Genomic DNA, 72089 nt, shown 5'->3' on the forward strand with positions numbered 1-72089 from the left:
TTGTATTGTATATTCATGCAAAATGAGAAGATGTGATAATAATGCAATTTATGTGCTATTGATATAATGATATCATCTTGATATGTGACTTGTTTATGCTGCTTCCGTTGTTTAACTAAGTGCATAAGTATATGATGAAGTTTAGCTCCAAATTATTGGATGCATGTTGATAAGTCGATTACGTTGTTTTGTTCATATGTGTCCATGCATAGCATATCATTGAGCTTTGTCCTCACCACGAAAATTAGGAGCTTTGTCCTCCGCACGTTTTATAGGAGCTTTGTCCTCCGCACGATTAAAGTATATTAATACTTATGATGACGATTGGTACCACATGCATATAAGGAGTCTAGGAGCATTGTCACATTGTCATGATTAAGATGCCTTGTTGATGATGAGTGGATTTGTGATTACGTGATAAGTGTTCATTGATTATGTTATGTTGTTTATAATGATTGGATATATGATTACGTGATAACTGTTTAGCATTTATGCAAAGTTAATAATGGAATGATTATGATGTTAATTTATGATTCGCAATTACATTGATTAATGTTATTTTATTATGAAATCTCACCCCTTCTGCTTGAAAATGTTGCCCTTCGTATGGGTAACTTGCAGGTGATCGTGCTTAGTGTGCAGTTGCTTCTGTGAGTGGCCTTGCCTCACTGTGTCGTCTAGGTCGCTCTGATACGTAACGGGATGGGGTTAATGCTATAACATGCTTCATTCTTTTACGTGAACTGCCATGATAATTTATGCTTGATAAACTCTTTTGAGATACTTGTTGGGGCCTGCGTGCCAAACTGATTTATGATTTCTGAACTAATACTCCGCTGCTATGTTAAGATATTATGTGGAAGTTAAATTATTATTTAACTGTTTTTGGATTACGTTTCTATGTGATATCCCGTTTATGGTTTTTACTCTGATAAATGTTTAAGAAATTTGTATATTGGGAAAACGGGGTGTTACAATTGGTATCAGAGCAGGTCGATCCGTCCGGTCAATTAGAGAGTCGTGTCGAGTCTTAGTAATATTTATATTACTATCTTAGGTTGTTGTTGCTACTTTTGTAGAATATCAGAAATGGCTGGAAGGAATGATGCTGCGTTAGCTGCTGCTCTACAAGCTGTTGCCCAAGCTGTGGGACAACAACCTAACGTGAATGCTGGTGCAAATGCTGAAGCTAGGATGTTGGAGACGTTCATGAAGAAGAACCCTCCGACTTTCAAAGGACGTTATGACCCTGATGGAGCCCAGACGTGGCTTAAGGAGATTGAGAGGATTTTCCGAGTTATGCAGTGCACTGAAGATCAGAAGGTGCGGTTTGGTACTCATCAGCTAGCCGAGGAAGCTGATGACTGGTGGGTTGCTCTTCTGCCTACCCTTGGGCAGGAGGGAGCTGTTGTGACTTGGGCTGTTTTCAGGAGAGAGTTCCTGAGAAGATACTTTCCGGAAGATGTTCGCGGGAAGAAAGAGATCGAATTCCTTGAGCTAAAGCAAGGAAATATGTCCGTGACAGAGTATGCTGCCAAGTTCGTGGAGCTGTCTAAGTTCTATCCGCACTATACTGCAGAGAATGCTGAGTTCTCGAGATGCATCAAGTTCGAGAACGGTTTGAGGCCCGACATTAAGAGGGCGATTGGATACCAACAGCTGAGAGTTTTTCAGGACTTGGTTAATAGTTGCAGGATCTATGAAGAGGATACGAAGGCTCACTACAAGGTAGTGAATGAGAGGAAGGGTAAGGGACAGCAGAGTTGTCCTAAGCCGTACAGTGCCCCTGCTGATAAAGGGAAACAGAAGATGGTCGATGTTAGGCGGCCTAAGAAGAAGGATGCTGCAGAGATTGTGTGTTTCAATTGTGGTGAGAGAGGCCACAAAAGCAACGTCTGCCCTGAGGAAATCAAGAAGTCTGTCCGGTGTGGCAAGAAAGGTCATGTTGTAGCTGATTGCAATCGTACAGACATTGTTTGCTTTAATTGCAACGGTGAGGGTCACATTAGTTCACAGTGTACTCAGCCTAAGAGGGCGCCGACTACTGGTAGGGTCTTTGCTTTGACTGGGACTCAGACAGAGAATGAGGATCGTTTGATCAGAGGTACTTGCTATATTAATAATACTCCTTTAGTTGTTATTATTGATACTGGTGCTACGCATTGTTTTATTGCTTTCGATTGTGTTTCTGCTTTGGGTCTTGATTTGTCTGATATGAATGAAGAGATGGTTGTCGAAACTCCAGCTAAGGGTTCGGTGACTACTTCTCTCGTATGTTTGAAATGTCCTTTGTCTATGTTTGGTCGTGATTTTGAAATGGATTTAGTTTGTCTACCTTTGAGTGGTATGGATGTGATTTTGGGTATGAACTGGTTAGAGTACAACCACGTTCTTATTAATTGTTTTAGCAAGTCAGTGCATTTCTCTCCCGTCGAAGAGGAAAGTGGTGCAGAGTTTTTATCTACTAAGCAGCTGAAGCAACTGGAACGCGACGGTATCTTGATGTTTTCGTTAATGGCTACTATATCTATTGAGAATCAAGCAGTGATTGACAGGTTACCGGTGGTGTGTGAATTTCCTGAAGTTTTTCCAGATGAGATTCCTGATGTGCCTCCAGAGAGAGAAGTTGAGTTTTCTATTGATCTTGTTCCTGGAACGAAGCCGGTCTCGATGGCACCTTATCGTATGTCTGCTTCTGAGTTATCTGAGTTGAAGAAACAGTTAGAAGATTTGCTTGAGAAGAAGTTTGTTAGACCAAGTGTTTCACCTTGGGGAGCGCCGGTTTTGCTAGTAAAGAAGAAAGATGGTAGTATGCGATTGTGTATTGATTATCGACAGTTGAACAAGGTAACTATCAAGAATAGGTATCCACTTCCGAGAATTGATGATTTGATGGATCAGCTAGTGGGTGCACGAGTTTTCAGCAAGATTGATTTGAGGTCAGGTTATCACCAGATTAAAGTAAAGGATGAGGATATGCAGAAGACAGCTTTCAGAACGCGTTATGGTCACTATGAATATAAAGTTATGCCTTTTGGAGTTACCAATGCACCTGGAGTGTTTATGGAGTATATGAATCGCATCTTCCATGCATTTTTGGATCGGTTCGTAGTTGTGTTCATCGACGATATTTTGATTTACTCCAAGACTGAAGAAGAACATGCCGAGCATCTGAAGATTGTTTTGCAAGTGTTGAAAGAGAAGAAACTTTATGCCAAATTGTCTAAGTGTGAATTCTGGTTGAAAGAAGTGAGTTTTCTAGGCCATGTTATTTCTGGTGATGGTATTGCAGTGGATCCGTCTAAAGTTGAAGCGGTATCACAGTGGGAGACTCCAAAGTCCGTTACAGAGATTAGAAGTTTCTTGGGTTTAGCTGGTTACTATAGAAGGTTTATTGAAGGGTTTTCTAAGTTAGCTCTTCCGCTTACACAGTTGACTTGTAAAGGTAAAACTTTTGTGTGGGACGTCCATTGTGAGAAAAGTTTCGGTGAATTGAAGAAGCGTTTGACAACTGCTCCAGTGTTAATTTTGCCGAAGTCAGATGAACCTTTTGTGGTTTATTGTGATGCGTCCAAGTTGGGTTTAGGAGGTGTACTTATGCAAGAAGGTAAAGTGGTAGCTTATGCTTCAAGACAGTTGAGAGTTCATGAGAAGAATTATCCTACGCATGATCTCGAGTTGGCGGCTGTAGTCTTTGTATTGAAGATATGGAGACATTATTTGTATGGTTCGAGGTTTGAGGTGTTTAGTGATCACAAGAGTTTGAGGTATTTGTTCGATCAGAAGGAATTGAATATGAGACAGCGAAGATGGCTCGAATTGTTGAAGGATTATGACTTTGGTTTGAATTATCATCCAGGTAAAGCTAATGTTGTTGCAGATGCCTTGAGTAGGAAGACATTGCATATGTCCGCCATGATGGTCAGAGAGTTCGAATTGCTTGAACAGTTTAGAGATATGAGTTTGGTTTGCGAATGGTCACCTCAGAGTGTGAAACTGGGTATGCTGAAGATTGATAGTGAATTTCTGAAAAGTATCAAGGAAGCACAGAAAGTTGATGTAAAGTTTGTGGACTTGTTGGTTGCTAGAGATCAGACTGAAGACAGTGATTTTAAAATCGATGATCAAGGTGTGTTGAGATTCCGAGGAAGAATTTGTATCCCAGACAATGAAGAGATTAAGAAGATGATTCTTGAAGAGAGTCATAGAAGTAGCTTGAGTATTCATCCGGGAGCTACGAAGATGTATCATGATCTAAAGAAGATTTTCTGGTGGTCTGGTTTGAAACGAGATGTGGCACAGTTTGTGTATTCCTGTTTAGTTTGTCAGAAGTCGAAAGTTGAGCATCAGAAACCTGCTGGAATGATGGTACCTTTAGACGTGCCAGAATGGAAATGGGATAGTATATCCATGGATTTTGTGACGAGTTTGCCGAATACTCCGAGAGGGAGCGACGCAATTTGGGTTATTGTTGATAGGTTGACGAAGTCAGCTCATTTCCTACCTATTAATATTAGTTTCCCTGTTGCCCAGTTGGCAGAGATTTACATCAAAGAGATTGTGAAGTTGCATGGTGTTCCTTCGAGCATTGTATCAGATAGAGATCCAAGATTTACTTCTAGATTTTGGAAAAGTTTGCAAGAGGCCTTGGGTTCGAAGTTGAGATTGAGTTCGGCGTATCATCCACAGACAGATGGTCAGTCGGAGAGGACAATTCAGTCGCTAGAGGATTTGTTGAGAATTTGTGTTCTTGAGCAAGGAGGAACTTGGGATAGTCATCTTCCGTTGATCGAGTTCACTTATAATAATAGTTATCATTCTAGTATTGGAATGGCACCGTTCGAGGCTTTGTATGGTCGGAGATGCAGAACTCCGTTGTGTTGGTTTGAATCAGGAGAAAGAGTGGTCTTAGGACCAGAGATTGTTCAGCAAACTACTGAGAAAGTTCAGATGATCCAAGAGAAAATGAAGGCGTCGCAGAGTCGACAAAAGAGTTATCATGATAAGCGTAGAAAAGATCTTGAATTTCAGGAAGGAGACCACGTGTTTTTGAGAGTCACTCCTATGACTGGTGTAGGACGTGCTTTGAAGTCAAAGAAGTTGACCCCGAAGTTCATTGGTTTGTATCAGATATTGGAAAGAGTTGGAACGGTGGCTTACCGAGTGGGTTTACCGCCGCATCTTTCGAATTTGCACAACGTTTTCCATGTGTCGCAACTTCGAAAGTATGTTCCGAATCCATCTCATGTAATCCAAAGCGACGATGTGCAAATTAGAGACAACCTTACGGTAGAGACTTTACCGTTGAGGATTGATGATCGTAAAGTGAAGACGTTGAGAGGCAAGGAGATACCTCTCGTGAGAGTCGTTTGGTCGGGAGCGACTGGTGAAAGCTTGACGTGGGAGCTTGAGAGTAAGATGCTGGAGTCTTATCCAGAGTTGTTTGCTTGAGGTAAATTTTCGAGGACGAAAATCTTTTAAGTGGGGGAGAGTTGTAACGCCCACTTTCGTTCAATCGTTATTTAATCGAGATTAGGCAATTATATGATAATTATATAGTATATGCATGATTTTGGTATGTTTTGATGATTTGATCGATGACGTGTTAAGTTATGAGTATTGAAGGATTTGATTATGATATGGGAATTATTTTATTGTTAAATAAAATAAAGATTTGAAAATAATATAAAATATTTAGTTGAGGGCTGTTTTGATATTTTAGATAGTTTTGGGGGAGAAAGTGAGATAAGATAAGTAATTAGAAAAAGATATAAATAGGAGAAGACCTAATATTTTAGAAACTCATTGTACGTGAAAACTTTTGGAAGAAGGGAGAAAAGCCAAGTCTAGAGGAATCAAGGTAGAGTGCTGCGATTTTCTTCATTCAAGGTAAGGGTGAGACTAATAATTCAATAATGTTAATTACTGTAATTCTGATGATTAGTTGACAAAGTTAGGATTGATTTAGAGAAGTTTTGGAATTAGGTTAAAACCCTAAAAATTGATGATCAAACGGTAAAACTTGTTTAGATTGATGTAGAAACCGTCCTTTAACCTTAGAATATGTTTAGGATGAATTCTGGAATCAAAATTAGGCTTTGAACCATGTTGTGTGATGGATTTTTGAGAAAAACCCTAGTCTGCCCGTGCTTCTGTTCATCGCTCGCCACGGCGAGTGATGATCCTCGCCTCGCGAGTGATGAACTTCATCGCTCGCCACGCGAGCCCCTTTCCTTCGCCTCGCGAGTTGTTTGGTCCAACTCGCCATGGCGAGCAACCCTTTCTCGCCTCGCGAGCTCAGGCAGAGAGCATGTCATGTTTCGTGTTTCGACCTTTTTAGTTGAACCTTGTATATCCTTGAGTACCTGAACATACCTAGTATTGATTAGGAATGAATGTAGGATCAGAGGGAACCCAGAACGACCTTAGTTTGGGAGTTGAGTGGTACTCGCCATGGCGAGTAAGAGCTCTCGCCTCGCGAGTACAACCAGGATGAACTTGATTATGTGTTTGTGCGATCTGTGTCGCACTTGTTGATCAAGATTGAACCCCTAACTGGTAATGAGACCTAGTGATGTTGTTTAATGCAGACTGTAGAGTTGTTTAAGTTATATTAATATTAATTGGATAAGAACTATTGTATTGTATATTCATGCAAAATGAGAAGATGTGATAATAATGCAATTTATGTGCTATTGATATAATGATATCATCTTGATATGTGACTTGTTTATGCTGCTTCCGTTGTTTAACTAAGTGCATAAGTATATGATGAAGTTTAGCTCCAAATTATTGGATGCATGTTGATAAGTCGATTACGTTGTTTTGTTCATATGTGTCCATGCATAGCATATCATTGAGCTTTGTCCTCACCACGAAAATTAGGAGCTTTGTCCTCCGCGCGTTTTATAGGAGCTTTGTCCTCCGCACGATTAAAGTATATTAATACTTATGATGACGATTGGTACCACATGCATATAAGGAGTCTAGGAGCATTGTCACATTGTCATGATTAAGATGCCTTGTTGATGATGAGTGGATTTGTGATTACGTGATAAGTGTTCATTGATTATGTTATGTTGTTTATAATGATTGGATATATGATTACGTGATAACTGTTTAGCATTTATGCAAAGTTAATAATGGAATGATTATGATGTTAATTTATGATTCGCAATTACATTGATTAATGTTATTTTATTATGAAATCTCACCCCTTCTGCTTGAAAATGTTGCCCTTCGTATGGGTAACTTGCAGGTGATCGTGCTTAGTGTGCAGTTGCTTCTGTGAGTGGCCTTGCCTCACTGTGTCGTCTAGGTCGCTTTGATACGTAACGGGATGGGGTTAATGCTATAACATGCTTCATTCTTTTACGTGAACTGCCATGATAATTTATGCTTGATAAACTCTTTTGAGATACTTGTTGGGGCCTGCGTGCCAAACTGATTTATGATTTCTGAACTAATACTCCGCTGCTATGTTAAGATATTATGTGGAAGTTAAATTATTATTTAACTGTTTTTGGATTACCTTTCTATGTGATATCCCGTTTATGGTTTTTACTCTGATAAATGTTTAAGAAATTTGTATATTGGGAAAACGGGGTGTTACACTTTGCATATGTCTGCTTTGATGGTTAAGGAGTTGTGTTATCACGATTTTGGGGTATCAAGTCATTAATTAGGCTTGAACCTTTCAATCTTTGATATTCTCTATTTTTTCTTGGGAAGGGCAAAATTGAGAAAACCCTTAGAAATTCTAAGTTCGGGGGTCGTCTTCGTTACGGGAAGGTGTTAGGCACCCGCAACGACTATAGTACTCTATAGGAACCGTTTTCCTAATTTTATGTCTACGCTTTATTTTTAATGCTATTTATTAAAAAAGGAAGTTGTTTATGTTAAGAATGGGGGGGAGGAGTGTTTGGATTTTTATTTTATTGGACTTGGAGAGGTTTTGACCTCTTGCCTACATACCCTTTTAAGGGATCAAAATTCCATGTAGTTCTCTTTCAAAAAATGTTTTTGTGTGTATCGATTGATTTTAAGTTTTTTGGAAATGGGTTTTTGAAGAAAGGAAAGAAGCCGTAAAGGCATGAGAAAAAATGGTGAGTGGTTGGTTCAATTATTAAAGAAAAGAGTCTAAGTTGGAATTAAAGTTCATTTGAGTTTTTCTTAAGAAAATAAAGGGAAAATTCAATGGAGTTTTGACTCCAAGGTTTATTAGGAAAAAAATTTCAAGTGATGGGATTTGCTTATTAAAAAAGAATATTTTCCTAAGTATCGCGTTCCCTAAGCATACATCTAAAGCGGTAAATCATCATACAACGTGTGTGTGTGTCGGTGCTTGTGTCGGTGTACATCATTAGAGTCCATTGTCCATTACATAGGCCCTAGCTTACATTCTATGGTCTTGCAAGAAATTAAAAGAGAAATAAAAGCTACCTAAACTTTAGATGCCATCTTTAACATAGAAATGAATAGTAAGAGACCTAAACTATAAGAAATGGAGATGAAATGATAGAATGCTTATGAGGTGAATGGAACATGAAATAGAACGGTTAGTAGAATAAGGCATAAAATGATAGGAAACAAGTAAGGAAATATTGAATGGAATGGCAAAAAAGAGAGTAATAAAGTGGTAAAATATGCCCAAAACTTGTCATAATACCTAAACATGTACATGACCTATAATTCCCTCATCATAGCAATTTTAAAGGGTTTTATTTTAAACCATAATGTAAGAATAACAAGGACACATTCAAGCCAAGAATTATGACATATTTGTAGAGATATTTTGCACTTTATTTCTTGACAAAAACACACATTACTTGCAAAACAAGAAAATGAAAATTCACATCACACAAACAGTAAAACACACATATGATCAGAGACATATTCATCATGAAATTGCATATCAATCATTCATATCATATGTCAAAATTTTATAAAGAAAACATAGCAAGAATTTCACAAGTTTAGACAAAAAAAGAACAAATCAACAAGAAAACAACATATATTTTTTTTTATCATTTTTTAACATGTAAAAATATCACAAAATATTAAAAATGCATCAAGAAGCACATGGAAATTTTTAGGAATTTTTTACAAGAAAATTTGGACAAGCAGGAGGTTCACATAGCAAGAACAGTGGTGCACATAGCAAGGAAATAAGAAAAAACGCAGAAACAAACAAACTGGAAGCCCAAGCCCAAAACAAACAGATCCGGTTCACACAGGAAAGCTCAGGGATCGTTGGATTGATCCAGAAGATGGAAACCTAAATCTAACGGCCTAGATTGAGGGGAAACGAACCAGAATTGGACCGGTCCGGTTCAGTTGTTTATAAAAAGGCTTAGGGACCGATTCAATTCATTCTTCTTTCTCTTCTCTCTGTCTAACCTAAACCTAGTGAGAGAAGCTCTCACTTCTCTCTTCAAAATTCTGGAAAACAGAAGATGATCTTCATCTTCTCCGGCGAGATTCGCCGCTCCGGCGTGGTGGTTTGCCGGCCCAACAGGGCGGCGCCGCCGCACCGGAGATGCGAAACCTCTCCATTTTCAATTTTTTTTACATATTTAGATATCCTTTTTTATTTTAAACACGAATCTGAACTTATTTTTTTTCAAAATCAAAGTGAAACCTCCTAGATCTACACATTGAGATTCGGATTCAAACTTTTTCAAACATTTTCGAAAATCATATCAAATCATCACATGCAACTGGTAAATGCGAGAAACGTAGAAAGAGTCACGAAATCGTTACCCCTGGTTTTAATCGGAGATTTCGAGCAAGATTCTTTGGAAAAACTTGATTCTCGTTCTGTTTGATGATTTGATGCTTGGAACCAAAAATAAATCGGTGATACTTTTGCTGGTTTGATTTCTGCTTCTTTACCGGTTCGGTTTCTCCATTTCTTTCCTTCTTCTTCTCTTTCCTCTTCTTTGTGATCGGTGCTGGAGTTCCTCGCCTCCGGTGAGGAATTCGTACCTTGAATTGCAGAGGAATCAATTCAATGATGAAGATTCATTAATGAATCTCTGAGAATTGATGAATTTGTTGATGAATCTGGTTCTGGAAAAGTTAGGGTTCTTGCTTGTTCTTGATGATTTTCTGAATTTTGATCTAACTGAATGGAGAGAGAAAATGGAATTCTGTTTGTGATGTGGCGTGTGATTGTGTGGCTCTGTGGCACTGTGTACTATTTATAAGCTGCCAAGCGTGTTCTTGGACCACTGAAATGGTGACACCTGTACTTGGACTGAAATTGGACTTCTCTGCAAAAAAGAAAAATTGAAGGACTGGACTGTAATTTACAAAAAAGGACCTAAAAATGCAATTTAAAAAAGTATTGGACTAAAATGCAATTTTAGAAACTGTTCAGGGACTAAAATGCAATTAAAAATAAAATTGGACTAAAATTGGTAATTTGAAAAAAACGTAAAGTGAAACCAAAAATAAAATCAACAAAAGGACTAAAATGAACCAATTACAAAAATGAGGTATTTTAAAATACCTCTCTGTCGAAATTTTGACAGGAAAAGACCAAAATGCCCCTAGGGACTAAAATGACTCAACCTGACTCAGATGCAATTTTGAAGTGATTTTAAACAGAGATTCAACAATGATTTGTACAGACAAGTTAAAAAGACTCAGAGACAGTTACAGGGACTAAAATGGGTTCCACTGCAGGAAATAACCAAAATACCCTTTTGTATGATTTTTTGCAAATGCTTTGAAATAAAATGCAAGAAACACACTTTGGATGGTTTTATGTGCAAAAAAATCAAAGACAAAATCATGATTGAAAATAGTCCGAGACGGAGACAGTAAAATATGCAGATGAAACAAAGTAAAGATTCAGAGTAAAACAACTGTAAAATGACAAATATTGGTGGTAGAAAAGAAATTTGAATGAGTATTTTTAGATCAAAAATCAGGGTATAACAAGTTGGAATTGATTGAACAGTTTCGAGACTTGAGTTTGGTTAGTGAGTTGACACCAGATGGTGTGAGGTTATGGATGTTGAAGCTAACAAGTAATATTTTGGAAGAGATTAAGAATGGTCAGAAGGAAGATTTGGAACTTGTGGACCGAGTGGTGTTGGTTAACCAAGGTAAAGGTGGAGACTTTAGATTGGATGAGAATGATGTTTTGATGTTTCGTGATCGAGTTTGTGTGCCAGATGTTCTTGAGCTTAAGAGGCAAATTTTGGACGAAGGTCATAGGAGTAGTTTGAGTATTCATCCAGGAGCAACAAAGATGTATCAAGATTTGAAGAGGTTGTTTTGGTGGCCTGGAATGAAGAAGGAAATTGCTGAGTTTGTTTATGCTTGTTTGGTTTGTCAGAAATCGAAGATTGAACATTAGAGACCGTCGGGTTTGATGCAACGTTGTTTGTGCCAGAGTGGAAGTGGGATAGCATTTCTATGGACTTTGTTAGGGCGTTGCCTAAGACTAGTAAGAATTTTGATTTGATTTGGGTGATTGTTGATCAGTTGACGAAGTCAGCACATTTTGTTCCTATCAAGACTGGTATGTCTGTAGCGAGGTTGGCTAAGATCTACATTGAGAAGATTGTTATATTGCATGGTATTCCTTCTAGTATTGTTTCAGATCGGGATCCGAGGTTTACTTCTAAGTTATGGGAGAGTTTGCAAGCTACTTTGGGAACTAAGTTGAGATTGAGTTCTGGTTATCATCCTCAGACCGATGGGCAGACGGAGAAGACTATTCAGAGTTTGGAAGACTTGTTGAGAGCTTGTGTTTTGGAGCAAGGTGTCAGTTGGGACGAATGTTTACCGTTGATTGAGTTTACTTACAACAACGGTTTTCATTCTAGTATCGGTATGGCTCCGTTTGAGGCTTTGTATGGTCGGAGGTGTAGAAAACCGTTGTGTTGGTTTGAGTCCGGAGAGAGTGCTTTGTTAGGACCGGAAGTTGTACAAGAAACTACGGAAAAGGTTAAGATGATTCAGGAGAAGATGAAAGCGTCTCAGAGTAGACAGAAGAGTTATCATGATAAGAGGAGAAAGGATATTGAGTTTCAAGTTGGTGATCATGTGTTTTTGAGGGTGAATCATGTGACCGGTGTTGATCGTGCTTTGAAGTGTAGGAAGTTGACTCCTCGTTTTGTTGGACCGTTTGATGTTATTGAAAAGGTTGGGGTTGTAGCGTATCAGATTGCGTTACCACCGTCTTTGTCGAATCTTCATAATGTGTTTCATGTGTCTCAGTTGAGGAAGTATGTGCATGATGCGTCTCATGTGATTCAAGTGGATGAATTGGAAGTAAGAGATAATTCGACAATTGAGACTTGGCCGGTTAGGATTGAGGATCATGAGATGAAGCGTTTACGTGGCAAAGAGATTGTTTTGGTCAAAGTAATTTGGGTTGGACCAACTGGTAAGAGTGCCACTTGGGAACCGGAGAGTAGAATGAAGGTTTTGTATCCGAAGTTGTTTCCTTCAGGTAATTTTCGAGGGCGAAAATTCTTTTTAGGGGGGAGAGTTGTAACAGCCCGATTTTTAGCTAGATTTATTTTAATTACTTTTATTATGTGTTTTATGTGTTTGTGTGTGATTATTCATCATTGGGTGCATTTTCATGAGTTTCTATGTTAGAAGGGTATTTTAGTCATTTTGGACTTAAGGGTATTTTAGTCATTTTGTGATTACGGGTAAAATTATAATTTTGGTGGGAATTACTTTTAGTGATTAGTGAGAATAGTTATTTCATTAAGTTACTAGAGTAAAATGAGATTTTACCATTTAGTGACATTTTACCGTTACTTGACCGTTATTAGTTAATTACCGGTTAGAGTGTAGAAACAGTTTGGTTTGAATAAAAATGAGTTAAGTCCATTAAGTTGAGGGTTAGGCCCAATTGTGAGACACACTACAAAAACATACACTTATGAGAAATTTCCTCACACTTTCATTACACTAAGATATTTTGGAGTGAATGGAGAGAGAAAGTGGGAGCTAGAGGAGAAAAGGGTTAGAGAGAAGAGGACTTGAAGAATCAAGGATTGGGGTTAAGCTAGGAGCAAAATTGAAGCCTAAGCTAGGGAGATTAACCTACTAAGGTAAGGGGGTTAGAATTCATCAAGGAAACATGTCATTGACAGAGTATGCTGCCAAATTTGTGGAGTTAGAATTTATCCGCACTACACTGCAGAGACTGCTGAATTTTCAAAGTGCATCAAATTTGATAATGGTTTACGTGCTAAGATTAAGAGAGCAATTGGTTACCAGGAGATCTGTGTCTTTTATGAGCTGGTGAGTAGTTGCAAGATCTATGAGGAGGATACTAAGACTCATTACAAGATTGTGAATGAGCGGAAAGTCAAAGGTCAGCATAGTCGTCCTAAGCCTTACAGTGCTCCTGCTGATAAGGGTAAACAGAAAATGGTTGATGAGAGGCGGCCTAGGAAGAAAGATTCTCTTGGGGAGATTGTTTGCTATACTTGTGGTGAGAAAGGCCACAAGAGTAATGCTTGTCCTGGGGACGTGAAAACATGTAAAGCCCACTTTCGTTTAATTGTTTATTTAATCGAGTTTAAGCGATTATATTATATTTTTATAATATATGTGTGAGTTTTGTTGATTAAGATGATTTAAGTTGATTTGGATAATTTGACGTGTTTTGATAAGATTATGAGACTTATTTTATTGTTAAATAAAATAAGATTTGATAAGAAAATAGAAATATGAAAAATATTTAGTTGAGGGCTGTTTTGATATTTTAGATAGTTTTGGGGGAGAAAGTGAGATAAGATAAGTAATTAGGAAGAGATATAAATAGGGAAGACCTAATTGTTAGAAAAACTATTGTACGTAAAAACTTTTGGAAAAGGGAGAAAAAACTTAGAAGGGAGAAGATCAAAGAGAGAGCTGCGATTTCTTCAAAACCAGGTAAGGGTGAGATTAATAACTCAGTAATGTTAATTGATTGTAATTCTGATGATTAGTTAGCAAGCTTTAGGATTGAATAGGAGAAAACGAAAACTAGGTCAAATCCCTAGAATTGATGATCAAACGGTAGGAATTGGTTAAATTGATGTAGAAAGTGCTCCTAGACCTTAGATAATGTTTAGGACGAACTTTGGAATCAATATTAGGCTTAGAACCTTGTGAATCGCTGAGTTTTTTTGAATATAGCAGGTCTGGCCGTAGCGAAATTCATCGCTCGCCACGGCGAGCTATGAGTTTCGCCTCGCGAGTGATGAACATTCATCGCTCGCCTCGCGAACCCTTTCCCCTCGCCTCGCGAGTTGCACAATGCAGCGAGCAACCTTACTCGCCATAGCGAGCTAGGGCAGAGAGCATGTAAGATTTTGCAATTTCGACTTTTTAGTTGGACCTTGAGTGCCTGAACGTACCTAGTAATGATTAGGAATGAATGTAGGACAAGATTGAACCTAGAACAACATTAGTTGGGAAGTTGGCTTGTACTCGCCAGGGCGAGTAGTTACTCTTGCCTCGCGACCACTTCCAGATTGGAGTGTTTTGAGTGTTTGTGCGATCTGTGTCGCTCGTTTTGATCAAGAGTGAACCCCTAATTGGTAATGAAACCTAATGATGACATTTAATGCAAACTGTAAGGCCGTTTAAGATATGTTGTTATCAATTGAGTATGAGTTAATGTATTATGCATTATGTAAGATATGAATGAATAATTATGATGCTATTGAATTGCAATTGATATATTGATATCATCTGTTATTGTGACTTGACTATGCTGCTGCTGTTATTTAACTAAGTGCATAATGTCTATATATGATGTATAAGATGACGTTTAGCTCCAAATTATTGAATGCATATTGATATGATGATTACGATGTTTTGTGATAAAGTCCATGCATTAGCATTCATTGAGCTTAGTCCTCACCATGATTAGGAGCTTTGTCCTCCGCACGATTATTAGGAGCTTTGTCCTCCGCACGTTTAAAGTATATTAATACTTATGATGACGATTGGTACCACATGCATATAAGGAGTCTAAGAGCATTGTCGCATTGTCGTGTCTAAGATGCTATGTTGTTGATGATGATTGAATATGTGATTACGTGATAATTGTTTATCAAATATCCAAAGTTGTTTAAGATTGATATGATGTTAACTATGATTCAAATTACTTTGATTAATATTATTTTGTTATGAAATATCACCCCTTCTGCTTGAAAATGTTGCCCTTCGTATGGGTAACTTGCAGGTGATCGTGCTTAGTGTGCAGTTGCCGTCGTGAGAGGCCTTGCCTTCACTGTGTCGTCTAGGTCGCTCTGATACGTAACGGGATGGGGCTATATGTTATGCATGCTTCATTCTATTACGTGAATTATATGCTATTTGTGATATTGAACTAACTCTTTGAGATTATATTGATGGGGCCTGCGTGCCAAAACCTTTTATGGATTATAATTTCCGCTGCAATGTTTAAGTTATTTGGTTAAATTGTTATTTAACTGTTTTGGAATTATGTTAAATGTGATATCCCGTTGTTTATGATGTTTACTCTGATAAATGTTTAGAAATTTTAAATGTTGGGAAAACGGGGTGTTACAATTGGTATCAGAGCAGGTCGGTTCGTCCGGTCAATTAGAAGAGTCGTGTCGAGTCTTAGTGATATTTATATTACTATCTTATGTTGCTGTTGCTACTTTTGTAGAATATCTGAAATGGCTAGAAGGGACGATGCTGCGTTAGCTGCTGCTCTACAAGCTGTTGACCAAGCTGTGGGACAACAACCTAACGCGAATGCTGGTGTTAATGCTGAGACGAGGATGTTGGAGACTTTCATGAGGAAGAACCCTCCAACTTTCAAAGGAAGATATGACCCTGATGGAGCCCAGACGTGGCTTAAAGAGATTGAGAGGATTTTCCGTGTTATGCAGTGCACTGAAGATCAGAAAGTGCGGTTTGGTACGCATCAGCTGGCAGAGGAAGCTGATGACTGGTGGGTTAGTCTCCTACCTACCCTTGAGCATGAAGGAGCTATTGTTACTTGGGCTGTGTTCAGGAGAGAGTTCCTGAGAAGATGTTCGCGGGAAGAAAGAGATCGAGTTCCTTGAGTTGAAGCAAGGAAATATGTCCGTGACTGAGTATGCTGCCAAGTTTGTTGAGTTGGCGAAGTTTTATCCGCATTATGCTGCAGAGACTGCTGAGATTTCGAAATGCATCAAGTTCGAGAACGGTTTGAGGCCCAACATTAAGAGGGCGATTGGATACCAACAGATTAGAGTTTTTCCAGATTTGGTCAATAGCTGCAGGATCTATAAAGAGGATACTAAGGCTCACTATAAGATTGTGAACGAGAGGAAGGGCAAGGGACAACAAAGTCGTCCTAAGCCGTACAGTGCCCCTGCTGATAAAGGGAAACAGAGGATGGTCGATGATAGGCGGCCTAAGAAGATGGATGCTACCGAGATTGTGTGTTTCAGTTGTGGTGGGAAAGGCCACAAAATCAATGTATGTCCTGAAGAGATCAAGAAGTGTGTCCGGTGTGGCAAGAAGGGTCATATTGTAGCTGATTGCAAGCGTAAGGACATTGTGTGTTTTAACTGCAATGAAGAGGGACATATTAGTTCACAGTGTACTCAGCCTAAGAGGGCGCCGACTACTGGCAGGGTTTTTGCTTTGACTGGTACTCAGACAGAGGATGAGGATCGTTTGATCAGAGGTACTTGCTATATTAATAATACTCCTTTAGTTGCTATTATTGATATTGGTGCTACTCATTGCTTTATTGCTTTCGACTGTGTTTCTGCTTTGGGTCTTGATTTGTCTGATATGAATGGAGAGATGGTCGTTGAAACTCCAGCTAAGGGTTCGGTGACTACTTCTCTCGTATGTTTGCGTTGTCCTTTGTCTATGTTTGGTCGTGATTTTGAAATGGATTTAGTTTGTCTACCTTTGAGCGATATGGATGTGATTCTGGGTATGAATTGGTTAGAGTACAACCATGTTCATATTAATTTTTTTAGTAAGTCAGTGTATTTCTCTTCCGCCGAAGAGGAAAGTGGTGCAGAGTTCTTATCTACTAAGCAGCTGAAGCAAATGGAACGTGATGGTATTTTGATGTTTTCTTTAATGGCTTCTTTATCTATTGAGAATCAAGCAGTGATTGATAAGCTACAAGTGGTATGCGATTTTCCTGAAGTTTTTCCAGATGAAATTCCTGATGTGCCTCCAGAGAGGGAAGTTGAGTTTTCTATTGATCTTGTTCCTGGAACGAAGCCGGTGTCGATGGCACCTTATCGTATGTCTGCTTCCGAATTATCTGAGTTGAAGAAACAGTTGGAAGATTTGCTTGAGAAGAAATTTGTTAGACCAAGTGTTTCACCTTGGGGAGCGCCGGTTTTACTAGTTAAGAAGAAAGATGGTAGTATGAGGTTATGTATTTATTATCGACAGTTGAACAAGGTAACTATCAAGAATAGGTATCCACTTCCGAGAATTGATGATTTGATGGATCAGTTAGTGGGTGAACGTGTTTTCAGCAAGATTCATTTGAGGTCAAGTTATGACCAGATTAAAGTAAAAGATGAAGATATGCAGAAGACAGCTTTCAGAACGCGTTATGGTCACTATGAATATAAAGTATGCCTTTTGGTGTTACCAATGCACCTGGAGTCTTTATGGAGTATATGAATCGCATCTTCCATGCATTTTTGGATCGGTTCGTAGTTGTGTTCATCGATGATATTTTGATTTACTCCAAGACTGAAGAAGAACATGCTTAGCATCTGAAGATTGTCTTGCAAGTGTTGAAAGAGAAGAAACTTTATGCCAAATTGTCTAAGTGTGAATTCTGGTTGAAAGAAGTGAGTTTTCTTAGCCATGTTATTTCTGGTGATGGTATTGCAGTGGATCCGTCTAAAGTTGAAGCGGTATCGCAATGGGAGACTCCTAAGTCAGTTATAGAGATTAGAAGCTTCTTGGGTTTAGCTGGTTACTACATAAGATTTATTGAAGGGTTTTCCATGTTAGCTCTTCCGCTAACCCAGTTGACTTGTAAAGGTAAAGCTTTTGTGTGGGATGTTCATTGTGAGAACAGTTTCAGTAAATTGAAGAAGCGTTTGACGACTGCTCCAGTTTTGGTTTTGCCTAAGTCTGATGAGCCTTTTGTAGTATATTGTGATGCATCCAAGTTGGGTTTAGGAGGTGTACTTATGCAAGAAGGTAAAGTGGTGGCTTATGCTTCAAGACAGTTGAGAATTCATGAGAAGAATTACCCGACATATGATCTAGAGTTGGCGGCCATGGTCTTTGTCTTGAAGATATGGAGACATTACCTGTATGGTTCGAGATTTGAGGTGTTTAGTGATCACAAGAGTTTGAAGTATTTGTTCGACCAGAAGGAATTGAATATGAGGCAGAGGAGGTGGCTTGAATTGTTGAAGGATTATGACTTTGGTTTGAATTATCATCCAGGTAAATCTAATGTTGTTGCAGATGCCTTGAGTAGGAAGACATTGCATATGTCCGCTATGATGGTTAGAGAGTTCGAGTTACTTGAACAGTTCAGAGATATGAGTTTGGTTTGCGAATGGTCACCTCAGAGTGTGAAACTGGGAATGCTGAAGATTGATAGAGAATTTCTGAAAAATATCATGGAAGCACAGAGAGTTGATGTAAAGTTTGTGGACTTGTTGGTTGCTAGAGATCAGACTAAAGACAGTGATTTTAAAATCGATGATCAAGGTGTGTTGAGATTCTGAGGAAGAATTTGTATTCCAGACAATGAAGAGATTAAGAAGATGATTCATGAAGAGAGTCATAGATGTAGCTTGAGTATCCATCCGGGAGCTACGAAGATGTATCATGATTTAAAGAAGATTTTCTGGTGGTCTGGTTTGAAACGAGATGTGGCAAAGTTTGTGTATTCCTGCTTAGTTTGTCAGAAGTCAAAGATTGAGCATCAGAAACCTGCTGGTATGATGGTATCTTTAGATGTGCCAGAATGGAAATGGGATAGTATATCCATGGATTTTGTGACGAGTTTGCCAAATACTCCGAGAGGGAACGACGCGATTTGGGTAATCGTTGATAGATTGACGAAGTCGGCTCATTTTCTACCGATCAATATTAGTTTTCCTGTTGCCCAATTGGCAGAGATTTATATCAAGGAGATTGTGAGGTTACATGGTGTTCCTTCGAGCATTGTATCAGATAGAGATCCAAGATTTACTTCAAGATTTTGGAAAAGTTTGCAAGAATCTTTGGGTTCGAAGTTGAGATTGAGTTCGGCTTATCATCCACAGACAGATGGTTAGTCGGAGAGGACAATTCAGTCGCTGGAGGATTTGTTGAGAGTTTGTGTGCTTGAGCAAGGAGGAACTTGGGATAGTCACCTTCCGTTGATCGAGTTCACATACAATAATAGTTATCATTCTAGTATTGGAATGGCACCTTTTGAGGCTTTGTATGGTCGGAGATGCATAACTCCGTTGTGTTGGTTTGAGTCAGGTGAAAGAGTGGTCTTAGGACCAGAGATTGTTCAGAAGACTACTGAGAAAGTTAAGATGATTCAAGAGAAAATGAAAGCGTCGCAGAGTCGACAAAAGAGTTATCATGATAAGCGCGGAAAGGATCTTGAGTTTCAGGAAGGAGACCACGTGTTTTTGAGAGTCACTCCTATGACTGGCATAGGACGTGCATTGAAGTCAAAGAAGTTGACCCCGAAGTTTATTGGTCCGTATCAGATATCAGAAAGAGTTGGAACGGTGGCTTATCGAGTGGGTTTACCACCGCATCTTTCGAATTTGCACGACGTTTTCCATGTGTCGCAACTTCGGAAGTATGTTTCGGATCCATCTCATGTGATCCAGAGTGACGATGTGCAAGTTAGAGACAACCTTACAGTAGAGACTTTACCGGTGAGGATTGAATATCGTAAAGTGAAGACGTTGAGAGGCAAAGAGATACCTCTCGTGAGAGTCGTTTGGTCGGGAGCGACTGGTGAAAGCTTGACGTGGGAGCTTGAGAGTAAGATGCTGGAGTCTTATCCAGAATTGTTTGCTTGAGGTAAATTTTTTAGGGCGAAAATCTTTTAAGTGGGGGAGAGTTGTAACACCCACTTTCGTTTAATTGTTTATTTAATCGAGTTTAAGCGATTATATTATATTTTTATAATATATGTGTGAGTTTTGTTGATTAAGATGATTTAAGTTGATTTGGATAATTTGACGTGTTTTGATAAGATTATGAGACTTATTTTATTGTTAAATAAAATAAGATTTGATAAGAAAATAGAAATATGAAAAATATTTAGTTGAGGGCTGTTTTGATATTTTAGATAGTTTTGGGGGAGAAAGTGAGATAAGTAAGTAATTACGAAGAGATAAAAATAGGGAAGACCTAATTGTTAGAAAAACTATTGTACGTGAAAACTTTTGGAAAAGGGAGAAAAAGCTTAGAAGGGAGAAGATCAAAGAGAGAGCTGCGATTTCTTCATAACCAGGTAAGGTTGAGACTAATAACTCAGTAATGTTAATTGATTGTAATTCTGATGATTAGTTAGCAAGCTTTAGGATTGAATAGGAGAAAACGAACACTAGGTCAAATCCCTAGAATTGATGATCAAACGGTAGGAATTGGTTAAATTGATGTAGAAAGTGCTCCTAGACCTTAGATAATGTTTAGGACGAACTTTGGAATCAATATTAGGCTTAGAACCTTGTAAATCGCTGAGTTTTTGTGAATATAGCAGGTCTGGCCGTAGCGAAATTCATCGCTCGCCACGGCGAGCTATGAGTTTCGCCTCGCGAGTGATGAACATTCATCGCTCGCCTCGCGAACCCTTTCCCCTCGCCTCGCGAGTTGCACAATGCAGCTCGCCACAGCGAGCAACCGTACTCGCCATAGCGAGCTAGGGCAGAGAGCATGTAAGATTTTGCAATTTCGACTCTTTAGTTGGACCTTGAGTGCCTTTGAGTGCCTGAACGTACCTAGTAATGATTAGGAATGAATGTAGGACAAGATTGAACCTAGAACAACATTAGTTGGGAAGTTAGCTTGTACTCGCCATGGCGAGTAGTTACTCTCGCCTCGCGAGCACTTCCAGATTGGAGTGTTTTGAGTGTTTGTGCGATCTGTGTCGCACGTTTTGATCAAGAGTGAACCCCTAATTGGTAATGAAACCTAATGATGACGTTTAATGCAAACTGTAAGGCCGTTTAAGATATGTTGTTATCAATTGAGTATGAGTTAATGTATTATGCATTATGTAAGATATGAATGAATAATTATGATGCTATTGAATTGCAATTGATATATTGATATCATCTGTTATTGTGACTTGACTATGCTGCTGCTGTTATTTAACTAAGTGCATAATGTCTATATATGATGTATAAGATGACGTTTAGCTCCAAATTATTGGATGCATATTGATATGATGATTACGATGTTTTGTGATAAAGTCCATGCATTAGCATTCATTAAGCGTAGTCCTCACCATGATTAGGAGCTTTGTCCTCCGCACGATTATTAGGAGTTTTGTCCTCCGCACGTTTAAAGTATATTAATACTTATGATGACGATTGGTACCACATGCATATAAGGAGTCTAAGAGCATTGTCGCATTGTCGTGTCTAAGATGCTATGTTGTTGATGATGATTGAATATGTGATTACGTGATAATTGTTTATCAAATATCCAAAGTTGTTTAAGATTGATATGATGTTAACTATGATTCAAATTACTTTGATTAATATTATTTTGTTATGAAATCTCACCCCTTCTGCTTGAAAATGTTGCCCTTTGTATGGGTAACTTGCAGGTGATCGTGCTTAGTGTGCAGTTGCCATCGTGAGTGGCCTTGCCTTCACTGTGTCGTCTAGGTCGCTCTGATACGTAACGGGATGGGGCTATATGTTATGCATGCTTCGTTCTATTACGTGAAATATATGCTATTTGTGATATTGAACTAACTCTTTGAGATTATATTGATGGGGCCTGTGTGCCAAAACGTTTTATGGATTATATTATAATTTCCGCTGCAATGTTTAAGTTATTTGGTTAAATTGTTATTTAACTGTTTTGGAATTATGTTAAATGTGATATCCCGTTGTTTATGATGTTTACTCTGATAAATGTTTAGAAATTTTAAATGTTGGGAAAACGGGGTGTTACAAAAAGATGCTTTCGTTGTGGAAAGAAAGGTCATGCACTTGCTGAGTGTAAACATGATGATATTGTGTGCTTTAATTGTAATGAGGAAGGTCATATTGGTTCGCAATGCAAGAAGCCTAAGAAGGCGCAGACTACTGGGAGAGTTTTCGCTTTAACTGGTACTCAGACTGAGAACAAGGATCGCTTGATCAGAGGTACTTGTTATTTTGATAGTACACCTTTAGTTGCTATTATTGATACTGGTGCTACGCATTGTTTTATTGTTATTGATTGTGCTACTAAGTTGGGTCTTGTTATGTCAAATATGAATGGAGAGATGGTTGTCGAAACTCCAGCTAAGGGTTCGGTGACTACTTCTCTTGTGTGTTTAAGATATCCTTTGTATATGTTTGATCGTGATTTTGAAATTGACTTGGTTTGTTTACCTTTGAGTGGCATAGATGTAATCCTTGGTATGAACTGGTTAAAGTACAACCATGTTCATATTAATTGTTTTAGTAAGTCAGTGTATTTCTCTGCTGCTGAAGAAGAAAGTGGCGCATAGTTTTTGTCTACTAAGCAGCTGAAGCAATTAGAACGTGATGGAATCTTGATTTTTTCTTTGATGGCGTCCTTGTCTATTGAGAATCAAGCAGTGATTGATAAACTACAAGTGGTATGCGATTTTCCAAAAGTTTTTCTCGATGAAATTCCTGATGTGCCTCCAGAAAGAGAAGTTGAATTTTCGATTGATCTTGTTCCGGGAACGAAGCCTGTGTCTATGACACCTTACCGTATGTCAGCTTCTGAGTTGGCTGAATTGAAGAAACAATTAGAAGACTTGCTTGATAAGATGTTGTGTTGTTGAGTCCATGCATACTCATTCATTGTTAGGGGCCTGATGCCCTGGAGCCTTTGCTCACCACGTTGAGGGCTTGATGCCCTAGAGCTTTAGCTTAACTAAGTTGAGGGCTTGATACCCTGGAAGTATATTAATACTTAATACGTTGAGGGCTTGATGCCCTAGATTGGTACCACATGCATATAAGAGGTTTAAGTTGCATAGTCAAGTTGAAGTCGAATGGTCGAGTCGTGTTGTCAAGTTGTTTGAATTGTGATTTTGTACATGAGCTGTTAATGAAATATTATATGATTATATTATGATTTATGATGAAATTATGATGTTGTTAAGTTGTTAAATATAATTGTTGAATTATATGCTTAATAATATTGTTTTATGAAATCTCACCCCTTCTGCTTGGAAATGTTGCTCTTCGTATGAGTAACTTGCAGGTGATCCAGAGTAGTTGCTGTTGTTTTGCTGTCGTGAGTGGCTATCCCTCACTAAGTCTTTAGGTGCTCTGATACGCAACGGGATGATAACTTTTGTGGCTATTTTCTATTCCTTACGTATTTGAATATGAATTTTTATGATTAAGTTGTTAACTAAATTTTATGAGATGTTTTGATGAGGCCTTCGTGCCAACACTATTTTATGATGTTGAATTAAATCCGCTGCGAAGTTTTGAATAATTATTTTGAAGGATAAATTGTTATTTATCTCATTTATGATTTTTAAGAAGTGTAGCATTCTGTTTATGTGTTGAATACTCTGATAAATGTTATGAAATTTTTAAGTTGGGAAAACGGGGTGTTACAGGTATGGGTGAAATTTGATTGGTGGGCTGTCCCTGGCACAGTTTTAGCAGTGATACATGAAATACTGGATAAATTTTGGAGGAAGGTGGCAATTCTAGCTCATAAGCCACCGGACCAATGCGTTTAGTAATGCGGAAAGGTTTGTAGTATCGTTTTGCTAGTTTTTGTGAGGTGCGTTGTTGAACTGAACTTTGACGATATGGCTGTAGCTTCAAGTAAACCCATTGATCGACCTCAAATTCTGTCTTTGCGGTGAAGGTTGGCCTGCTGAGTCATGTGGTTTCTTGCACGTGAGAGGTTCTCCTTTAGAATTTTAATGATTCAGGCCTTGTTACTGAGTAATTCATCAAGTGTTTGAATCTTGGATTTGCCGGCAGTATAAGGGACTAAAACTGGAGGTTTACGGCTGTAGAGGGCCTCAAAAGGGGTCATCCCAATGGCTGAGTGGTGTGAGGTGTTGTACCAAAATTCAGCAAGGGAGAGGAAACAAACCCAAAGTCGTGGTTCGTCACTAACAAAACAGCGGAGCTAAGTCGGTAAACAACGATTTAAAACCTCGGTTTGGCCATCAGATTGTGGATGATAAGAACTGCTAAAACAGAGAGTAGTGCCAAGAGATTTGAACAGGGAACGCCAAAGCTGATTGATGAAGAGTATGGGCTAGTGCTTGGTTGAATGATACCATCATGTAACATTTCGGTGATGAGTTTGGTCATGGCTTCTTTTTGGTAGTGGGGGTAGCGGTAAGGTTTGATGTTAATGGGTGTGGTGGTGGGGGTGAGGTGAATATGGTGATCATGGTCTCGTGGTGAGGGAAGGTTGTTTGGTTTGGCAAATATATGCGAATATGGTTTGAGGAGGGTTTGTAAATCTGGATGTAAAGTGAGTAAAAATTGTTCATCAGTAACAGGGCCGGTTGTGCTATCAGTAGTAGTTATTGGTTGGGTGGGGATCATGGAAATGGAGTGAAAAGTGGCAATAACATTGGTTTGTAACATTCGGTTGAGCTGGTGTGCAGTGGCTTGGGTGATGGTGTTTGGCTTAGAGCCTTCAATGGTTATGAGTGTGTTATTGTGGTAAAACTCATAGATGGAATAGTAAAATCTGATACAAAGGGTCCTAGGGTCTGCAACCATTGAACTCCTAAGACCACATCAACACCTTGAATGGGAAGGACATAAAAGCAAATTGGAAAGATGTGTTGGGCTACCAGTAAAGGTATATCTTTGCAAAGGTCAGTGCAGTGTAAATAGTCGTCGTTTCCTACCATAACGGAGAAAGAAGATAACAGTTGGATTGGTAGGTGGAGGAAGGACGCGATACGAGGTTGTGTGATGTTGTGTGAACTACCGGAATCCACCAATACTATGACCTTGTGGCCATATACTGTAGCTGTAAAGCGTAAGGTGCGGGGTGAAGGGTGTCCTGTAGCGGCTTGGAGAGATAGTTGAAAGAGTTCAAGATTAGGAACAATGGGTTCAGTTGTGTTATTTTCTTGATCGATGGGAAAGGTGGGTGCTGGAGGGTTAAGATCTATGAGGTTTGGGGGTTCTGGTGGAGTGATAACTGCACACAAGTTGTCTGTGGGAGGATCTGATACATCATCATCTAGAAGTAACAAGAAAAGCTTAGGTTTGCAACGGTGACCCGGATGAAAACGTTCATCACAATTGAAACAAAGCCCTTGGGCGCGGCGTTGCTACATTTCTGTAGGTTTTAAACATTTGATTGGTAGTGAATTTGTGGTAGTGTTGTTCTTTTGAAGTAAGTAAGGTGAGGGAGTGGGAAGTAGTGGCGGTTTGAGAGATGGTTGTTTGGATGTGGTTTGTTGAAAGGGGCGTGTGGCTGTGTGTTTGGATTCAATCAGTTTGGCTAGGCCAATTGCTTGAGAAACTGATGTGGGTTGGTGGATTGCTAGCTCATTTTGAATATGGAACTTAAGGCCAGAGACGAAACAGTCAACAATAGCAATAGAGGAAAGACCTGTTACCCGGTTGCATAACCTTTCAAAATCACGTTGATAGTCGGCAACTGAAGATGTTTGTTTCAACTTGAAGAGTGCTTGTTGGTGGTTGTCATAAGCTGGCGGGCCGAATCGAACCTCAAGAGCGCTTGTGAAAGCATCCCATGTTGAAAGTAGATGGTTGTTGAACATCCATTGATACCAACCGATAGCATCGCCGGTCATGTATCCAGCAACATGTGCTAGACGCTGGTTGGGGGATATGGAGTAATGAGTAAAGAACTGGTTAGCTTGGAAAATCCAGTCTAGGGGGTTTGAACCATCGAAAGGAAGGAGGCGAAGTTTAGGTGGTTTAAGGGTGGAATATGGAGTTCAGTTTGTGATGCTAGGTGAGGCTTGGGAGTTGCTTGGTATTTGTGATTGCAGGGTCTCTATGGAGGTAAGATATTGTTCATGTCTTTGGTCTTGAGTGTTTCGAAAAGTGGAAAAGGCTAGGGCGAGGTTGTTTATAGAGTCATGTAGGTGTTGGAGGGTAGGTGGTTCATGTTGTTGTCTAGGAGGCATGATTTCAAGAAAACGAGAGCACCAATGTTAAGGAAAAGAGCAGAAATTAAATTCCCTTTGTGACGGGGAAAGTCTTGAGGGAAGAGAAAGTTTATGAGATAATAATTTTTCGTCTTTTCATTCATTTCCTCTCAGCATATATGCCTTGAGGTCATACAATTATTTCTAGGATTGCAGGATCTTAAGACACTTGTCCCAATCCAAGAGCTAAAAGATAAATAACAAAAATACTAAATAAATTTATTCTTGTCCTTATCAGGACCCTAACGGTCAAGGACTACTAGCAGGGGACAACACATGCTTTTTATCCATATCCTGGATGATTCTAGAGAAAGTGATCAATGCCTAAAATGGCTAGGTTTCTTGGTTTCCCTCTTGGGTCTTTCTTTTGGGCTTTGACCCGAGTTGTTGTTTGTTTCTGGTGGGCCTTTTCCTTCATTTTCCTTTATTTGCTTTGTAACAGTGTCCAAATCTTTGTGTCCATCAATAATTGCTCCATCAAGTTACTAAGTGTTAGGACCGTCACCATGTTATCAAAATAGTGCTAGAAATTCTTATCATTTGAAAAGAAAAAAAAAACAATCGAAATATATATTTACGTGGTAAATTTTGGATTTATATAAAATTTATATACGAGGACCTGAATGGAAGTGATGTGTTTAAGAAAGTTTTTATTTTACTATGCGTGTACATGATGAAAGGAATCATATGTTATTGGTGATTAATTTTTTTTTTGAAGGAATATTATTGGTGATTAATGTTTGAATCTTTAATATGTCAGAAAGAAATATTTGAATTTGAGAAGGCAAGTTTTGTTCTTGTGTATGAATTTTCTCTTTGTTTGTCTAAGTGACAATTATTTTGTTTGATTGTATTGCTTTTAAGTGGTAGGAATTATGTTTTTACTACCATTTTGCATTCTCTTTGTGATGCTTTAGACCATCTACAATAGAGCACTCCATTTTATATATGCTTAAGTGGGTCATGCATGTACACATCATCTATTTTATAATTTTCAATCATATTATTCAATAAACACTCAATCTCTTCAACTCAGCACCTCAGAAAAAAGTTACTAAATATGTCCTGCTAATGACTCAATGTCATTGTATTTCAACAAAGTTTATTGAATTGCGTATGATTTATTACGTATGGCCCACGAAAATTAAAGAGAGAGGGTGCTTACATAACCACCCTTCTCTATAAGCACCAAACATTTTCTCTCCTCAATGAAGGTGCTTATTTATTCCGGTGTTAAATAGGTGAAACACTTACCATTGTAGATGCCTTCAGTGGCGAGTTAATCTCTTTTCATCATCATGGCATGACATGTGCATATTATGTGTGATGTCTCTTTGGCGGGTTAAACATTTTGTGTGATGCCTTAGTGGCGGGCTTACTATATCTGGATCATTTAGTTTTTAGGAGCGTGCATCTTACGCATAATTGCATTTGAGTATGTTATATATTTGTGATGTATTAATCGATTAACTTCTCTTATTACGATAGAAATATGTATGAACCTTTTCTTAAGATATATGAGTTGGTTGTATTTTTATTTTATTTTATTAAGAAGATCTGATACTATCTACTTTATGATATTATTTCTTGTACTTTGAGCATGAACCAATTTGAATAAGAAAATTGACTCTTACATTAATAAATTGTTGTAGGTAAAAAAAAAAAAAATATAAAGTTGATGTGTGGTTTAAGCATACGTAGGAACAAAAATAAGTTTATTAAAATGTATTTGTAATTTAAAAATATTTTTGAAGTGTATTATTTTCTTCTGTTAAGAAATAACAAATTATACGTAGTAGTTTTTTTATTAATTTATTTTAATGGTTTATCTATCTATTAGTTTCATTCTAATAGTTTATTTTAAAAAATAGTTTCACATTTTTTAAAGGAAATGAATATTTTTAGGTAATAATTTGGATCAAAATTTCGGGGCGTTACATAAATTAAAAATCTCCCAAATTTAAGTTTGAATCTTTAGAACTCTAAAATGATAGTAGTATTCTCATTCATCCATGAAGAATGTAATGTGTAAAGCCAGGGGCATAAGTTGTTTGACATTAATGTCATGGGTTTCCGGTGAGTTAATAATGACAGAAGGGTGTGAGCAATTGTTGTTTGCACCCCTGAAAAAAATTGTTTTTTGCAATGGACATGCATATGATTAGAGCCAACCGAAGTGGTTGTTGTTGGATCTCAATTTAATATTTTCACTCCTTGTAGTTGTTTCCTTGTTTTTTTACTACCAAAGCAATTGTTTTATGGGTAAATAAGTTTTTAGTCCCTAAAAAAATAAAATAAAATGTTTTTATCCTCACAATATTTTTTTTTAGTTTTGGTATCTAATGGATATAATTTTGACATTTTTTAAACATAATATGAATATATAAAGGTTGAACATAATAAACGGACATAACATCCTTTAAAAAAACGGATATAATATGGTCTATCTTGATCATAAAAGTATTATAATCTTGACATTCATATTAACATAAATTGGTCATTAAGGACCAAAAATAAAATAAAAAATTTTGTGACGATGAAAACATTTTATTTTATTTTTTAGGGAATAAAATCAAAATTCGCTATATTTATAGAGACGAAAAACTTATTTAACCCTCGATTTATTGTTAAATAGGGTAATGAAAATGGTGTAGTGAATTTGTGATTTGGATTTGGTTTGAGTTTGAAAAGTTAATGTGAAGGTGAGACAATCACATCTAAGAAGCTTATCATTTTCTTTAACTTTTTTTATTTTCTAGACTTTTTTGTAATAAGATAATAAACACGGTGATGAAATAATAATAATAATAATATAATTAGTTGAAACTTAAATTATTTTTTATTTATTTTAATTTTAAAAATTTGTCTTTTAATATTCCATGTGGCGTAAAATAATTGGACCACATGATAGTCTGTTAATTCTGTTTTTTTAACTATAGACTAATAGAGGAATCCAATCCAAAAATAAATGCAGGGACCAATATTAAAATATGGTGAAAGTGCATTGACTAATCACATATTTATGCCATTAATTAAAAATAGTGAGATATGTGTCTATTTTAAACGCCTTTATGTTCAATTCTAAATGTTAAATGGTAAAATTGATGTGAATGACAATGAAAAATAAATCATTACATTGCAACATTTATTATGCGTAAACTTACCATACTTTCATTTGAATCATAAACATGTTGTGATATCATTAGTTCATTAGTCATCAAACTAACCTTGACATTGTTCTAACTATTATTGTTCTTTTGGTATTTTTCCCTCATTTATAATGAAGAGCTATAAAACCAATAAAAAAAATAATGAGATGTTGGTACAAACTTATTGTGATAGATCCTTACCTCTAAGTGATCTAAAGTGATATATATGATACATTAACATACTTAAGAGACATATCATATATACTTCAATATTAGGAAGACTTTTTGCAACTCTATAAGGGGCCTAAAAGTATTTAGTTGAAGAAAGCAATGCATGGTATCTTAGCTATAAAAACTGATCAAATAATTTGTTTGTTTGTTAGATGCAAAAGAAAAAAAAGTATGGCAAAAACTCTTAAGTTTGTTTGTGTTGTAGTGATCCTCTTTCTTTTCCTAATTCTTGTTGCTGCTGAAATGGATGGTAAGCTATATATATATGTACCACTCATGCAAAAACATATAAATTCTTATACTTATATTTATTTTTCTCATTTTATATCGCAGAACTTAGATGGTCGTGTACAGAAGACAAACATTGTCCAATGTGCAAATCTCCTCAATTTATGGCGTGCATTGATTATAAATGTTCTTGTTGGTAACAATTATAGTTATTTAGTTATGATGTTTATGTGTATTTTGATGTAGACTATTAGATGTTGTTGTGATTTTTATGTAAGCAATTTATGTTAATTAAGTTATGTTTGAAGTTAAATTAGTTGTTATGTGATATGTAATGATTATTGTGTGATTTTGTATTGATCCGAAGATTTCTGGTTTCCGAAATCGATTTTAAGTTTAGCACATTCAATTTCTCAATTAAAGACTAGAAAATCTGGAAAACAAAGAATGAAGAGCCAACCAAAGTAACAAAGTATTTAAAAATTATCAAAATTCACCTGGCGAGCAGAGCCATTAGCCTGGAAAATTGAAATAGATAGCAAGAATATGGCAACAGGGAAAATTTGACACAATGAACTTCCCTTCTTCTGGAGAATTATGGCGGTTCAATGACCCACGTAGATGATCTGGAAAATACATGAAGCTGAAGAAATGTCAATTAACCTAGTAAGCATGTAATTTGCAGGTGGGAATTCACTTTTTCAAAATCACTTTGTAAAATTGAGAAAAATACAGAGATAGTAGCGATAAGCTTCATGATGACATTCTGTCATTACTCTTTTAGTAGACATTTTTCATGTAATTTTAGGAGTTATTTATTGGAATTCATGGAGCTGCAAGCCACAAAAGACAAAGAAAATGAAGTTTGAAGTATTGGAAATCGGCCACCGATTTTGCTGCCATTTTGCAGACTTTGGAATTCGACAAAAATCGGCCGCCGATAAGCATACATCGGGCGCCGATTTCGCACCACCGGGCCACGCATTTGAGATTTCGGCCACCGATTTTGGAGCTCGGTGGCCGATTTTTACTTGCCTATAAATATAAAGAGGTGTTTTCTGATTAAGGGTTCACGAATTTTGAGACCTAAAAGCATATTTTGGAGCAGAGACTTTGGAGATCTGGTGGGCAACCATCAAAACTAATAGTCAATCATCCATTACATGTATGAATCTTTATTCTTATGATAGTTAGCTTATACTTTAGCTATGAGTAACTAATTCTTTTGTGGTTAATTCCTGAGATGAATCTGATGTAATCCTATAGAAACCCTAATTTTATGAACTCCTCTGATGTAGTGCCATACTTCAAAGGAAGTTGCCTCCAAAGCTTAAAGACCCAGGTGCATTCACCATACCTTGCACCATTGGGAAGGTAAGCGTGGGAAACGCCTTGTGTGACTTGGGGGCTAGCATTAATCTTATGCTCTTAGCCATGATGAAGAAGCTAGGATGTGGGGAACCTAAACCTACAATGATGACGCTTACTCTAGCTGATCGTTCTATTTCTTATCCTTATGGAGTGCTGGAAGATGTTTTAGTAAAGGTGAATGATTTACTTTTCCCCGCTGATTTTGTGATTCTTGATATGGAGGAAGATGACGAACTTCCTTTGTTGTTGGGAAGACAGTTTCTAGCAACCGGTAGAGCACTCTTTGATGTGGAGATGGGAGAATTGATGCTTCGTTTTCAAGATGAACAAGTTGTGTTTAATATTTTCGAAGCTATGAAACATAGAAGTGAAAATCCACAATGTTACCGAGTTGATGTGGTGGACCATATTGTTGAAGAAACCACAACTAAGGAGTCTCCAGCTCCAACTTTAGAAAGGGTGATTGTAAATTCGATTGAAAGCAATGATGAAGACATGAGTAAAGAGGTAGAAGAGTGTGTTCAATGTAACACCCTATTTCTATTAAAACAATAATACATGCGAATAATACATTTATTCAAGAAATAGATGCTACGTGTCAAACTCAACATGCATGCATATAAATCTCAACAGTCGCAATGGATATAAACCAGAATACTTCGAGGCATACATGTCATGAATCAATTATTACATCAACATAGATGAATCTCCAAACCCCAACATTGGGTAAACCTCTAAACATGAATAAATAATCCAAACAAATAATCTAGACAACAACAGACGCCTAGATCAGAGCCATCCTAGACTCTACAACACCGATACCGGAGATAGCTCCCGATATCCACCAAGCACAAAGAACTCACCAGAGCAACTAATCCTGCACAACGTCTACCCATCCATACAGACAGGTAGGCGGTCAAAACCACTGGGGGTAAGTATTACATCTTCATAATCCAAATAACAGTTAACATGATTAATTCAATTCAATATCATATACTTGACCAATAATAATATTCACATATATATAAATATATACCATAATCCCAATATTTCACAACAATTAATCACCAATCACATGTGTCATGAACAATCATCAATCACATTTATTCATGCACAATCATTAATCACATTTCACCAATAAGACTCATGTCATGATGTGCACCTAGTTCGACACATATATGCATGTGGTACCATTTCACTTCAAGGTCGTCACCTATATCTAGACTGTCAAAGGTCTCTGCAAGGCCGAAGCCCACAACCTAGATCACTAATGGATCTCTGCAAGACCGAAGTCCACAAAACTAGATCACTAAATGATCTCTGCTAGGCCGGAGCCCAATGATGCAACAAAAACATCATATAAAATCTCAACACGACTATGATGCATGAACATGTAACAAAGACTCGATAATGCGACATCAATCCACAATTTTCACCACAATATAGAGGACAACTTCCAAATATATTGATCATCTCCACAACATTTGCATTATCAAGAAAACATGTCTACACACAATCAAATCATAAGATTCATTATCGCAACATCAACATCATCATCAATAATCAACAATGTCATTCAACATCAACTACCTCATATAGTTTTACCAATTCAAGCATTTCTTACATTCTAAGTAAGAGAACATACACATCTCATGATAATCATCATATCCAACATACAATCATTCATTCATACAACTTCACTTAGTCGTATAAGAATAGTCACGATAGAACGTAAGACAATTGACTAAAGGAACATTCCGACCAAAAACCATGTCAAGTGGCAAACGGCCAACATTGATAATTCCCAAGACAAAACAACATAGACAAGTTGAAAGTTCTCAAACAATCTTAATCAACCGTGTAGTCATGAGCTTAAGCCACTTCCGGACTATTAGACATTAATCCTAGAATAGCTTAAGTTCGTACGAAAAACCCAATTTCACAATCTTTCACATTCCCGCCTGAAATATCACTTTTGACATGATTAAGATGTTTGACTACTCTTACAAGTCTTACCTAGGTCTATATGAGTTGTAGGTTCAACTTGTAAGTTCCATTGTTTGCAAAAGTTTGTTTTCGACAAAAGTCTAAAATTCCCAACAACTTCCAAGTGAAGACTCAAACGGAAAATTTCAAGTTTAGGCAAGCTAATCGTGTTCCAGTAGGTTTAGGGGATCAAACAATAGTTAAACATGTTGGAAGAATCATTTTACAAAGCTCGGATTGGCCCCCTAAGACTCAGAACAAAAGATTAAAGTGGCTGAAACTGGGCTTGTTCGCTTAAGCGACCACCTGGTTCGCTTAAGCGAACGAGTTCTAGTAGCCACCAGAAATGTACGCTTTCTGGTCGCTGACTGGTCGCTTAAGCTAATCGTGTTCCAGTAGGTTTAGGGGATCAAACAACAGTTAAATATGTAGGAAGAATCATTTTGCAAAGCTCGGATTGGCCCCCTAAGACTCAGAACAAAAGATTAAACTGGCTGAAACTGGGCTTGTTCGCTTAAGCGAACGAGTTCCAGTAGCCACCAGAAATGTACGCTTTCTGGTCGCTGACTGGTCGCTCATCAGTTCGCTTAAGCGACCACATGGTTCGCTTAAGCGAACGAGTTCCAGAAGCTACCAGAAAGTACGCTTACTAGCTCGCTTGCAGGACGCTTAAGCGACCTGAACCCAGAACTTCATATGAATGTTCGCTTACCGGTTGCTTAAGCGACCCCTTAAGCGAACGTTCACAGTTCTGCAGGAAATGTTACAGGTTTCAACCCCTTTTTACCCAAAATCCCCAATTTTGGTCCCTCAATGCCCAAATATGTTTCCAGACGATGTTTACAGATCAATATGACTAAAATGACTCACAAAGACTCAACAAACATGAAAACAATTGACATTTGGACAAATTCACCAATTTTTACCAAACCACCAACAACATCTCATTTCTCAACAACAAATCATAAATCATGCATACCCAAGCCATGAATTATTATCAACAACAAAACCAAATGATCATGAATCTTATCACAATTCAACAACAACATAGCATAATTCAACCAATTGAGCATATTTCAACATATACAATTTTCTCATACTTTGAACATGAAATTCTACCAACAACAATTCAATTATTCACAACTTCATGCATTCAAACATGTCATCATAATTAGAGCACGAATTTCATCATTTATGAACAATTAAGCAATTACCCAATTAAGCACTTATTCATACAATAATTGAAAAATTGCAATAATGATTATGATGAATTCTAACCCCCTTACCTTAGTTAGATTAATCTCCCTAGCTTAGGCTTCAATTTAGCTCCTAGCTCTCTTTCAATCCTTGATTCTTCAAGTTCCTCTTCTCTCTAACCCTTTATTCCTCTTGCTCCCACTTTCTCTCTCTAACTCTCTGAAAATATCTTATAAATGAAAGTGTGAGGAAATTTCCTCTAAGACAAGGTTCATATAGGATGTCCCCTAAATGGGCCTAACCCTAAAGCTTCATGGACTTAACCCATTCCAACTTAATCCAAAATGTTTCTATACACACAACGGTAAATCACTAATAACGGTCAATTAACGGTAAAATACTACCAACGATCATTTAACGGTAAAATATTAATTGTTACTCTAGTAACTTAGCAAAATAACGGTTCTCACTAAATACTAAAAATAATCCCCACCAAAATTTATAATTTACCCGTTCTCACCAAATGACCAAAATACCCCTAAGTCCAAAATGAATAAATTACCCTTCTAACACAGAAACCCATGAAAATGCACCCAAAGATGAATAATCACACACAAGCACATATAAACACACAATAAAAGTAATTAAAATAAATATAGCGAAAAATCGGCCTATTACAACTCTCCCCCCCTAAAATGAATTTAAGCCCTCGAAAATTACCTGAAGGAATCAACTCCGGATACGAAACCTTCATCCTACTCTCTAATTCCCAAGTGGCACTCTCACCCATTGGTCCAAACCAAATGACTTTAACCAAGACAATCTCCTTGCCACGCAAACGCTTCACTTCGCGATCCTCGATCCTAACCGGCCAAGTCTCAAAGGTCAAATTATCTCTCACTTCCAATTCATCCACTTGTATCACATGAGACGCATCATGCACATACTTCCTCAACTGAGACACATGAAACACATCATGAAGATTCGAAAAAGACGGTGGTAACGCAATCTGATACGCTACAACCCCAACCTTCTCAATAACATCAAACGGTCCAACAAAACGAGGAGTCAACTACCTACACTTCAAAGCACGACCAACACCGGTCACATGATTCACCCTCAAAAACACATGATCACCAACTTGAAACTCAATATCCTTTCTCCTCTTATCATGATAACTCTTCTGCCTACTCTGAGACGCTTTCATCTTCTCTTGAATCATCTTAACTTTTTCCGTAGTCTCTTGCACAACTTCCGGTCCTAACAAAGCACTTTCTCCAGATTCAAACCAACATAACGGTGTCCTACACCTCCGACCATATAAAGCCTCAAACGGTGCCATACCTCGTTCGGAACACGGTTTTGGATATATCTTCCGCATTCACTCCAATCTGATGATATCCTGACCTCAAATCAATCTTACTAAACACCTCCGCACCGACCAGCTGATCCATCAAATCATCAATCCTTGGAAGTGGATACCGGTTCTTAATTGTTACTTTGTTCAACTGCCGATAATCCACACACAGCCTCATGCTTCCATCTTTCTTCTTTACCAACAACACTGGAGCACCCCACGGAGAAACACTCGGCCTGATAAACTACTTCTCAAGCAACTCTTCTAACTGCTTCTTCAATTCACCCAACTCTGATGCAGACATCCGATACGGCGCAATCGAAATAGAACTCGTTCCTGGTACCAAATCAATTGCAAACTCAACTTCCCTCTCCGGCGGTAACTCGGTAATATCATCCGGAAAAACTTCTGGAAACTCTTGCACTACCGGCAAATCACCAACTCCTTTCTCATTACTTTCCTTCATTTAATTAATCAGAGTAATTCACATAAACGAAATGTCACACTTCTTTTCTTAAAATCATAAACGGAATAATTAACTAATTATCCTTCAAAATTCAATAACATAATATTTAATACTTCGCAGCGGAATTTATTCAAACATCTAAAATAGTCTTGGCACGAAGGCCTCATCAAAACATCTCATAAAAATCCAATTAACAACTTAGTCATGTAAATTCATAAGCAATACGTAAGGAATAGAAAAGCATGCAACAAAGTTCTCATCTCGTTACGTATCAAAGCACCTAAAGACACACGTGAGAGATAATCCACTCACAACAGCTATCTAACAGCAACTTAAACTCGATCACCTGCAAGTTATTCATACGAAGAGCAACATTTCCAAGCAGAAGGGGTGAGATTTCACAAACAATAATATTAAGCATATATTCATCAAATGCATTTAACAACTTAAACTTCATCTATTAGTAATAATAATTCTTCATGTAATATTTCTTAATAACTCAACCAACTTCTAATCATTATTAAATTCATATTCGTCATATTATAAACATCATCATATAGCACATAATAACCAAATCATAACCAACATAGATCATCACATCATAATCATCATCTTTTAACACACAACATAATCATCATCTCACAATAACATAAACAACAACATAATCATCATCTCATAATAACTTAAACAACAACATAATCATCATCTCATAATAATATAAACAACAACATAATCATTAATATTCCATGGTTTGTCATCAACAACAACTTCAACGATTCGACGACGACAACGTCAACCTGTCAATACAACTACGTGAGAGTACACCACCTCTTATGAAACAACGACATCAGAGTACACCACCTCTTATAAAACAACGACGTAAGAGTACACCACCTCTTACAGAACAACCATGTAAGAGTACACCACCTCTTATAAAACAACAACGTAAGAGTACACCACCTCTTATAAAACACCAGAACATAAACAGTCACTAACATCAGCTTCAACTACGACTTCAACAACTTAGACAACTTCAACAAATTAAGACTCCAATACTTTGGAACACTTTGGAAAGACAACTTACAACTTTACAACTTAGACCAACATCAACAACTTGATCAATATCCAACAGCAATAGAAACAGTACCAGCAATTCTCAACATAATAATATTAATGAAAAGCATCAACAACTTAAACATCATACATTTTCCACATAAGGCATATAAACTTTTCACATAACCAACAACAGCAACATAGACAGCACTAAAACATCTCAAGATATAAAAACATCAAATAATATAATCAACATCAACTTAAGCATCTTATATAATTCACATAATGCATATACAAATATAATACATTACTATCAACATTAAATCATATATAATAGCTTCACAAATCATCAATAATATTATATTCAACCTCCATTCCTACCCCAAGGATCAACTCATAACATCTCGTGCGACAAAGATCGCAAAACCCTAAACAAGATATTGTTGAACTAGGCAGCTCGCGAGGCGAGTCACTCTACTCGCTATGGCGAGTTCAGGAAAAAGGCTACTCGCCTTGGCAAGTTAGCTGTTCGCCTTGGCGAACTAAAATTGGGTGTTCTCGGTAACTTGACCTTTTTCATCCAAAAATCCCATTTTTAAACTATTCCAGGTTCAATCTCAATCTAAAAAGCTTGCCTAATCATTATTATACATATTCAGGCACTCAAAATCATCTAAGGTTCAACTTAAGGACTTAATTCTCAAAATCAAGTTTCCTCACTGGTCATACTCGCTATGGCGAGTGAACTGCTCGATATGGCGAGCTACAGCAAGCAACTCACGAGGCGAATGGAACTTGCTCGCGAGGTGAGCGATGAACTTCATCACTCGCTATGGCGAGGATCATCACTCGGGAGGCGAGCGATGAATGTTGGCTCGGGCAGAATTGCATTTTTCACAAAAATTCACCTAATCACATAGTTTTAAGCTTAACATTGATTCCTGTAATCACCTTATGGATTATCTAAGGTCTGTAAACAGTTTCTGCATTAATCTAACAACTTTTCATCAATTAATCATCAATTTCTCACTTTAACCCTAATTCTCGAATCCTCTAAAACTAATCCTACACTTGTTAAATACAACCATCAGAATTACAGACTTAATAAAATTGAATGCTAGTCTCACCCTTACCTTAAGAAAATCGATCACCAGCTCTCTCTTGGTTCTTCCCTCTTCTTGTTCTCCCTTTTTTCCAAAATTGGTTGTACGTGAAAATAATTCTAAACCTAGTTTCTCCTATTTATCTCTTCCCATCTATTTTATCTTATTTGCTTTAATTCCACAAACTCTCTAAATTCACAAAACAGCCCATATCTCAATATTTATTCTATTTTCAAATCTTATTCTATTAAATACTAAAATAAGCCACTTAATAAATCACATAATCATATAAATATATTCTAAACCTATTAAAACAATCAAATAAATGAAATAATTCAAAGAGGACGTTACAACTCTACCCCCCCTTAAAAGAATTTTGTCATCGAAATTCAAAGCACACAAGAAAATGAATTCAACTATTGCCTAAATACCTTAAACTATATAGCCAAATAGAACCTTCAAACAAAACATACAAACCATATTAAAGTTAATCAATCAAACATGATCACATAATAAACATAACCATTTATCAGGAAACACAACGAACAACAATCAGGACAACATAATGACAGTATTTTAATCGTCACACGACACTACGCGACTCAACTACTTGGCCGGACGGACCGACCTGTTCTGATACCAATTGTAACACCCCGTTTTCCCAACATAAAAATTTCATTTAATTAATCAGAGTAATTCACATAAACGAAATGTCACACTTCTTTTCTTAAAATCATAAACGGAATAATTAACTAATTATCCTTCAAAATTCAATAACATAATATTTAATACTTCGCAGCGGAATTTATTCAAACATCTAAAATAGTCTTTGCACGAAGGCCTCATCAAAACATCTCATAAAAATCCAATTAACAACTTAGTCATGTAAATTCATAAGCAATACGTAAGGAATAGAAAAGCATGCAACAAAGTTCCCATCCCGTTACGTATCAGAGCACCTAAAGACACACGTGAGAGATAATCCACTCACGACAGCAATCTAACAGCAACTTAAACTCGATCACCTGCAAGTTACTCATACGAAGAACAACATTTCCAAGCAGAAGGGGTGAGATTTCACAAACAATAATATTAAGCATATAATTCATCAAATGCATTTAACAACTTAAACTTCATCTATTAGTAATAATAATTCTTCATGTAATACTTCTTAATAACTCAACCAACTTCTAATCATTATTAACTTCATATTCATCATATTATAAACATCATCATATAGCACATAATAACCAAATCATAACCAGCATAGATCATCACATCATAAACATCATCTTTTAACACACAACATAATCATCATCTGACAATAACATAAACAACAACATAATCATCATCTCATAATAACTTAAACAACACAACATAATCATCACTTAATAGTAATAATCATATATAACACAACATAATCATTACTTAATAATAATAATCATATACAACACAACATAATCATCACTTAATAATAATAATCATATACAAAACAACATAATCATCATCTCATAATAACATAAACAACAACATAATCATCATCTCATAATAATATAAACAACAACATAATCATTAGCATTCCATGGTTTGTCATCAACAACAACTTCAACGATTCGACGACGACAACGTCAACCTGTCAATACAACTACGTGAGAGTACACTGTAACATCCCGTTTTCCCAATATAAAAATTTCTTAAAACATTTATCAGAGTAAGCATCGTAAACAACGGGATATCACATATAACATAATCCAAAATAGTTAAATAATAATTTAACCAAAATAACTTAAACATTGCAGCGGAAATTATATCATAATCCATAAAACGTTTCGGCTCACAGGCCCCATCAAAATATTTCAAATCATAATCGATAATATTATAAAAATAACATATTAGTCACGTAAGAGAATGAAGCATGCATAACATAAAACCCCATCCCGTTACGTATCAGAGCGACCTAGACGACACAGTGAGGCAAGGCCACTCACAACGGCAAACTGCACACTAAGCACGATCACCTGCAAGTTACCCATACGAAGGGCAACATTTTCAAGCAGAAGGGGTGAGATTTCATAACAAAATAATATTAATCAATGTAATTCGAATCATAAATTAACATTAACATCATATTCAATCTCAATCAACTTCGCATATTTGATAAACAATTATCACGTAATCACATATTCAATCATCATCAACAACATAGCATCTTAGACACGACAATGCGACAATGCTCTTAGACTCCTTATATGCATGTGGTACCAATCGTCATCATAAGTATTAATATACTTTAAACGTGCGGAGGACAAAGCTCCTAATAAATCGTGCAGAGGACAAAGCTCCTAATAATCGTGGTGAGGACTAAGCTCAATGAATGCTAATGCATGGACTCTTATCAACAATTCACCGTAATCATCATATCAATATGCATCCAATAATTTGGAGCTAAACGTCATCTTATTCATCATATATAGACATTATGCACTTAGTTAAATAACAACAGCAGCATAGTCAAGTCACACAACAACAGGATGATATCATTATATCAATTACAATTCAATGGCATCATAATATTTAATTCATATCTTACATAATGTATAATACATTAATTCATGCTCAATTAATATCAACATATCTTAAACGGCTTTACAAATTGCATTAAACGTCATCATTAGGTCTTATTACCATAAAGGGATTCACTCTTGATCAAAACGTGCGACACAGATCGCACAAACACTCAATGCACTCCAATCTGGAAGTGCTCGCGAGGCGAGAGTATCTACTCGCCATGGCGAGTTCAAGCCAACTCCCCAACTAATGTTGTTCTGGGTTCAATCTTGTCCTACATTCATTCCTAATCATCACTAGGTATGTTCAGGCACTCAAAGGCACTCAAGGTCCAACTAAAAAGTCGAAATTGCAAAATCTAACATGCTCTCTGCCTTAACTCGCTATGGCGAGTAAGGTTGCTCGCTGTGGCGAGCTGTACCAAAAGGACTCGCGAGGCGAAGGGAAGGGCTCGCGTGGCGAGCGATGAAGTTCATCACTCGCGAGGCGAGATTCATAGCTCGCCATGCCGAGCGATGAATTTAGGCTCGGACTTGATGCATTTTCTACACGAAAATCATCATCTAACAAGGTTCTAAGCCTAATTTCAATCTCAGAATTCATCCTAAACATATTCTAAGGTTGTAGGATGGTTTCTACATCAATCTAACATCATTATACCGTTTGATCATCAATTTCTAGGTTTTTGACCTAATTCCAAAACTTTTCTAAATCAATCCTAACTTTGTCAATTAATCATCAGAATTACAACAACTAACATTATTGAATTATTAGTCTCACCCTTACCTTAATGTGTAGAAATCTCAGCCCTCCGAGGTCTCTCTTGCTCTTGGTTTTCTCCCTTTTTCTCCAAAAACGTACGTACAACAATGTTTTTCTAAAACTAGGTCTATCTCTTTTATATCTCCTCTTAATTACTTATCTTATCTCACTTTCTCCCCGAAAACTATCTAAAATATCAAAACAGCCCTCAACTAAATATTTTTATTTTCTTATCAAATCTTATTTTATTTAACAATAAAATAAGTCTCATAATCTTATCAAATCATCAAAACACGTCAAATCTTTCAAATCAACTTAACTCTTCTAAATTCAACAAAACTCACATATATATTATAAAAATATAATATAATGGCATAAACTCGATTAAATAATTAATTAAACGAAAGTGGGCGTTACATACACCACCTCTTATGAAACAACGACATCAGAGTACACCACCTCTTATAAAACAACGACGTAAGAGTACACCACCTCTTATAGAACAACAACGTAAGAGTACACCACCTCTTATAAAACACTAGAACATAAACAGTCACTAACAACAGCTTCAACTATGACTTCAACAACTTAAGACTCCAATACTTTGGAACACTTTGGAAAGACAACTTACAACTTTACAACTTAGACCAACATCAACAACTTGATCAATATCCAACAGCAACAGAAACAGTACAAGCAATTCACAACATGATAATATTAATGAAAAGCATCAACAACTTAAAAATCATACATTTTCCACATAATGCATATAAACTTTTCACATAACCAACAACAGCAACATAGGCAGCACTTAAACATCTCAAGATATAACAACATCAAATAATAATCAACATCAACTTAAGCATCTTATATAATTCACATAATGCATATACAAATATAATATGTAACACCCCGTTTTCCGAACATGAAAATTTCATAAAAATAATCAGAGTATTCACATAAACAGAATGTCACATTCTTTTCTTAAAATCATAAACTGAATAAATAACTATTTATCCTTTAAAATTCAATAACAAAATCTTTAATACTTCGTAGCGGAATTTATTCAATAACTAAAACAGTCTTTGGCACGAAGGCCTCTTCATAAATATCTCATACAAATCCAATCTAAAAACATAGTCATAAATCTTCAAAAACAATACGTAAGGAATAGAAAAGCAATAACAAAGTTCTCATCCCGTTACGTATCAGTGCACCTAAGACACACGAGAGAGAAACCTCACACGACATCAACTATTCTTGGTTACCTGCAAGTTACTCATACGAAGAGCAACATTTCCAAGCAGAAGGGGTGAGATTTTACAAAACAATAATATTAAGCATATAATTCAACAATTATATTTAACAACCTAAAATCATCATAATATTCATCATAGACATTAATATATCATATATCACATCTTTAATAGTTCATATAAAGAATCATAGCTTCAAAACTTGGTAACTTAAACATCTTTGACTCGACAAATGCGACTCCAACTTGACTATGCAATTTAGACCTCTTATATGCATGTGGTACCAATCCAGGGCATCAAGCCCCCAACATATTTGAGCGTAAATAGGCTCCCAGGGCATCAAGCCCTCAACTTTATTATGCTAATGCATGGACTCGACCTCTTAAACATCTTAAATCGACAAACTCTTGTATAATCCAATAATTTGGAACTTCATCATCTTAATCAACTTAGACCGACTCATGCAGCTTAGTTAAATAACAACAGCAACACAGTAGTATACAAAAACAGCATGACATAATAATATCAAATGCAAGTCAACAACGTCTCAATTATTCACATATAATTCAAGTAATACATATACAATTGTATCACAATATAACATCATCAAATCATCATAAATCAGCTTCACAGATCATCATTAATATTATATATAATATTCATAACAATCCCAAGGTTCAACTCTCAACGACTCGTGCTACAAAGATCGCAAAACCCTAAACAAGTATTCTGTAAATAGGTCACTCGCGAGGCGAGAGCCTCTGCTCGCCATGGCGAGTTCCGGTCAGATTCTCAAAGTTTTATTCTAAAATCTATTCAGGTTCAATCTCATTCTACATTCTTTCCTAATCATTATTAAACATGTTCAGGCACTCAAAAGCATCTAAGGATCAACTCAAAAGTCAAAATCACGAAATCTTGCAAGCTCTCTGGTCAAGCTCGCTAGGCGAGTTCATCTGCTCGCTTTTATTCTAGTATCAAGATGGCACCATTTGAAACTTTGTATGGTCAGAGGTATAGAACACCATTGTGTTGGTATAAGTCAGGTGAAAGTGCTTTGTTAGGACCGGAGGTTGTGCAAGAGACGACAGAGAAGGTTAAGATGATTTAAAAGAATATGAGAGCGTCACAGAGTAGGCAGAAGAGTTACCATGATAAGAGGAGGAAGGACATTGAGTTTCTTGGGTTGCGTAGGCCCTGTCGGAATGGTTTGATTGGTCGTTGTTCCTGAAGCGGAAGCAGCGTTTGATGCCGCTGTGCCAGAAACGGTAGGAGGACGCGTCATTTCAGGAAGCAATTTATTATTCCTTAAACGCATGCACAATGTAACAACCCGATTTTTAGCTAGATTTATTTTAATTACTTTTATTGTGTGTGATTAATTGTGATTGTGTGTATTTTATTGTCATCGGGTGCATTTACATGGATTACCGTATTAGAAGGGTATTTTGGTCATTTGGCGGGTAAGGGTAAAATGGTAATTTTGGTGATAATTATTTTAATAATTAGTGAGAACTCTTATTTTACTAAGTTATCAGTGTAATGATTAGTTTTTACCGTTAGTGACCGTTGGTTATATTTTACCGTTGTTAGTAATTACCGTTGAGTGTATAGAAACTTTTAGAATTATGTTAGAATGGGTTAGGCCCATTAGAATTTTGAGTTGAGCCCATTAAGGGAGATAACACTAGGGTTGTCATAGAATTATCATTCATTCACTTCACAAAACATTTTCCTAGAGAGAGGGGGAGGTAGAGAGAGAAAGAGGTGATGAGAAGAACAAGAGTGTTGAAGGGAAAGCTTGAGGAATCAAGTGGGGTGACCTAGGAGCTGAATTGAAGCAAGGATTAGGGTTAATCTTCTTCAAAGGTAAGGGGGTTAGTTTTTATCATAATCATTTAGTTAATTCTTTTTCTCTTGTTCTATTCATAATTGATTATGAGAATAAGTGATTATCATGAACCCAATCTTTGAAATTCGTGCTTATGTTGTAGAGATATGTTTGAATATGTTAATTTGATGTTAAATGAATTGTTGATGATGAAATTGCAAGTTCATGATGTATGAAAATGGGTAGTTTGTAAATTATGCTCAATTGGTGAATTATGCATGGTTGTTGATGAATTGTGATATGTTTCATGATCAATGGTTGTTGTTGTTGTTTAGTCATATTGTTGATGATGATATATGGCTTGGGTTTGCATGATTCATGATTTGTTGTTGAGAAATGGATTGTTGTTGGTGTTTTGGTGAAAATGGGTTGATTATGATTTTGGATGTGAACTTGATGATTTGAAGTGGTATAAGTGTTATTTACAAGTGTTATGATTATGGGTAATGTTTGATTTAATTTGGGAGTCTTGTATTTGAATCTAGTGATTTAAGAGTGATTTTTGAGTGAAAAACGCATTGTTAAGCTGATTTTTGAACTATTGTGAAGCCCAAAATCGGCCACCGATTTTCCAAAATCGGCCACTGATTTCTGAGCTTATTTTCCAGTTTTGGTTCGACGAAAATCGGCCACCGATTGGTCAAAATCGGCCACCGATTTGTCAAAATCGGCCACCGATTTTCTGTCAAGCAAATCTGGAAAACATTCACATTTTTCACCTGTTTCCGTGTTGAATTGGTTTTTCGTGTAAACATGAAAGTTTTAGGTAATTAAGTTAGCTTTCTAATGGCTTTGGTTTGACGTCCAAATGATTTTTAGAATTTGAGTTATGATCAAATTACTACACATGGGTCATGTGGATTTTTGTGAAAACTTATCATAACTTTTTCTATAAGTCGTGAAACTTTTCCAAACTTAATAATGGGTTAATGAGGTACTTAGAGTGAATAATTGAGTATGCATGTATATGTTTGAGGTATGATGATTATCGTGAGAAATGTATGCTAATTGCTTGGAATATGAGAATTCTTGAATTGGTAAAATCATACGTGATAAGTGATGTTGTTGATTATTGAAAATCATGTAATTGATGTTGGATGACATTGTTGATTATTGATTAATATGTTGATGTGTGATGATGAATACTATGATTTATTTGTGTGGGCATGTTTTCTTGATAATGCAATGTTGTGGAGATAATCAATATAATTGGGTGTTGTCCTATATATTGAGTTGAGATTGTGAATTGTTGTCGCATTATCGAGTCCTTATACATGTCCATGCATCATAGTCGTTGTTGCTGTAAAAGGGTTGAACTCTTTTACTTCGAGATTGTTGTAAGGCAGGTGTGAGCCCTTACATTCGATGTGCAAGTGGCATCGAAAGGTGACGACCTTGTTGAGATTTGGTACCACATGCATTTATGTGTCAATAAGTGCATATCATATCATGAGTCCTATGTGAAATATGTGATTGGTGATGAAATGAGATGAATGAATGTTGATAATGATTGTTCAATGATTGATGTTTGCGAATGAATATTTATGATTGGATAATTATTCATGTGATTGATATATGTTGACATGAGCTATCAAGTTATGATGTAAGTATTTATGTATGCTTAATATTATGCAAGTACATGATATTATTTGACTTAATTGTTATCTGGATCATGATAATGTAATACTTACCCCCAGTGGTTTTAACCGCCTACTTGCCTGTATGGGTGAGTAGACGTTGTGCAGGAGTAGTGCTCGGTGAGTCTTTGCTTGGGATATCGGGAGCTTTCTCCGATATCGGTGTCGAGTCGGCTCTGGTCTAGGCTTGTTGTGTCGGTCTAGATTAGGTTGTTTATATTTTCCTTTGGATTATTGTTTTGTTGATGACTACCCGTATGTTTGGGCTTTTGAGGTTTATCTTTGGGATATGATTTATTTGCTCATGGCATGTACATATTTGATCACTCTGATTTATATTCCGTTGCAACTGTTGAGGTTTATATACATGTCTATCGTTTTTTTTGAATTTTGAATGAGACGTAATCTCTATTTCTTGAATAAATGTATTATTCGCATGTTTAATTGCTTTAATAGAAATAGGAGTGTTACACACAACGCAAACCAAAAGTTTTAGAATTGAAAAATTCAAAGTAAAAATGCACAAAAGGTCCCACTCGGCGTGCCAATTTGTTTACACTGATTTTTGGTAAACAATCGCTGGTTTCAATAATGTTTACTTGCAAGATCAACTAGTAAATCTTAGGAGCATATTGTGCTTTTTATGGTATGAAGTAAACGTAATACTTGTTCGTAAAGTATTTTGATAAAGTAAAAGACAAGAACAAAATGCAAATAACTGAATTCAACAGAATTGAATCCAATCGAAATTCTATAAAGAAAACAATAAAAGAAAATGCTTCGAAAATGTTAAGTAAATTGCAAAGTTGTTCAAAGAAATGTATTGAATTTGTAAAGACTTAATGAAAGTTGGTGCACATATTCATACTTTGCAACTTGTGACTCGTTTGTCGCTTCCATACGGACAGTATTGAGTGTAAGTTTTTAGTATGATTGAATTGTGACCTGTTTTTCCTAAGAAAAACTTCTATTTATACAAATAGACCTATAACTGCCTAATCATCGCCATTCGATTTGAATATCGAATAGAGCCGTTGCTACATTTCGATCTTATCCACAAAGTTGATGGCGCTTCGATAACTTCCCTTATCCGTCGAACTAAAATTAATATCTTCGATTCCTGCTGAGGACGCATCTTCGATAGATCTTTTTTCAAAGCTAAGTCCAACTTTCTTAGGTCAAACCTTTGACTGTATTAAATGATAGTTTTTTCACAAATATTGGCTAACACTTGGGTGCTGTGAGTTTGTTTGCAGATTCACCCTTTACGTTTTTAGCGATGTTTGTATATGATGTACTCTATCGATTTGAATGAATGAATATCGTTTTGTTTTTGTCAAAAAAAAAAAAAAAAACTTTAGTGTCTTTTATTTTTTTGATTCATCTGTGTTTTTTTTTTTTGTGGTGGTCGAGGTTCAAACCCCGAACCTTGCATATTATTATGCATTGTTCATATCAAATGAGGTAAGCACAAGGACATTCATTTGTGTTTCTAGTATATTATCATATGAATTATATTTTATATTTAAATTTAAAAACGAACCGAGTATTAAAGATAAGATAAATTTATCTTAAAAATGTACAATTAAACGAATCGATGAATTATATTTTTGACTAAATTCTTGATCCCCATTTTTTTATTTTATTTACCTCCAACCAAAATTCAGAATTCAGATTATTATGACTTTTTTTTTGTTGTAGATAAAAGAGATGGTAAAGCCATCATAAATTTACACACACAAAATAAAAATACCGGGATTTGAACTTCAATTATGACGTTCGGCCTAATAATTTTGGAATTTTCGTCCGTTGAATTAGGACTTATGAAACTACTTTTTTATTTATAAGAATTGGATGAGTATAAAATAAATATTTCCTCAAAAAAAAAAAAAAGATTTAAGAGCTTGCTATAGGCTTATAGAAGATAAAATACGCGTTATGAGTGAGAAGATACGACTTATATAAAAATAAAAACGAGAATAAAAGTAAAATGTTATCATAGACAGAGTAGAAGAAGAAGAAGAAGATCAACCGCATCGGCAGAAACAACATGAACAACAATTTCTATAATATTATTATTATCTCATCCACTTGAAACCCTGATTCACTCCTTTCTCGATCTGTAAGTTCAATTCCCCTCTTTCCCTTTGATTTAACCAATTCAATTTCACATTTAATCACTTTTTAATCGCTTAAATTATCAAATCAAAATCACTTTTTAATTTCAGATCCGTTATTGCAAAATGGATGGGAACAAAGACGATGCATTGAAATCATTGAAAATCGGTAAAGAAGCTTTGGAAAAAGGCGATCGTAATCGCGCTTTGAAGTTTCTCAACAAAGCTCGCCGTCTCGACCCGACTCTTCCGATCGATGATCTGTTGTCCACTGTAAACAGCGATGCAGGTGATCATGCCACATCAGCTGAGGAGCCGGCGAAGAATTCATCCGATCAGCCTTCAATTCGTCGAAGGGCTGGCTCCGCTCCGGTGCCAGGGCCTTCGTCTTCGTCCTCAGTGTCTTATACTGAGGAGCAAGTTTCAATTATAAGGGAAATTAAGAGGAAGAAGAATTATTATGATATTTTAGGGGTGGAGAAGAGTTGTACTGTCGATGATGTGCGAAAATCGTATAGGAAGCTGTCTTTGAAGGTTCATCCGGATAAGAACAAAGCTCCTGGAGCCGAGGAAGCGTTTAAGTTGGTGTCTAAGGCTTTTCAGTGTCTTAGTAATGAGGAGAGTAAGAGGAAGTATGATGTTTCCGGAGAAGATGAAGTGGTTTATGAAAGGCGCGCTGCTGCGAGACCGGCTAGGGGATTTAATGGTTACTATGAGGCTGATGTTGATGCTGAAGAGATATTTAGGAATTTCTTCTTTGGAGGAATGGGAGGAATGGCGCCTGCTGGGAATTTCGGTGGGTTTAGTTTTGGTGGACCGGGGATGGCACATAGACAGGCTGCTGCTGATAATGGTTCCGGTGGATTCAATGTTCGTGCTTTGATTCAGTTACTTCCGGTGCTTCTCATTTTGCTTATTAACTTTTTGCCTTCGTCGGATCCGGTTTATGTTCTTTCGCAGAACTATCCTTATGAACACCGGCTTACCACACCTAAGAATGTTAACTATTATGTTAAGTCTACGAAGTTTGAACAAGATTATCCGTTGGGAAGCCGTGAACGAGCTACTATTGAGGAAAGGGTCGAGAGGGAATATTTTGGTATTCTTCGCCAGAATTGTCAGTTTGAGATGCAGCGGCGCCAATGGGGATATATCAGGGAAACGCCTCACTGTGATATGCTTCGGAAGTTTGATTCGGTCCGTTGATATGAGTTTGAAACAAGGTTTAATTTTATTATTGTCTTGCTTTTTGGTTTTTTTGATGTAGATGCAGAGCTAAACTGCGTGTGATAATATTATAGAATGTACAACTTATTTTTTCACTCAGTAATTAGTGAAGCAATTACAAATAAATCACTTTGTTGGAATTATTAGCACTCAAATTTTATCTTAAAAGTCATTACTTATGTGAGATATATACGATTGCAATGCCTCGCTTAAGTTCCCAAATGTGCCTTTTGGCTGATGTATGTGTTTATATTCAACAGCAACAAGTGGTTCCGCATGGTAGAATGTATTAGTGATTACCTATTGTAGTTAGTTATGTTGCCTTGGTAATTCTGTTGGTTTTATTGCTGCAAATTGGTGACTTTGTGGTTTGAGTTATAACTTTTAGCTCTAATATAGCATGATTAGAAGAACAAAATGTGGATGAACTCTAGGTTAATGCGTTTATGGATTGAAAGAGGGAAAGAAAGATAATAGGATCAGCTCAATGCATCAATGTATGTCTGTCATCATCAGGAAGTTTACTCCATCTATTTACACGGTATATAATAGCGTGATTATGCATACGTGGAGTAACATGATTTCGTTTGAAGAATGCCATGATGATTTCTGGTATGAATTGCTTGGCCACGGCCTTTTGGGGTGGACCTTGGTTGGTTGTGACGGAGATTGAGGAGAAACAGAACTGCCATGTGAAATATTTGTATCTGTGTCTGTCTGTGTGGATTGAGTTTGCATGTTTGTTTAATTCATCAGGCTGAAAGAAGGCTGGTTTTTCTTTCCTACATTTTCATTCAGTGAGTGGCACTTCCATGTTGATAAATAAACTAGTAACCTAATACTTTTCTGTATGTTTTCGATGAATATGTTGAATGTCCTTTTTTATGCTTTTCGAGTTGCATTTGACTTCTGTCGTGGTAGCATCAAGATTTTGTGTTGCATTTGATGTATGTGGTGGTAACATCAGATTTTATGTCGTAATCTATCTAGTTTGAAACTTAGCATGGATGTATATTTTCAGATATATCTGTTTTATTAGTGTTTAGTAATGCAACTCGGTTTTCTTTGTTGCTCCTTCTAGTAAATAGTAAATTGTTTTTTACTTTGGACAATGCTAATAGAAATGCTTGTAGTGATAGGATTTCATATGTTGAGTCTGAAATGTTTTTTTTTTTTTTGGATGTTGTGAATTTGGGAAATGTCAGCCACAGTTCTCTATAATTTAATTTCCTAATTTTTTTAAATAATTTACAGAATTAAAATAATTGTTAGATAATGAACCATTCATTATATGTTTGGAAGCAAGTATAAAAGAGTGTTACTGGAATTTCTTTAGAATCCCTTGGATGTAGAAGCTCAACAATCTTCTTAAACTTGCTCACATTCATACTATGATATATCAAGAACAATGCACTGCAATTTCTTTGCTTACTTGTACTCAGGTCTTTGAGCATCAATTTGGCTTTCACTTATCTCTGCTTAGTCCCATTTTATTGTCAACTTTTATTTTTTCTTTACAGTAAAAGGAAATTTATTAGTTGGAAATAGCGAAGACGATTACAACATTGTAGAAAATCTGTTTTAGTACTCAGCACTTAAAAGACGAATTCTAAACATAGAGCCTAACCAGTTATGATTAACAATGCACATAGAACGACCAAGAGTCAAATAAGTACGACGAAACCAACATCTAGAACTTAACCTCAAGCTTAACACAATCTTCCACCCACGATCAATGACAATGAAGATAAGAGGAACCACAATACTTTTATCTATCCAGTTATGGGTCAAATTTTGGGGGGGTCGATGCTGCAAGCGTCCCCTCTATGTGAAGTGTGTAACTGGAGGGGGGGTGGGAGATTCGGTGGGGGTGGGAATGGCTCTGTCGAGGTGGCTGATGAGAGTGAGGTTGTGAGGAGATGATGTCCAATTTTAGGGTTCCGCTCACCATGTCAAGGACATCTTGAAATTCAAATATGACCTTCATTTGAATGCACCACCTTTCCCAATTCTTTCCACAAAAAAATTGGTAGATTTCCACGGGGAACTGTTGGTGCCAGCCATTGATGCAGTAATTGAATCACTTGGTTCTCACTGTTGCAATTCCTCTCAGTTCACACTTGGTTACAAGAAACTGAGGGTTCCAGATACCAATTTGTTCGGTAAGATGACATACACACACCCATAGCACCCAGACAAGGTAACAGTTATTGAGAGAGTATAAACTGAATTGAAAATTTGTATATGTATTCAATTAGTTGTGATTTTACAAGGAGCGCATTATTTATATACATTCTCTTCTAAAATGTCTAACAAAATATTAACTAGCTAACCAAGAAACATTTCAATTAACTAACTAAATTTTACATTTGAATTAGCTAACTACATAGAAATGAGTTTTTATTAGTATTTATTGTATAAAAACAAAAACAATAACAAACTCTTCTTTCACTTTCTTGCCCTCCCCTGCCTGAAATAAAGAAGAAACAACTCATCAGTGATAACTCAAAGATGATGAACCATGGTGATCATACTGTGCTTTCAAGCGATGATGATGCTCTATATCAAGAAAATATAGATGCATTATGGCTTACACTCTCACATCCATCTCCATCATCATCGTCGTCGTCCCCTTCGCCTTTACCATATCAATACACACCATTAACGTGTCTTTCTGTTAATACATGAACATTCTTGTATTCGAAGATGATGAACCATGGTGCTGCTGCACTTCCCTGTGACGAAAATATGAATGCATCATGGCTTACACTCTCACAACCATCATCGTCGTCGTCACCGCATAGGCCATTACCTTTTGAATACATGCCGTTAACACCTCCCTGTGCCTCCCTTTTAATCCACAAACATTCTTCTATTCATAACTCATCATTACTCTTCCTAATTTTGACTCTGAACCTGATAATCCTGACCTAGTCTCCAAATTATCTCAAAGATTATCATCCAAAACAAGAACAAGATGTTTCTCTTTCTTCTACTACCACTAGCAAGGTGTTGAGACGACGTCAGCGTATTCTACCAAAGCATCAGCCTGTGACAAAGAGACGACTAGTTAAGAATGCGACAGTACCACAAGCATTCCTGCAGGTGACTTCCAAACGAGCCACCGTGTACACACTCGATCACTTGGTATCCGTATTGAAACTCAAGACTATCTCTGGGAACTCTTCAATGCAAATTCTGTAAGTTTCAACAAGACATTCAAATTGATTTGGTTGAAAAGTTAAAGAAAGTGACAAAGTTCATGGAGGAGAGTATGCGCGAAATGCATGATCGTGCACCAGATGAATGGATGTATCTTGTGGTACCAAACTGTGAAAGTTACGGAAAAGAGAAAGCAAGGTATCCACTGATTACAAAGAAGAGAAACATCAATTGGTTGTTCTTGTTGAGTTAGATGATAGGGTGCTGCAAGATTGAGCATTTGAATTATTTCTGCAAACATGTTGATACCCCATGCCCTAGCGAGCCAGCGAGGAAGCTCGTGTCCGACCTCGCTATCAAAACGCCAAGGGGGCATGACTTGCATTTAGTACTTGTCATGTTTCTCGACACACTTCTTATTGATTGGCCTTGTGCAAATGGAAGGACGTGAATCGAGTTTTGTGTGGAAGTCGCAATGTGGTGCCTTTGCCCGCCAAGTTTTGGGCACGGACAACACTTCTATTGCATACACACTCGATGTGTTGTTATACACAGATCAGGTGCCAAAGATCGATTGATATATTCAACTTATTTTGGTTTATGCAAACAACTCCAACTAAACACACCGTTCTGTGCGTAGACTACAAATTCAATACTCTCTTCTACTACTCACTTGACTCGTTTAAGGCATACCTAATCTATGTTTTTTATAAATTATTTTCTTTGGTTTGATCTTGATCAGTGTATCTGGACACTTAATAGTGGTAGATTTTTCATTGAGAATGAAAGTCTTTTTTATCTAAAAAAAACAATAAATAAATGAAAAAAATAAGTCAAATTTGTATTTACCCATCAATAGGACAAATAAATGATTTTGACTGATGTCAAAATCTCAGTAACTTTATCTACCTTTTTGTTGATGGGTAATGTAGTTTTCATAAAAAAAAAAAAAAAGTAAAATGATAGCATGATCTTTGCTTAGAAAACCAATTAGATAGATTTGAAGTGCCTCCTCCATTCCCCTGATTGATTGTACATTTTTCTCCTATAATAATTATCAAATTTTATACGTTCACTATTTAAATTTAAAATGACAGTTGAATTTAAGAAGAAATCATAAAATTGATTTTTAAAAACCATGGCAACAAAAGCAGTTTCGTTATTACTAGTCTTTGGCCAACGCCATCAAACAATAATGCTTATATATTGAATTGGCTTTATTCCAATAAGGAGGCAATGATGAAAATGTAATTTATTTTCACCAATAACATCAAAAATATTCTGAGATTCTTTTACATTAGTGTATGTGATTGTTTCTTAGCCTATTCCTTTGATGTCAAAACCAGCAGCCCCAATGCTCCTACTAGTACATACTGCAAAAGGAAACAATGACAAATTAACATTTTAAATGTTAGTTTTGATATAGTATTAGCATATGTGAATTTGAGAACCAAAGAGAGAAAATAGTCAGAAGAGAAGACGGAGAATGCGGTTGAAAAAGGAAAAATGCACACACCTATTAATTCTCTGTTTAAATGAAACAAACATCCCCTATAGTTTTACACATAATAGAATTAGAAGGAATGTATGTGTAATTGAGAGACGGTTAATGTCTTCGACAAAATACTAAAGAGAGGGTATGTGCAACTTTCTCAATATAAATAAAACTACGCCTTTTTTTGTATAGAAAACAACATGATTTAGAACCAGCAATGATTTCTTCAAATAGTTTAGATAAAAGAACAAACCTTGATAATAGGTTTTTCGGACATGATTATCGTAGCCCAACCAGCATAAGGTAAGAACCTGCATAAATAACAATGTAGTTGAACATATTAGACAAAATAAATTAAATTGTTCTGTAATTCAGAAACATATGATCACATCAGAAGCAAGAAGAAATGGATTTAGTAGTGAACTAATGTCAAGTAGAAAATTTATATGACATTCCAGATATTAACTAGCTACTCATTCATATCCCTAGAAAATTGAATCAATTAAGTTTCCTTTCATTTTTCAATCGTTATATATCTGTTGTAAAATAAGTTTTACTCTTTCCTTGATTTCTCTCCATAAGCAAACAACCATTTACATTGTGGAATAATGGATTTTGCACAAGTATAGCTAAATGGGAAGAATACGAAACATACATTGTAAATAATGTTTCAAACCCAACAGAGTACAAACAGGACTAAATTTAATTAACTAACTACAAAAAGATTACTCGGATCAATTGGTTGAAACCCTACTGACTGACAGATAATGCTAATCTCCAGAAAAAGGGATGCGTGTGTGTGTGAGATAAAATCTAATTAACAGTTATAGACCTTCATCTGCTCAATAAAATGTTTATAGATATAGGTTCACAATATGAAAATAAGATATGGTTTATCATAGAAGCAGCTCTCGTTACCGTACCAATGAGGTTAGCCAACATCCCAACCATTGATTAAGAAGAGAATACAACAGAAAGAAAATTAATCAATCTCCAGGTATACAGGAGACATGGAAATCTCTCCTCCCTGATTTCATTTTCAATACCCAAGACAATATCCTCTAGCTTTTAACGGATTCTCTTCTTAATAAACGATTCAACTAATGAGGGTTACATAACAAAAGTAATCATCTTTGTGTACCCAATAAATAAGTGATAGGTCAAGCTAAGTGCTAATGTTCAGCATGAACACATAAATGATGATATTCCACAACAAAGAGAAACATTTACCCGACAGCTCTTCCCATAATATGCTTTTTCTGCAACCAATCCTGGTTATAATTGTACAAAACCCTGTCATCTGTAGGATTATTGTCTCCTGAAATACATAACCGTGCATATAAGGAAATAAGTATGTTCGGTCATTGGATGTTAAGGAGGACTTATCAAAGTAAAAAACAATCAATTTACAGCAAGAAAACCAATTACAAACCAAAAACTTCAATAGTACTGAATGTATGGTGACTATAAAATATAAGAAAAGAAAAAGCAAAATGGTAAGATATTGCTTTCCGCATATTGCGATAACCATCAGCTGACAATTGAAATATAATAGAGATATTATAATTTGCACAAACATTGGTTATACCTTTAGTAAGGTAATAAGTATCTTCTGTATCTTGACCTTCATGAACCTAAAATAAAATAACATCCACAAATTAGGTGATATATGAAGACTGATCAAGCAACATTATACTTTGAAAGATAGATTTAGCCAGCAGATCAATATGTGGGGAAAAAAGTCAACTATGTATACTATTTGAAAAATCTAGAAGTTCATGTAGTGAGCCTTCGGTTCTGCGATTATCAATCTGATTAAATGAGGAGTATATTTTTTTACCAAGTACAACACGGAAACTTGTGAGATGTTATGATTAAACCATTATTCTCTTCTGAAGATTATGAGTTCCATTCCATTTATTAAAGGCTTCAGCTTTATTGATTCAATGAACCATGGGGGAAAATGATCACCAAAATATTGAGAATCTTTAGAATTACCATTTATGTGCATAACACCTCTTCGAAGATATATGACTTATCAGATAGTGTCAACATGTTAAAATAATTTGGAACAGAAAATATGTGTCATACATACCTTAATCACACGGTGAACGATTGGAATATCACGTCCCTGTACAATGAGCGGATATTTATGAGCAAAATATATAGATGCAAGCACATCAAAGATAAATAAATCTACCAAAACCAACGCACACATTTCATAAACACATTGAATGGCCTTTTCTGGTTTATAAAAATAAAAATTATATAGTATATAAAGTCATTCAAGACCAAACAACAATACATTATTATAGATCCCTCAATTCTTTGAAGTACAAGACAGGGAGAAATAGGATCATAATTCAATACATGATGCTCCCTCAGACTTACTAAAGATAAAGGGGGGAAATTACACCTATGCTGCTATAAATATAAGGGAAAAGGTAAATATTTTTTAAAAGTTTGCTTTGCAAAATGATTAAAATAGATACACTTACATGTGATTCTAACACATGTAGCTTGTACTTATATCTCTTGATAAAAAGGAGATATTATGTTTTATGTTGTCAATGTTGACAAGATTTACAGTATGAAATATTTTCCTTTAGCCAACGAAATCGAAAGCAAAGGTATTTCCTGGCAGTGGTTGTGTTATTGGTTAAAAGATTAATGCTATCAACAAAATCTTTTCACTTTTTTTCTAGTTTTTCTTTACAATTGAGTGAAATATCACGCTAGCCTGAGTAAGGCTCTAAACAACAAGTAGAATGATTGTCTGCAGCATTTATGAAAAGTAACAACGAGCTACATTACTATGAAATTGGAAGTATAAGGGCCTAGTGATGTCGCCAAAATTCTTGAAATGTATTAATTTACAACCTAAACTATTGTAAGCAGTGTTGTCAAATAGCGGAAATAGTGACGCTATAGCACTATAGTGTAGAAAAATTTGAATAAATTGCTATTGTTCCGTGATACACTATTTGGTACAAATAGCAGGTACATCGGTGCTATAACACTATGGCGTAGCAGAATTTGACAACATTGATTGTAGACAGCTGATGATCAGCTCTCAATTTCTTTTGAGAAATAGAGAACACCCCCATACCCATAAACAACCTAGACCGGCATTCCATTAGTCAATATAACATGAGATTTAACCAATAACAAAAACGTTGTCAAAATGTATGTTGTTGTCATTTATCTTCTTTTTTTGAAAGGATGTTGTTGGCATTTATCTTTTCATTACTATATCTACATCTATGAAATAAAACGACCCCAAATAATCATAAAAAATATTTCTAAGTCTAAGCAACTTAAAAATTGTACAAAAATAACATAACAGTAGATTCATCAATTAATGGAATAGCACATACATCTATATTGAAAACCACAATGTCCCCTGAACGAATTGGATCCTTGCTCATGGTCAAAAACAAAATGTCACCCTGTAAGACCAAATCAACCACAAGTTTTTATTAAACAAAAACCATAAAACCTACATAACTTAAATCTCAAAAATCAAAATAATAACAAGCGTATGTATTTTAATTTTATTTAATTTATTTATATGTTTCGGATTGGGTCAAGCACAATCAACAAGAGACCAACTGGTCTTCCGCGAAGGTAGCAACCCACTACGGACTATGCTATGGCCATACCCTAGAGGCACACCCAAGCAAGTCCAAAGATACAATTAAGGGCCGTGCGATCATGATCATTGTCCAATTAGGGCCGTGTGATCATGATCACATTATGATAGCTGTCCAATTAGGGTTTCTATTTGAAAAACCCTAATTCTCCTCCTATAAAGTCTAACTCGTGTCTCGGGTAAAGTACACTATTTCTAAACCATAAAACCTCTCACTCGCGACCGTTCACTGATCGCCGGAGTGTTTGCAGGTACAGCAGGCTGCCGTGTCAGCCAATCAAGGTCCACTCTGGATCAATATAATAACATTTTTTTAAAAATAATGCTTACTCTTTGGAAACCAGGTTCCATACTTCCAGAAAGAACAACAACAACCGGCGATTCAGTTCCAGTTATACACATTAACCCTTTCCATATTATTAATGCCGATGTTACAATCATCCCTGAAACAAATTAAATAAAAAAACAATGATTAGCCACACACAAATACTTACTTAATTAATTAATCAATCAATTAATGTTGAATTACCGATAATATATGAGAATAATAATGAATTGAAGAAGACATACCAAGAGTGATGACTTGGTGCAAAGCTTCTCTAAGTTTAATTGACTTGATGGAGTCAACAGTGTCTGAAACCCAACCCATTGCGGAATTGAAATCAAACGAAGTATAGTTTGAGAAATAAATCAAAAATCGACCAAAGTATTTGGATCAAGTGTTATAGAATTGAGATTATGTATCTTACTAATGCAATGTGTGATATCTAAGATATTTGTGTTAAATTTGCAATATATTTATAGGTGAGTTAGATAGAGAGAGTGTTGTGGATCCCTGTTTCCGGGTTTTGGTCTCTTTTGGGCTATTGAGTTTCAGACCACATTCTTCTTGTTTTTCAAACATACGTGTACCACCCAATGTTTATGCCACACGTGTCTATTTTCTATTTTCATGAAAATCGATGCAATGAAAACACAATGAGTGATGTATCGAAAGAAAAAAGAGGAAAAAAAGGTTAACTTTCGATGTAACTTACCATTGCCCACTTGATAAAGAAGGTTAACACAAAATTTCTTCTAGAATATATTTTGAGAAAATGTACTATTTAATTTGAAAAAAATTATTTTCAAATATATTTTGAGAAAATATACTATTTGATTTGAAGAAAATTTGTTCCTGAATATATTTTGATAAAATATATTGTTTGATTTGAAGAAAATTTATTGTCGAATATATTTTCAGAAAATATATTGTTTGATTTGAAGTTGCCGAATATATTTTGAGAAAATATACTGTTTGATTTGAAGAAAATTTATTGCCAAATATATTTTGAGAAAATATATTGTTTGATTTGAAGAAAATAAAGAAAGAATGATAATTTTGAGAAAATGTATTGTTTGATTTGAAGAAAATAAAGAAAGAATGATGAGTAAAACACAAGAGGTAGGACCAAGTTAATAAAAGAAATACTACTCTAGGTACCCTGTGGCAGAAGAAGTAAAGTGTAGTATTGTTAAAAGGTCATATACGAGGGATTCTGTAAGTGAATGCTTCTGATGAAATGATCAGAATCAGATATGCAGCGGAAAAGATCAAAGCAGAGAAAAGAAAAGCAAGACACAAGCAGTTATCCTGGTTCCTTCCACAAAACGGAAGTAGTCCGGTCCCCCTTGCACTTCCAAGGAGATTTCACTATAATCACAAAGATTACAAATGCTCAATACTCTCTAAGTATGAGACTTCTCAAAAATGCTCAAGCACACACGCAAGAGTCTTCGAATGCTCAAGCACTAAGCAAGAGTCTTCTAATGCTCAAGTACGCAGGCAAGAGGCTTCTGATCAAACAAAAATACAATGAAATTAGTTTGACTTGAACACTTGATATACAATCAGTGGTGTTCACAATACAATACGTTAAAGACTCTAGACTTTTGAATTTCTAAGATGTATCAAATCAGTCAGAAATTCAGTGTGCTTTGTAGAATCAAATTGACAGAGTTTTGGCGCTTTTTAACATGTGTATCTCTATCTACAATTTTCAAGTCTTCACTCCTTTATATAGAGGTGTGAAAGAGACGTTGAGATGATTTGCACGTCTAAAGAGTCGTTTGGAATCCTTTGATCATTCACCAGTAATCCTTTGCCTGATTTGGGTGTAGTCCTTTGAAGAATTAGCTTCAAATTCATTCCCATCTTGAAGGCACAAATTCTGCAGGCATAGCTGTTGTCTTGTCTTGTAGCGTGGACAAAATAGAGTAGTGGAGGTAGTGGTTGTACACTTGTACTTTGTCAACTCTGATAACGAAGGACAAATACTCAGTGCTATCCAAAATGACCGTTGATACCTCCCTTTCAATTATTCGTTCTTCTTAGATAATGTTGAAATGAGAAACAGCTACTTTGGATCTTCAGTTTGAATTTACGGATAAAATGTAGCTTCTGGTGATGATATCGCTTCTGATGAAAACCTTGCTTCTGATGAGCTTCTGCTTCTGATGACGTCATCTCTTCAGATGCACTTCAGCTTCAGGAGCACTTCAAGCTTCAGACGCAGTTTTCTTCAGATGCTATGAATTCCTTTGCTTTCCATTGTTCTTCCAAGACCTATTGAAATAACTTGACTAGCATTTGGTCCTGTACACTTGAACAATTATTAGCAATAACCAATTGACAATTTTTAATACCTTGTTATCATCAAAACTCATTAAGGTTCATTGTAAAACACATTTTGTTCCAACAATCTCCCCCTTTTTGATGATGACAAACAATAGTATTTAAAATGTTCAATTGTTGTTGATCTAATTAATAAGTTGACTACTGGGACAGAGTTTTGAAAGCTCCCCCTGAGTCTTATAGATCTTTAAGGTGAGGTTTGTAAGCTCCCCCTGAGTTCTATACTCATTAATTAAATTTCAATAAAATACTCATAAAATATCAGAAGTATTAAAAAAAGGTTTAGAAGTGGTTCTGAGCAAAGCTCATATCAAAAAGTTAACTTAATCAAGTTATTATAATGGGGCTCAGAGCCTTAAAATACTATACATCTACTCCCCCTTTTGTCATCAACAAAAAGTAAGTAAAGAAAAACAAAAGAAAGAGTATCAGAGCAACAGAAGGATAAACAGATATAGCAATTATTTTCAGAGCAGCAACTTGAAAAAATAGCATGATAAATATTGAATTGATTCAGAAGCAATGATAAACTAGTTAAAAATACATAGTCAAAGCAATTCAATACTTAAAACAAAAATCTAAACAATCAAAATTGGTGTGCAACTAAGGTTTGGATAGCTTAGACACTTGTTCCAATAAGTATTTGATCTGCTCAGTCTGCTTCTGAAGTTCTTCATCCTTTGTTCTCAGTCTTCTTCTCTGCCCTTCTTGAATTCTATCAGCCCTTGAGATGTAGACAGCATCTGGATAGAACGGAGTATTTGCTAGCAGAGGCACATAATCAAGCTCCTTCACTCTAGCTGCTTCATGCATATCATCCAATAATTTCTTGAGCATAGCAGAGTGAGATGAGACACATTTTGTGCTTAGTTGATCCAACAGCTTGTTGAAGTCTTTCTTCAGATCCATCCATTGATCAAGATAGTGAATGGGAGGTACAGGAACTGTTCTGAGAAGAATCAGTGTCTGAATCTCATCACTTAACCTTATAAGCTGTTCATCAATTAATTTAGATTCCAGGATTGGTGTCTGGGATGGGTGTTTGAGATGTAGAAGGTTGATTGGAGGCTGTTTGATGGTCAGAAGAGGTTAGTTCAATTATTGGTGGTTCTGGTTGTTGTTGTTGTTCTGTGTTGGTCTGGGGTTGTTCTATGGTAGTTTGATCTAGGTCAGAAACAACTTGTTCAGGAACAGTTTGTTCAGGAACAGTTTGCTCAGGGATGGTTTGAGTTTCTGTTTGGGTTTCTGTTTGTTGGTTTTCCAAAACAGTCTTTTCAGGGACTGTTTTAGAGGCCTTTGTGGGTGTAGGTTGCATTTCACCACCTAAATGCTTTTCTAAGTTATGAAGGGTTGATGATTCTTGGTGTTGGGGGGTTTCTGAAGTAGTTGCTTCTGAAACTACTTCAGAGGCTTTTTGTGGAGATTGGTTATTTTGTGGGTTGGTTTCAGGAAATTGTATACTAGCAGCTTCTGGAATTTGTGGTTGAAAAAAGTGATCTGGAGGCAAATTGAATTTTTCACAAATTTTTATCCTCTGTTTAGAGAATTCAATTTGTGTCTGCTCATAATCAATTGTTCCATAGGTTGTTAGTTTGGTAGATTTGCGATTTAGTAGTTTTTCAATGTGTTGACTAAGGGGTTGGTCATCTGATTCAGTGGATGATGATGAGGGTGAAGATGTAAGTTCAGGAATCTGAGTATTGATATCAGCTTTTAAAGAAGTACCTGAAGAGTGAGCTTCTGGATGAGCTGCTTCTGGAGCTTTAGATGCTTGTTCTGATGAAGTAGCTCCTGAAGCCTGCTTGTCTTTCAAAGCTTGAGATAGCAGTTTTACTCCCTCCTAGACAGTTTCCTTTTCAACCTCAGCAGCCAAAGCAGCAAACTCAACAGCCTTATCAGGAGCAAGCTTATACCCTGCAGCCTTGAGTTGTTCCTCTCTTTTCTTCTGCTGTCTCAACTCCTTCCCCCTAGCCATCTCAGTTGCAGTATAGTTTCTAGCATATTGTCATTGTTCTGCTGTAGGAACAAACATTGGCATTACACTAGGCTTACTCTTAGCCTTTTTAGCACTTGGCTCTTCTTCCACCACTCCTGGCTGTTCAGCATGATCTTCTGTGCTTCCTTCAGAAGTTTTCAGATTTCTTGTTCTTTTGTTTCTGATGGTTTGAAGAGCAGCTTCCCTAGCATCAGATTTCTTGATTTGCTGCTTCTGAACATCTTCTTCAGAAGCAGGAACTTCTTCAGAAGCAGCAGCTTGTTCAGAAGCAGAGACAATTGTTTTGGATTTCTTGGGCTTTTGTGCTGCAACCTCAACCTTTGTCTCTTTTCTGGCCCTCTTGGAAGGTTTCCTTTTAGCTTCTTCTTCTTCCAAGTATTCTTCTTTAGAAAGGGGTTTGCTTTTTGATTTCCTGCTCTTGGCAGCATGAAGAACACCTCCAAACATCTGTTCAGGAACATCTTTCAGACTGATCTTCTCCCTTGTCCTTTCAAAATGATCTCTGATAAAGTTCATCTGAACATCCAAAGGATCTTGCTTACAGATGGGGGGAAAGTTGGGAATCAATGCTGATTTGGCATCAGATGCCTTCATATCTGTGGGTAGCTTTTTAAGGTCTTTTACATCAACCAGATGCATGGACCTCAGTGTTTCTCCATTAATAATTTTTCCTCTAACAGTTCCCAACTGTTCATCTGTGAAGAATTCTGCCTCCTTCAGCATCTTGATTATACCTCCTTGATGAAGAATCTCAGAGAGTAGCCTTCCATAGGGTACCCAACACCTATTCTTCAGCTGGCTCTCTCTGAGCTGTTGTACCATATGCCTGAAGATGTATCTAGGCACATTAGCCTTTACACCAGTTATGAAAAAGTGTAAAAGGATTTTGTGTTCCAGAGAAGGTTGATCACTAACACCACCTTTTGGTAGTAGGTTGTCATTTTGAATTTTCAGCATCACCTTGGTCTTGGCATTCATATCTGCATAGGCGAAGTCCTTGACCTTGTTGTAGAGTGTTTTGTTCACAATATCATTCCAGGGGCTATCTTTGGGTTTAGTGATTCCAGCTTTATAATCTCCTTCTGCTGGTCTTCTGAGGATGAAAGCAATCACATCCTCATTGATCCATACAGGAATCCCCATGATGCTTGATCGTATCTGGGTTTTAGTAAATGGTTCCAAGCCCATTTCCTGTCTGGATTTTCCTTTGAGTTCTGGATAGAGAAGAACTTTTTCATCTTCTTCCATCTTAGTAGCATCTCTATCAAAGATACTGGCTCTAACCCAGAAATGTCGTACCAACGTTTGATAAGTTGGACCGTTCAGAAAATTGAAGTAGCTTCCCAAGCCTTGCGCTTCATAGAAACTTCGAATATCGCAGTTGTGAGCGGCCAAAGAAGCAAAATCCACTGGATTTTCTGATTGAATCTTCAATTCCCATTCCTCCAAGGACATGGTTCTTCCTTTAATCACGTAGGCAGGAGCCTCTTCTTGTTGCATGTTTGATGATGAACCAGGTGCAGAACTTGAAGAAGCCATTAGATTGATTGAAGAAGAAAAGGGTTTCTAGGGTTTTCGGAGTTTCTTAGCAGAGAAGGTTTGAAGTGAAATGAGAGTGTGAGTTGTGAAGTGAGTAGTGTGTGTTTGTTTAAGTGTTTTTATCAAAAACGTTTGCAATTCAAATGAGACAAACAAACATAGCATTAATGACAAATTGGGGGCGCGTGTTAGTATGTTTAAAAGCAAATAAAACATCATTGCCCTTTTTGTTATACTCCAATACAAATAGACCACGTCAGAACCTTTTCAGAAAAACTAACCTTTGGGTAATGGGACAGTTGTTACAAAAAAGTAACTGCAAACGATCCCACTAGCCAACTATTCATAAGCAAAGAATACCGCTTCTGAAGTTTTAGTGCTGACGTCATCTTCAGAAGCACATTTTCCTCAGAACCTCAGTTAAGAGCTTCTGATGGACCAAATGCTTCTGAATGGACTTCAGAACCAAACTTCTTATTCAGAGGCAAAAAAAATTTCAATCAGACACAAAGTGCATGTTCAAATTTTTCTTATTAAAATCAAATCTTTCAACAGATAAAGGTTTTGTAAATATATCAGCCCATTGATGTTCAGTATCAATGAATTGTATATCTAAAATTCCTTTTTGAACACAGTCTCTGATAAAATGGTGTTTGATCTCAATATGCTTGGCTCTAGAATGTAGAATTGGATTCTTAGACAAACAAATAGCAGCAGTATTATCACAAAAGATGGGAATACTGTTAGCATTAATCTGATAATCTTCCAACTGATGTTTCATCCAAAGTAGTTGTGTGCAACAACTTGCAGCTGAAATGTATTCTGCTTCTGTTGTAGACATAACAATATTTGCTTGTCTTTTGCTTGCCCAGGATATCAGATTCTCTCCCAGGAATTGACAATTTCCACTGGTTGATTTTCTTTCAATCCTGTCACCAGCATAATCAGCATCACAGAATCCAATCAACTTATAATCTAGGGATTTCCTATACAGGAGTCCAAGATTAGTTGTTCCTTTCAGATACCTGAAGATTCTCTTAACTGCAGTTAAATGAGATTCTCTAGGATCTGATTGAAATCTTGCACACAAGCATAAACTGAATAAAATATCAGGTCTAGATGCAGTGAGGTATAACAGAGAACCAATCATACCTCTGTATAGCTTCTGGTCTACTACAGTTCCAGTATCTTCTTTGCTTAAGGTGCAGGTTGGATGCATTGGAGTGTTCATCACTTTACAATCTTCTAGCTTGAACTTCTTCAGAAGCTCATTTGTATATTTTGTTTGATGAACATATACTCCTTCTTTACTTTGGTTGATTTGAATTCCAAGAAAGAATTTCAATTCTCCCATCATGCTCATTTCAAATTCATCCTGCATTAACTTAGAAAATTCCTTGCAAAGAGATGCATTAGTAGAACCAAATATTATATCATCAACATATATTTGCAGAATCAAAATGTCTTTCTTAAGAGTCCTTCTGAAGAGTGTTGTGTCAACTTGTCCTCTTTCAAAATCATTTTTAATTAAGAAATTACTTAGTCTATCATACCAAGCTCTGGGAGCTTGTTTCAAGCCATATAGTGATTTCTTAAGTTTATAAACATGGTCAGGATGCTTAAGATCCTCAAACCCAGGAGGTTGTTTGACATACACTTCTTCTTCAATGACACCATTAAGAAAAGCACTTTTGACATCCATTTGATATAATGTTATGCCATGATTAATTGCATAGGATAGAAGTAACCTGATTGCTTCCAATCTTGCAACTGGAGCAAATGTTTCAGTGTAATCAATGCCTTCTTGTTGACTGTAATCTTGTGCAACAAGTCTAGCTTTGTTTCTGGTTGCTTCTCCTTGTTCATTCAGCTTGTTTCTGAATACCCATTTTGTTCCAATAATGTTCTTCTGACAAGGTTTGGGTACCAGATCCCACACATCATTTCTCTGAAACTGATTTAGCTCTTCTTGCATAGCTAATATCCATCCATCATCTGAGAGAGCTTCTTCAACAGTTTTAGGCTCAATTATTGAAAGCAAACCTATCAAAGATTCTTCTTGTCTGAAATGTGATATTGTTCTTCTAGGACTATCTTTGCTTCCAATGATTAGCTCCTCAGGATGTGAAGATTTGTGCTTGAATTTTGGTTGAATAACCTGCTGAGAGTTATCTTGAATGTCCTCAGAAGCATTATCATTCTGTATTACTGGACTAGGTTCTGCTTCTGAAATAGACTCAGCTTCTGGAGTATGTTCAGCTTCTGGACTAGATTCAGCTTCTGAATGCTTTTCAGAATCAGAAGGTTGATCAGATTCTGATGTATCTTCAGAATCAGTTGTACCTGCATTACTTTCACTTTGCTCTGGAGTTTTACTTCCAGGCTCTCTATCATCAAATTTAACGTGCATAGATTCTTCAACACAATGTGTTTATGAATTATACACTCTGTACGCCTTTGACCTTTCAGAGTAACCTAAAAAGATTCCTCTTTGAGCCTTGGCATCAAATTTCTTCAGATAGTCTTTAGTGTTTAGAATGTAACAAGTACATCCAAACTGATGAAAGTAAGAGATATTGGGTCTTCTTCCTTTAAAGAGTTCATATGCAGTTTTCTCCAACATAGGTCTGATATAGATCCTATTTTGAATATAACATGAAGTATTAACTGCTTCTGCCCAAAAATGTTTAGCTAAATTGTTTTCATGGATCATGGTTCTGGCCATTTCTTGTAAGGTTCTGTTCTTTCTCTCTACAACCCCATTTTGTTGTGGAGTTCTAGGAGAAGAAAATTCATGGAGAATCCCATGTTTTTCACAAAAAGATTCAAATGGCTCATTTTCAAATTCTCCACCATGATCACTTCTGACTTTCAAAACTTTCAATTCTTTTTCAGATTGTATTTGAGTGCAGAAGCTGCTAAACACTTCACATGCATAGTCTTTACTTTTAATGAATTTTACCCAAGTCCATCTGCTGTAATCATCAACAATGACTAATCCATATTTACTTCCATATAAAGATGCAGTGTTAACTGGTCCAAAAAGATCAATATGGAGTAATTCTAAGGGTCTTGAGGTTGATACAATGTCTTTGGATTTGAAAGTACTTTTCACAATTTTTCCTTTCTGACATGCACCACAAAGTGCATCTGAATGATAATCAATGTTAGGCAATCCTTTGACAAGTTGTAACTTGCTAATTTTAGAAATTAATCTCCAATTCGCATGTCCCAACCTTCTATGCCATACCCACTTTTTATCATTCAATGACAGAAGGCAAACTACCTTCTGATCAGCCAGATCAGAGAAATTAATTTTATAGACATTCTCAACTCTCTTTCCCTTGAATGTAATGGATTTGTCATCCTTGTTGACTAGTGTGCAGTTGGTCTTACTGAACATTACATCATACCCATTGTCACAAAATTGACTAATGCTCAATAGGTTATGCTTCAGACCATCTACAAGCCACACATTATTAATTGAAATGGAGGAATTACCAATAGTACCTGTACCAATGATTTTTCCAGTTTGGTTGCCACCAAACTTCACTTCTCCTCCATCTTTCATGGTGAGGGTAAGGAACAAAGCTTTCTCTCCAGTCATGTGCCTTGAACATCCGCTGTCTAGGTACCATGACCTTTGTTTCTCTCTTGCCCTTAGGCACACCTGCAGTTTTAACCAATTTAGATTTAGGTACCCATATCTTCATGGGTCCTTTTGGGTTAGTTCTGGAGGTTTTACTTTTCCTCCCTTGTACCTTGGGGTGAGTGCTGGGTAGCTTCTGATCATTCAATACTTTAGGTTTAACACCTTTGGGTATTGTTTTCTCAGAAGCAGTAGCTGCTTTGTTCTTCTGATCCTTTGGCTTTGGGATTTTAGATTCTGGTTTAATCAGATTCTGAGGAACAGGTTCTGATCTTTTCAGAATTTTAATCTTTTGAGTCTTAGGATCAGATTTTGTCATAACCTTAGACTTGAGTTTTTCTGGCTTTGATGTGATCTTAGCCTTCGAACAAGAAGCTTCAGGTTCTGACTGAACAGCAGTTACAGCATCTGTACCTTCAGGCACAAAGGTGGATTTCAATCCATCCTTGATACAATCACAGTAGCTCTTGAGACTGTATTCTTTGGATTTCTCCTCAGAATATCCAATCCCTTTGCCATTGTCTTTGTATGTGCTGTAGATCATAGAAGCAACTTTGCTTCTGTCTATGCCAGCCATAATAAAATCATCCAAGGCAATCTCATGTTTGTTGCCTGAACCTTTATCACATTTTTCTTGTAGCTTCTGACAAAGAATCTTGAGTCTATCTTCATATGTTGTTGATATGAGGTTAAACCCTTTGAGTTCTTCTTCAGAAGCTTTCAGTTCCAATAGAGTTGTTTTTTGTTGTTTCATTAAATCAACATATTTTTCTTTTAAATCTGTCAACTCATTGGTTCTGTATTCAAATAGTGATAAGAGTTCTTTTAGAGAATCAACAAGTTCTTGTCTAGGAATTTTGGAGTATACCTCATTTTCATCTTCTGAATCTGATTCAGCTTCTAATACTGCTTCTGATGATACTGTTGCCACTAACCCCATGGCTGCTTTTGCATCATCATCTGCTTCTTCTTTATCAGAACCAGATTCACTGTCCAAATCTTCCCAGGTCGCCATCAAGCTCTTTTTGATTTGCTTTCTGAATTTACTGGAGCTGAAGCTTGATTTCTTGGATTTGCTTTTAGACTTCTCCTTCTGAAGATCAGGGCAATCAGCAATGAAATGACCAGGCTTCTTACAGTTGAAGCACCCATTCTGATCTTCTTTCTTGGAGTTCTTGTAGCCACCTCTCTTGCTCAAAAATTTCTTCTGCTTCCTTGCCAGATACTCAAGCTTGTTTGACAGCATAGCCATCTTCACAGATTGATCTTCATTAGAATCTCCATCAGGTGATTCTTCTTCAAATTCACTGGCTTTGTAGGCTTTAGAAGATTTTGAAGACTTTCCTTTAGATGGTAAAGCAATGGATTTACTCTTCTTAGAGGATTCATGCTCATTTAAACTCATTTCATGCACTTTGAGTGAACTAACAAGATCTTCAACACTTAAAGTGTTTAGATCCTTAGCTTCCTCAATAGCAGTTACTTTGGGTCTCCATCTAGAAGGCAAGCTTCTCAAAATCTTACTAAAATGATCAGAAACAACATAGCTTTTCTTCAGTATTTGCAATCCAGAAACTAACGTTTGAAATCTTGAGTACATTTCTTCTATACTCTCATCATCCTTCATTCTGAAAAGTTCATACTAATGAACTAGCATCAAAGCTTTAGCCTCTTTCACCTTCTTGCTGCCTTCAAAGTTGGCGCAAAGTGACGCAAACATAGCTTTCGCAGTGGATTTGTCACTCATCTTCATGTATTCGGTGCGAGGTATAGAAGCCACAATGATTCCTCTGATCTTGTGGTGTTTCTTATAAAGCTTCTTCTGAGCAGGAGTATGTATTCTTCTGTCCACAACAGCTCCTTCTTCATCTAAATCCAAGTCATCAACTCCATCTTCCAGTATGTCCCATAGCTCTTCATCCAATCCCATGATAAAGCTGTACATATTTGTTTTCCACCATGAAAAATCTTCTGGATCTCCATTAAACTTTGGAGCTTTTCCAGAGTCTGTTTTCTTGTCAGCAGTATCATAGTCATGTTTGACGCTTGTGTATTTTGTAGTTGATTCCTCTCCTCCAGACATGTTTTTCTTTTGGATCTTGAACTGTCACACGGTTAAGTGCTTGTGATAACAGAGCAAGCTCTGATACCAATTGAAGGTGAGAAAAACACAAGAAGGGGGGGGGGGGGGGGGTTGAATTGTGTTTTCTTTTTCTCTCTAAAAATACTTCTTCTGATAAAACTTCAGAAGCAGTTTGTGAATGCTTCTGATGAAATGATCAGAATCAGATATGCAGCGGAAAAGATCAAAGCAGAGAAAAGAAAAGCAAGACACAAGCAGTTATCCTGGTTCCTTCCACAAAACGGAAGTAGTCCGGTCCCCCTTGCACTTCCAAGGAGATTTCACTATAATCACAAAGATTACAAATGCTCAATACTCTCTAAGTATGAGACTTCTCAAAAATGCTCAAGCACACACACAAGAGTCTTCCAATGCTCAAACACTAAGCAAGAGTCTTCTAATGCTCAAGCACGCAGGCAAGAGGCTTCTGATCAAACAAAAATACAATGAAATTAGTTTGACTTGAACACTTGATATACAATCAGTGGTGTTCACAATACAATACGTTAAAGACTCTAGACTTTTGAATTTCTAAGATGTATCAAATCAGTGCAGAAATTCAGTGTGCTTTGTAGAATCAAATTGACAATGTTTTGGCGCTTTTTAACTTGTGTATCTCTATCTACAATCTTCAAGTCTTCACTCCTTTATATAGAGGTGTGAAAGAGACGTTGAGATGATTTGCACGTCTAAAGAGTCGTTTGGAATCCTTTGATCATTCACCAGTAATCCTTTGCCTGATTTGGGTGTAGTCCTTTGAAGAATTAGCTTCAAATTCATTCCCATCTTGAAGGCACAAATTCTGCAGGCATAGCTGTTGTCTTGTCTTGTAGCGTGGACAAAATAGAGTAGTGGAGGTAGTGGTTGTACACTTGTACTTTGTCAACTCTGATAACGAAGGACAAATACTCAATGCTATCCAAAATGACCGTTGATACCTCCCTTTCAATTATTCGTTCTTCTTAGATAATGTTGAAATGAGAAACAACTACTTTGGATCTTCAGTTTGAATTTACGGATAAAATGTAGCTTCTGGTGATGATATCGTTTCTGATGAAAACCTTGCTTCTGATGAGCTTCTGCTTCTGATGAGCTTCTGCTTCTGATGACGTCATCTCTTCAGATGCACTTCAACTTCAGGAGCACTTCAAGCTTCAGACACAGTTTTCTTCAGATGCTATGAATTCCTTTGCTTTCCATTGTTCTTCCAAGACCTATTGAAATAACTTGACTAGCATTTGGTCCTGTACACTTGAACAATTATTAGCAATAACCAATTGACAATTTTTAATACCTTGTTATCATCAAAACTCATTAAGGTTCATTGTAAAATACATTTTGTTCCAACACAAGTGACCCACCCCTTTCGTGTACCATTTACTTTGTGAACTGAACTAATTGTTTAGTAAAAACATAAATAATGGATTAATAGCGCTAGACCCGGAAGAATAAAATTGAGCAGAAGACTTAGTTCCAACTTCATAGGAGAAAGAAAAGAATTAAAAGCACAAGATAATCAAGTAAGAAGGTTAGTAAGAGAATAAAAAAATATGAAGGGGAGTAGAAAATATGAGCGAGTTAATAAGAGAAGACAATGAGTAATTAGTTCTCATTAAATACGATTGAATATGAGTAAAGACTTCTTTATTTTGGAAGTTCAGAAGTAACATTATATTTCAGATAAATAAAGTTTGGGAGGCAAACAAGTCCGCCAAAGGCGAGATTAAACAAAAGGAAGAACTCATCAAACAACACGCCAGAATGAAATGTAGAAGCAACGGTCCCGCCATTAAGAGCTTAAAGAAGAAACACAGAGTTATTCTAACCTTTTTTTTTTTACCGTTGAGATTTGTTTTGCAGGTTTTTTACGAGGTACCCTAC

The 72089-nt window shown here is 36.5% G+C and overlaps 2 protein-coding genes and 1 long non-coding RNA gene across 4 annotated transcripts; 2 read left to right on the top strand and 1 right to left on the bottom strand.

Moving 5' to 3' along the window:
- Window positions 1–29810: 29810 nt before the first annotated feature.
- Window positions 29811–31785, top strand: LOC120578063 (uncharacterized). The gene is made up of 3 exons (XR_005644007.1): window positions 29811–29950; window positions 30034–31093; window positions 31227–31785. It is a non-coding gene; the product is annotated as an uncharacterized lncRNA (long non-coding RNA).
- A 16730-nt stretch (window positions 31786–48515) lies between these two features.
- Window positions 48516–50068, top strand: LOC120578204 (chaperone protein dnaJ 49). Its single transcript, XM_039830581.1, has 2 exons — window positions 48516–48697; window positions 48804–50068. The coding sequence occupies exon 2, from the start codon at window positions 48819–48821 to the stop codon at window positions 49896–49898; it is 1080 nt and encodes a 359-aa protein (XP_039686515.1). The 5' UTR covers window positions 48516–48697; window positions 48804–48818; the 3' UTR covers window positions 49899–50068.
- A 4115-nt stretch (window positions 50069–54183) lies between these two features.
- LOC120578205 (signal peptidase complex catalytic subunit SEC11A) lies at window positions 54184–59092 on the bottom strand. Of its 2 annotated transcripts, XM_039830583.1 has the most exons (9): window positions 58799–59092; window positions 58559–58671; window positions 57954–58025; window positions 56672–56707; window positions 56165–56210; window positions 55807–55894; window positions 54830–54887; window positions 54598–54632; window positions 54184–54454 (listed from the first exon to the last, which is right to left on the bottom strand). In XM_039830583.1, exons 1-9 carry the CDS (start codon window positions 58875–58877, stop codon window positions 54445–54447), a joined length of 537 nt encoding a protein of 178 aa, XP_039686517.1. In that variant the 5' UTR covers window positions 58878–59092; the 3' UTR covers window positions 54184–54444. The 2 variants fall into 2 exon arrangements, with proteins under 2 accessions (XP_039686517.1, XP_039686516.1); XM_039830582.1 differs by lacking the exon at window positions 54598–54632 and having other exon boundaries at window positions 54241–54454; window positions 58799–59088.
- Between the last annotated feature and the right edge of the window lie 12997 nt (window positions 59093–72089).

The sequence above is a fragment of the Medicago truncatula genome, chromosome 2 (assembly GCF_003473485.1).
Source record: "Medicago truncatula cultivar Jemalong A17 chromosome 2, MtrunA17r5.0-ANR, whole genome shotgun sequence".
Classification (NCBI taxonomy): domain Eukaryota; kingdom Viridiplantae; phylum Streptophyta; class Magnoliopsida; order Fabales; family Fabaceae; genus Medicago; species Medicago truncatula.

What these genes read in the sequence shown, in the direction of transcription:
- LOC120578204 (XM_039830581.1), top strand. Translation starts at nt 48,819, where the DNA reads ATGGATGGGAACAAAGACGATGCATTGAAATCATTGAAAATCGGTAAA.
- LOC120578205 (XM_039830582.1), bottom strand. Translation starts at nt 58,877, where the DNA reads ATGGGTTGGGTTTCAGACACTGTTGACTCCATCAAGTCAATTAAACTT. An exon ending in TTGTGGTTTTCAATATAGAT is followed by an intron (nt 56,708 to 57,953) that starts GTATGTGCTATT and finishes CTCATTGTACAG; the next exon opens with GGACGTGATATTCCAATCGT. An exon ending in TACTTATTACCTTACTAAAG is followed by an intron (nt 55,895 to 56,164) that starts GTATAACCAATG and finishes TATGTATTTCAG; the next exon opens with GAGACAATAATCCTACAGAT.